The sequence below is a fragment of the Haemaphysalis longicornis genome, unplaced genomic scaffold (assembly GCF_048455015.1).
Source record: "Haemaphysalis longicornis isolate Haplotype H1 unplaced genomic scaffold, Haemaphysalis longicornis Haplotype H1 scaffold_10, whole genome shotgun sequence".
In the NCBI taxonomy this organism is placed as follows: Eukaryota; Metazoa; Arthropoda; class Arachnida; order Ixodida; family Ixodidae; genus Haemaphysalis; species Haemaphysalis longicornis.
Genome location: NW_027526204.1, coordinates 25,624,501 through 25,696,589, shown reverse-complemented (window position 1 = coordinate 25,696,589; position 72,089 = coordinate 25,624,501). Strand labels below are relative to the sequence as shown.

At 48.2% G+C, this 72,089-nt stretch overlaps 2 non-coding genes across 2 annotated transcripts; both read right to left on the bottom strand.

Moving 5' to 3' along the window:
• Positions 1-54,075: 54,075 nt before the first annotated feature.
• Trnak-uuu (transfer RNA lysine (anticodon UUU)) lies at positions 54,076-54,147 on the bottom strand. The gene has a single exon. It is a non-coding gene; the product is annotated as a tRNA-Lys (tRNA).
• Positions 54,148-54,549: 402 nt separating this feature from the next.
• On the bottom strand, positions 54,550-54,621 carry Trnar-ucu (transfer RNA arginine (anticodon UCU)). The gene has a single exon. It is a non-coding gene; the product is annotated as a tRNA-Arg (tRNA).
• Between the last annotated feature and the right edge of the window lie 17,468 nt (positions 54,622-72,089).

Below are 72,089 nucleotides of genomic sequence, written 5' to 3'. Positions count from 1 at the left end.
GATTTACTGAAAGCTCACTCAAAAGAATTCCCTCTCCCCACCGACTATCCAGCCGTCGACCAACGTCTCAACAACTTGTGGACTGCGAGAAACACTCATCAAGCGTTGAAAGCGCAACAAGACAAATCGGAAGTTGAAATTACGCATTGCGCACCTTACACGGCAAGGTGAGGAATATGCACAATCCTTGAGCCAACACAACTGGATGCAATTCTGCGATTTCTTGCAGGGCACTTTGTGCACCCGTAAAACATGGCACCTAATACGCTCCCCAATGGGAACGAAAGAGACAAAATCGGCCACTGAACAGCGCATACACCACCTTCTACACAACCACCCTGGCATCGAACAAGAATTAATTGACACCTTACAAAAGAAATTCACACGTGACCCGTCACAACCTTCTCCTCAGTATCCGGTGTACTCGGGCAGCCACAATGCCGCCCTTGACACACCCTTCACCATGCAAGAACTCGAAGCCGAACTGAGTAAACTCATCCGCAATACTACGCAGGGACACGATCACATCCCCAATAAACTCCTCCGCAATCTGGACGACTTGACTCTTGAGAATCTGCTCCAATACATCAATGACCACTGGGCCCACGGCCCGCTCCCACCACAGTGGCGCCATGCCGACAACACTTATTCCAAAACCTCAGAAATCCGTCTCCCTTTCAAACCTACGTTCTATTTCTCTTACCTCGTGCGTCGGTAAGCTCATGGAACATTTGGTTCACACTCCCTTGACTGACTATATAGAAGACAACGCCTCACTACCAAATACCATGTACTGCTTTAGACCACATCTGTCCTCTCAAGATATTCTACTTCAGCTAAAGGAAGACATCATCCTTCGTATTCCTAAAAATCACAAATACTGCATTCTTGCTTTGGATATCAAAGGAGCCTTCGATAACGTCACTCACGACGTTATCCTACACGCCCTCGCCACCCTCAGCCCCGGTTCCAACACTTACAACTACGTTAAGGCGTTTCTAACAGAGCGCACAGCGGCAGTGGGACGTTGACACGTGCGCTCACCTAAGTTTACCGCTATTCCACGTGGTACCCCGCAGGGGTCTGTCATTTCCCCACTCCTTTTCAACATCGCTATCAAAGATCTATCTGCGCAACTCTCTGCCATACCGGACCTGAAGCATGCTTTGTATGCAGATGACTTAACTTCATAGACTACCACAGAATCCATCGGAGACCAGCAAAAGGCCCTTCAAACAGCTGTTGATTACACATGCAAGTACTTACAGGAGCGGGGTCTTACATGCGCACCAGAGAAATCGGCCCTCCTTACCCTTCAACAACACACAAAGGACAGAAGAATCTCCCCAGTACCAGACCCTAAACTCCATATCTAAAACTTTCCCATTCCAACTGTTACCAACTTGCGCATACTCGGACTCACCATCCAACAGGACGGATCGGGCTCCCATACAATCCTACAACTTCAACGTACCATGACTCAGATAACTCAAATAATTCGCCGTATCACGCACAAACGAACCGGACTGAAAAAAACCAGACCTCATCCGACTCATTCAAGCCGCGCTTATCAGCCGTGTTCCGATTGGTACGCCTTACCTGTCGCTCAAGCCAGACGAACGGCGAAGGCTAAATATTCTTATCCGACAAACATACAAGACGGCCCTCGGACTTCCTACATGCACATCAAACGCCAAGCTGTTGCAACTGGGCTTACACAACACCTGGGAATAGCGCTGTGAGGCGCAATGCACTTCACAACTCCAAAGGCTCCAACTCACTAATGCTGGACATGCGACCCTAGTGCACCTTGGTTATCCACCGTCTCCGGTCTCCAGATGCAGAATACGTGTTCCACTGTCTATACGGAAACAAATCCGCGTTACCCCAGTTCCTAGAAATATGCATCCTACTCATCACATTGGAAGACGAAGGGCCCGCGCCAACTATCTTCAGGCACAATTTCAAAATCAAAAGGAGGTGCTGTACACAGATGCCTCTCCCTACTTCACCAAAAACGGTTATGCGATTTCAGTTGTAAATAATACACTTAAGACCGTAGCCACAGCCACTGTCCTCACCACGGACACCGCCATTGCAGAGGAAGCATCAATAGCCGTGGCAGCCACCACAACACAGAGCGACTACGTTACGATACTGACCGATTCTCAAGAGGCTTGCCGCAACTTTCTGCGAGGCACTCTCTCCCCAGCAACCCTCAATATTCTCAAAACCAAAACTCACCTACCTGACCTCTGCATTATCTGGGCACCAAGTCATTCAGGCGTACTCGGCAATGAAGCTGCACATACCGCGACTCGGGAAGCAGTACACCGGGCCATTGCGGACAGCCACAACCCTATACCAACCACCCCCCCTAACTATACGCCCCAACCCCTGTTAACATACACCGACATCCTCTCTCACTACCGACTATCCCGCCAACAGTTTCCTCCCCCACATAAGCAACTGACCAAAGAGGAAGGAGTTATACTTAGCCAGCTCCAAACTAACACCTTTCCCCACAACACGCTCTGGCACAAAATATTCCCCCACCCAATTCTCCCCTCAGTGCATCTTCTGCCCCACATCAGGAACACTATACCACATAGTGTGGGAATGCCCGAACATCCCAGACTTCCCTCCCAATCCCAACCCTACCCCTTAACAGTGGGCGGCGGCGCTGACCAGCTCCGACCCCTGCTCCCAGTTTCGGCGGTGAATAAGGCCCGGAAGGCCGGCTACAGCCAGGGAGTCTTGGACTGAGGACACCCCTCACTGGTCCGGTGTGACTGCACTCAACGGATGGGACAAATAAAGTTTTTCCTGCTCCTCCTTTTTTCTTTTTCACCGATGGACCGCATATAATCCCAGATCATGATCCCAGCAAGGAGTACAGCTGAACGATCCTTCACATTTTCACCGGTAAGCTGGCCAAAGAATTATTCACAACTTCACCGAACTTCATGAGACCGAATAACAAGCAAGCAGGACGGTTCAACCTTCTCCCTAAAATTCGTGAAGCCCCGGCAAAATCATTGTCTTCAGGAGATATTCCGGGCACACCGATAGCTTCAAACAACAACACTTCTGCAGAAGCATTGCCTGTGTTCCTGACAGACATTTTGTCAGACATTCAGACATCTCTTCCTTTGTTTGTTGAGCACCCCCCCCTTCCTTTGTTTAATAGTAGCAATAAACAATGGCAGGAAAATAAACATTGACCACTTCTGGTCAGCGTCGCTATCTCCGCCCTTTGTAGGAACGTCCCCATCACCGAGGGATAAAATCTACATCAAAGTCTTTAGCAGAATACCGATACCAACATGCGTTAGAAGTGTAAATTTCTTTACTAAAATTTGTTCTTCCTGTCAACTATTTGAGTTTGACTTATCTTACTACGTTCAAGTATTTTGTGCCAGAATGCGGACTCTTTTTTGCTCCGACGTACGGCAATATTTTTATGGCACGACATGAACCTTAACATTTTTACCAGACAAACCCAATGTTTATCTGTGATACATACATGAAATATTCATAATTTGGGAGCACGAACGCATAGCCCCAGAAAATTTTATTTTGCATCTTAATACTCCGCACCCTATCATTAAATTCTCATGCCCGTATTCGGGTAAAGAAGTGAAATTTTCACACACCACCATCGTTCTACACAGGGGTATACTTAAAACCACACTGTATAGGAAACCCACGGACGCTCAGCAGTACCTAGACTACACTAGCCATTACCCACGATGCGGCAATCAAGGTATACCTGCAGGACAGGCTACCAGACAAAGAAGATTATGCAGTGATGACTGCGAATAGTATATAAAACACCTTAACGAACTGAAGTCAACCCTAGCAACGAGAAATAAAATAGTAAGCTCGCTGGGTGTGTCTTACCAAGGAGCATACAAGCTAGAAATGGATGAAGTGCTGTTTCAACTGCGTAGAAACTAAGGCGCCGTGCTCCCGGCAATAATCGTATTCTCAAATGCGCTCCTTAACATAAACAACATCCGCTGGAAATTCAAGCTAGTTCTAGCTACTAATGACCTGATTAAAAATTACGCCCGTCTTTCCGCGAAGAAGCCCTGGTGTGATGCGATGCATCGGGGGGTTCGTTTGGAGTGATGCTGGTATTGGATTCTGTCACACCACTCAATGAAGGGACCATCGCTTCCATCACGTCTTCATCGGAAGAATCAAATCAAGCACCCTGTCCTCAAGCAAAGTGAAGCGAAGTCGAACGAGGGCGAGCGCTGACTGAACCGCCGCAGCGCGGTACCCGCTTTATATTCACAGCGCCTCAAGGAGAGGAGACAATGGAGGAGAGTCGCACATGCGCACACTTGCGCGACGGGACCGGAGGGAAGCGAGCGAAGTGCGCGCACACAGCTGTTGTTTATGATAATGAGACGGAGTGACAGCGTTGCGTGCACAGCTGTCGGACAGAAGACGGGAGTTGAGTCGCTCATGCGCAGTTGGCGTGCGGACGCCGGACTACGCCGGCGCAGGAGGGACATGCCTCAGAGGAAGAGATGCGTCGCATCTAAAAAACATCGCGGAAGCCCCAAGAGTCACCTAGCGAAGAAATAAAAACGTTAAACCTATTAGTGCATGCTACGATTGGAGCTTCCCATCCACCACACCATGTTTCGGTCCCAGATGCAACACTTGCAAACATCTGCACACGGACTGCATTGTTTATAAAGCACTCTTCTAACATGATGTATATGCAAGAATGCTCATTGTGTAACTAGCAGTAAATCGCAGAAACGATTCAGCCTACGAACGTACACCTCATACACTCGGGCAACACTTTAACCAGCGGAACCACAATATCGATTATGTCAATTTCTATATACAACAGTAAAAATGTGTCCCCAAGGGGCAAAAAATACGAGAATAGTACTTAAATCATAAAATTCTTTTGAGCCTGCTGCGATGAATGGCTTTAAGGGCTGCTCTTAGAAACTTTGCGCTCTTTCAATCGGATAGAATAATAAAGGTATTTCGGAAAGTGGACATCTCGCGTCTCCAAAACCCCTTGACTTTGATAATAAAGTGTGCTGCATAATTGGATGATGGACAGGGATAGTGAAAAAGACAAAACCATGGTTTTGTTTTTGTCCCTTTTTATCGTCTACATGTTTTTGTCTTTCTCACTGTCCCTGTCCCTCGTCTAAATATGCAGCGCAAGTTAATATTGAATTCAAGGCTATACAAACTATCCCTTAAACAGGTCTTTGTTAAATCCACAACCCCCCATGCCTCACTCCAAGGCTGTTACTTGATACAACTGGTTTTTCTTCTCTTTTTCCTAATCTATTCCGACATAGCGCGCCTGATCGTCTCCCTTGCCGTTCAGCATTTTTCTTTAGTACCTACTTCGCATAAAAAACCTTGTGAACCTCTCGCAAAGCTCCTTGTGGACCAGACATGCGGGCACTCCTTCTAATCTTTTACAGACACTGGCCGCCCCAAACTGAGATTCCTCTGAGCATTCCACGTGCTGTTGTTTTTTGTCTTGTTTTTCTCTCACTAGCACTTCAGTAACCTTGCAATGGCACCCTCAACACGACTTCCTTGCCCCTGATGGTTCTGAAGCCTCGTTTAAGGTAATCCGGGGCACCCACAGCACACCGTAAATACCTCCTCCCTTCATTGTCCCCCTGTCTGCCACGTTCGTAGTCTGGCCAGTTGCTTCTCGCCTGCAGGGCCGGGTCCCAGTAATCGCAGCTTCGTTTCTCTTTCCCTCTTTCGCTCTTTTTACCTGCCCATTGACCCACTCGGCTTCCCTTTGACTGGCCTCTGTCCAGTTAGCTACCCCCCCTCTTTGCAACGCAATCTCTATCTGTATAAATAGTGTGCCATAGATGAATCCGTATGCCTTGAAAAATACAAGTCCCCTTGTAACCACGTTGCCGTATGTCACAGGCCGCGTATATATAATATATATATATATATATATATATATATATATATATATATATATATATATATATATATATATATATATATATATATATATATATATATATATATATATTTAGAGAAAGATAAACTCACAAAGCGCGCAGAAATAGTAGTATAAGTAAAGAGTCGGATACACAGCAAGAACAATAACAGACAAGGTTTACTTACGTAGCGGCAACGGGACTTGCCTTCATCAGAGTAAAGTTACACGATTTTGCTGTCGCAAACATTTCGAACACATTTCTTATATAGGTTTGCAGAAAACTGTGAGAAGGAGCGGAAAATGTTTCGGAAATGGAGTGTGCGTACAGTCGGGCTACGCCTATGTTACAACAACAAACAAAAAAAGGGGGGGGGCGAGAGAGAGAAAAAGGGGTCGTGTTAACAAAGCAGCGTTGAAGGTTGCACCATGACGGGTCAACGTATAGTGCGCGGGCTGCAAGTTCAGACAACGCGGGAAGCTGGACAACCGCGGTTTCAAAAGAAAGGGAAGAGTATACAGTAAGGTATTCAGTGGCTGGGGAGACTGGTTAGGGCGGAACCGAAGATGGGTGTGCCCCCCGGAATGAAGAGAATAGATAGGGGGCACAACAGAGCATTTCACGGAAGCTAGCAACTGAACAGGAAATAGGTAGTGTCACAAAAGGTTAAACATGAATAGATCACAAAGAGTTAAACATTCTTAAGTGGTGGTGGGAACGAGGCCTCCTTCCCCAGAACAAATGGCATTGTTGAGCCGCTTTAGGCTAATAAAGCTGCTGTATTAGGAGAGTTTCTGCGAATTCTGATGGGAAACTCGAGGGTAGGAATAATGAACATAGTTATAAAAATTATGAAGGCGCCAATTTTAATCGAGGGATAAGCACGGTAGTTTTCCGTAACTTTCAATAATTCCGAGTGTGGCTGACCCAAACTTTTAAATGAGATAAGATTCCCGAACCTCACGGTCGTGGTGCGTATTGAAGTCGGATTCTAAAATCGTCGCTTTGAGATGTTCAAATGCATGCCCGACACTGTTCACAAGTCTTGACAGGGGCAAATAAGGGTAGCTTTTTGCATGAGAGCGGTGAATATTGAACCGTATTCGGAAGGGCGTTTGAGTTTGGCCGATATATTGTTGCCTACAAACAGTGCACTCTTGAAGATATACGACACTAGCGGAGTCAAAGTTAAAGTTACCTCTTATACTTACGTAGTAGTCTGAAGCCGTGCTGGTGGCGCGCTGTGTAGTGGTCATGTGTGGGCATTCTTTACATCGGGGTTTATTGCAGGGCATACAGCCAGTAGTTGCCGGTCGGTTGATACGAGAGTTAGTAAGAAAGTCACCTAAATTCTTATTACGCCGGTAGACAAGGCGTGGTGGTTCGGGGAATATGCTTTTTAAGGGGTCACCTTGCATTAGGATATTGTGATGCTTTTTAGCACGGTTGACACTCTTCCAGCGGAGGATGAGTGGGTTAAAACTAAGTTAGTTTGCGGGTTCCCGTTCGGGCCTTTTTTTTTACAGATTTCGTTACGGTCTGATTGGTTGGCTCGCACAATAGCGTCGTCGATAACTTTTTCCGGGTATTTTTATTCAGGGTGGTCTTGGGTTCTCGACAGTTTGAGTCAAAGTCGGCTTGGGTTGAGCAAATTCTCCTAAATCGGTGGGCTTGGCTGTGAGGTATTGCTGTTTTGCAGTGTCTGACGCGGCTTCTTCGGAAGTGCAAATACTGCCGCGTGTCTGTCGGTTTTCTATACAGTTTAGTTTGAAGCCGACCATGGAAGGTAGTAACGGTGATGTCCAGAAAATTTACACTGTGTTCCGAATAGGAATGAGCAAGGGAAATACTAGGATGGGCTAGGTTAAATGCCTCAATGAAGGTGAGGAGCTCCGACTTACCGTGTTGCCAGATCATGAATATGTCATCAATATACCTTTTATAGTGCATTGGCTTTAAATTTTGGGTGTCAAGCAAGTTTGATTCGAGGTGAGCCATAAAAATATTAGCGTAGTTAGGTCCGATTCGAGTTCCCATTGACGTTCCGCTTACTTGCACGTAATAAACTCCGTTGAACTCAAAATTGTTAAGTTGAAGAATAAGCCTAAGGAATGTTTGGAGAGCAGAAGAATCGATAGGTTTGAGAACGATGACTGCTCATACGCAAGGGATACAGCGGCGATGCCATCTTCATGGGGGATGTTGGTATACAGTGACACAACATCAAGGGTGACTAGAAGGCAGTTATCAGGAATTTCAATTTTTGAGATGTCTGAGAGAAAGTCATTGGTATCCTCAATGAAGGAGGGAAAGCTGGGTGGAATGTCGCAAATGAGATTGTCCACATAGCGCGAGAGGTTTTCGGTAACAGTGCCAATGCCAGAAACAACAAGGCACCCTGGGTTGTTCACCTTGTGAATCTTTGGAGAAGATAGAAATTACCGGTGACTTGGCTTAAGGGGATCAGGGAACGAGCCGTGGTTTCATTCATTGTTTTATTTTTAACAAGCTAAGCAAGTTTCTCTCGGACAATTTGCTTATAATCTTGAGTGGATAATTGGGTAGTGCTTTATAGAACGTCGATACTGACAGTTGCTTATTGGCCTCGCAAACACAGTCGGTTTTGTCAAGGATTACGATTGCGCCTCCCTTGTCGGCAGGTTTAATAATTATGTCGGCACAGCTTGCGAATTCCTCTAGGGCTTTCGTTTCGTTGGTAGTCATGTTGTGGTGGAAAGAAATTTGTGTTTGTTAGGCTTTTGCACATCGCGTTGGACAGCTTTGATGTACATGTCGAGGCAACTATCACGCTGAGGGAGAAGTCCAGTGCTTATAGCTAGGTAGGGTTCTGCGAGCTTCTTCCGTCGCGGGGTGATCGTAGAAGTATTCTCGTAGCCTCATGTTTCTGGCGAAGTTATCTAAGTCCTTAAAAAGTTGAAATTCATCAAAACCACCAGTAGCCGGGCAAAAGTTTAGGCCCTTTGACAAGACGTTCATCTGAGCTGGGGAAAGGGTTATACTTGAAAGGTTTATTACATTCCCGGTAAGGTTTTCTTTTGTGGCGGCAGGCGACGGAAAATTATTAGTAGAGGGGTTTAACTGAACTGTTTGGGGTGCAGTATTCGAAGCATTTATTACAGTCGTAGTGACATTATTGGTCGTATTGTCAGAATGGGGGCAGTTACTAGTGCCGGAGCTTGTTAGGTTCTGACGCATGTGGCCAGTGTTAGAAATCTTATTTCAGTTAAACTTTCGGTCTTTTGTTCGGGATATGGCGGAGGCCGTCTTCGATTCGTAGTTGCTTAAAAGGTGCAACTCTCTTTTGCTTAGTTCCTGACTAAGTACTTCCTCCTTCTTTTGGAGAGAATGGGCGGTAGTTTGGTAGTGATTGAGGATTATTTCAGTTAATTGTAAAGACGCTTTATCCAGTACCTGTTTCCACTTAGTAATGTTGGACGGGGAGAGTTCGGTAGTAGCAGGTTTTATTCTAATCCTAAGACGCCTGGGAGCGCCCGCGGCAGTCAAGTACTGTGCAAGAGCGGAAACTTGTAATTCGGAACGTATGCGCTTTTCGGTGATTTTTCTTAGCTTTAAAAACTGTCTTGAAACAGGGAAGGAGGCCGCGTTACCTGTTTTTTGTGTTGTAGTCAGTTGCTGCTATGCTGATTCTTTCGAAGGTTTTAAGGGCATGTGGCACGGAGGGCTGGATTTTGGACCCCGGAAGGTCTGTCGGACGCGCTGCTGTTGTTTTTCGTGGGCTCGGCGGTCGCTGAGGATTCGGAGCTTGGGCGTGGCATGCTGTTGGTGCGGCGCTGGTCAGGGAGCTTCGTAGTGTCACCGCGAGCGTTCCCTCGGGGCGTTGTGGTCGCTGCAGGTTTGCCAGTAGGGCTTGGCATGTCGCTGGCACTACGCTCGTCCGTAGACTTCAGGGTTGGGGCGCGGGCGCTCGCCCGGTGCGCCGCGCTTGCGGTGGATCTGGGAGGCGGTGGCGGTGGGCTGTTGGCACGACACTGCTCCGGGGTCCTTACACTGGATAGAATTGGAGGCAGTGGAGGAAAGTCGCTTTTCATTTGGCAAGATAGCCGGGGCTGCAACTGGGTCGGCGGTGCATGCGAAGTCGCGCCAGCCCAGAGGATTGCAGCGCTGTTGCATGAAGCAGAGTGCACGAATGTGGCCGGCCAGCAAGGCCACACCCTCGAAGCTCGGGTGTAAGCCATCCGCAGCGAATACTCGAAAGGGTGGAAGGTGCTCAAAACCATGATCGACGAAGCGGAGAAAGCGTGAGTGGCGGCAAAATTCGCGGAGAAGTGAGTTGAAACGGCGTGCCTTTTCGTTGCAGCAGCGAGCGAAGTGAGAGATGCGGTAGTCGCGGCGGCGGTTAGCGGAGCGGGGAAGAATGAGACTGGCGTAATAGTGGAAATGTTCGGTTCAGATTCCAGAATGAGGTCAGTCAGTGAGCGGTAGTCACAGAAAGCATGTTCAGCGGAAGTAGAGCTGAGATCATTAGTACCAACATGCAGAAAAACTGTAGTTGCAGAGGCAGGGATAAAGTAGATCAGTGAGCGTGCGTCTGCAATGCATGCGCCAGGCTGAGAACCTAAAGCGGGGGTTCCCGGGCAGAGGACTCCCTTTGTTGAAGAAAGCGAGTCCTTCAGAGTCCTACTCTGAAGAAAGGGAGTCCTCTCCTTGAAACGTCAGGTATGTATGTATATATATATATAGCGATTCAGAATAGGAAATGAGGGGCTCGTTGAGAAAAACCGAGAAATGAGAGTTGGCAGTCAGATTGAAAAAGATAAAGAATTTGGAAAGAAAGAAAGTGAAGAAAAAATTCCCGCCAGGTCCACCTTGCGGGCATTTTTTCTTCGATGCATTTTTCATAGATGCGCCAATTTGCCGTTTTCAAGTGGCCAAATAACGTGTTCAGCATGAGGTAGCAACTGCCGTCTCTTTTTTCGGTGATATTGTGCATATTCTTTCTAACTATCACCGAACAGTTGGCACACGTGACGTTTACAGAAACCTGGCCTACCATCTCTTCTCACTGCCTCTGACCCGAAATCTCATTTATCGCTGGTTCGTGATACTCATGATATAGGTTACCCATGCAAGTTTGTAAAAAAATGTTATACACGGGTATTTTATAAACAGCACAAGTAAATACAATCAAGGAGGTTTTCGGCGAAGTAACCTTTCATGAGGGTTTCTCAATAGCGTTTCAGATGTTTCATATATGCAATTCGTTTGTGCTTTCACATGACACCCTTACAAATGTAAAAATATACTTCCCTCATTTTTTTCTAACAGAAATTTAAAAACAAAGGGAAATTTCTACGTGTACACTCCTAATAAAGTTGAAGTCAATTCAATTCTCCCGTGTTCTCATCGCTCACGCATCGTCTGTTCCGATTTCCTGTTACCACAAGCCTCCCGTAGGAGCCAGGTAATTATTACAATAACTGACTAAAAGTTATCCATTACACCCACAGAGATAAAGTCTTCCCATGGTTAAGTATTCACCTGAGCAAACAATCGTCGCCCCATTTGTTTCCGGGTAGCTCCACTAAAGCACGAGCTCCAACCATATCCTATAACCCCGCGCCTTCGGCAGATACCCATGTGGAGACACCAGCCGAGATTTCTTGATTGTGTCATGATTGGCATCATGGCTGTGAATTGACATCATGGCGGTGTGAAACATTCTGGCAAAATGAATACATCAAGATATGTTATACAAGTGTTTAGTTATATAGGCCCAAATCACACGTAGTACGGCGTTGTGCTCTCGTGTCTCAGTTCCTCTTTAGTTGGTTCGCCCACCCTTCCCCATCTCCTTCTTTTCCGTGAAATATTGAAGGAGCCATGAATGTCGGGTGCTACTGGGAGTCTGAAATCCCAGAGAATAGGGGCTTTCAGGTTAGTAGAAGCAAGAAGAGTGTGACCGGTTGGCTCAGATGAGAGCCTGTTTAGGTGGCCGATGAGGCGTTCTTCAATGAAATTCTCCACCGTATTGTAAATGCCGATTTTATCGAGTCTGGCTGTGGTAGTGCGCTGCGAGATTTGTAGCGCCGTTTTGGAGACCTTTGGGATGAGGCAGTTGACTTTATAGAGTTCGGTGCGTGAGGGCAAGAGATACGGTAGCGAGTAAGTGACACGGCTTAGCACAAATGCCTGTGCTCAGATGTATGATGACAAAGGATACGCTCCGTTTCTTTGAGCCTCTTGTTGCGGCCAGCAATCCTGCTTATGATGGCGATCGTCTTATTCACCGGAGAAGTGAGCTGTGCTAAGTACTGAGTGTTTCCACAATTGCGCTGTATACAGAGCCCAAGTATTTTCAGGACTGCCACTTGGAGATCACTCCTACCAGCAATCCGGACCACGTCAATGGTGGGTGTCTGGGGTGGCTTGCCAGTTGATTTGGCAGGGAGCATTAAAAGCTCAGATTTTTTACATAAGGATCCCAGCTCGGTTTCGCGAGCGGCGGTGGTAACTTACTCAGCTCCATGTTAAAGAGCCTCCTCGAATTAACCGTTGCTGCCCCCGGTAGTCCACAGCGTAATAATATCGGCGTATATGCCGTGGCCTCAGCGAAATATCGCGGCGAGCTTACTGGCAAGGTGGATTATGGAAATGTTAAATAGGAGCGAGGATAATACTGGGCATTGATGCGTTACAATGGTTTGGAGATGGATATTGTCAGATTTCTGGGCGCCGAGCTGAATAACAGCCATGTGGTTCGAAAGGATGTTGCGGATATAGTTCTACTTGCGGCTACCCGCATCCAAAGTGGGAACGTTACGCAAAATAGACTAGTGTGATACCTGATCAAAATCTTTCTGAAGATCAGGTGCCAAAATGGCTCAATTATCTACCCTTGAAGGAGCAGTGATCCTTTCGTGTTTTAATTGCAGGGCTACATCTTTAGTTGACGGCCCTGCCCAGAAGCCGGACATGGTGTGTGGAAATTTCCCAGTCTGATTGATATGCCACACAAGTCTTGCATGAACGACATACTGTAGAAATTTGCCCACACAAGATATAAGGTACAATTGTTGGAGCTACTTAAGGGCCAGGGGTCTGCCTGTGTTCGGGAGGACAGAAAGTTTAGGGTGTTTCCATTCGGGTGGCAGGTCACCAGCCTCCCAGCAATGGTTGTAGTAAGCGGTCACAATTTAGACTGAGGTATCGTCAAGGTTTCGAAGCAGCTGGTTAGTGACGCCATCCATCCCGGGTGCCGACCTTGGGCGGATTTTGAGTAAGGCGGCACAAAACACTGCCATGGTAATTGTGCGATACATGATGGCATTGCCGGGTCCATGGTAGTCGGGAAGAGCCTCACAGGCCCCTTGGGCGAAGTTGGGTTCTTTATTTGTAGCCATTTGTTGGCCATTAGTACCTGGGAACTGTTGGATAATTTAACTGAGTCGGTTTTCGCTGGCCTGCTTAGACATAGTGGAGTCAAGCATAGGCCTAAGTATGGCCCATGTGTGGGATATGCTAAGGTTGTCCCCCACCGCGCAATTTTCTCTCTGGTTTCTACAAGCAGCGTAGGAAACAACCGGCAGGAGCGTTTACAAAGAAATACCCCGTCCATCCCATTACAGTTTACGTGGACGCAGCTTGCTATCCATGGCAGGACGGCATACGCTGTCGCACTAATCAACTATCCCAACACTCCTCCTCTTAACTCCCTAACAGTCCGCCCCATCTAACCCACTGAGGCGGAGAAGATTGCAATCGCCCTACCCTTACACATAAGCCACCCCCTACCAGTATTATTTGAGATTCAAATACCGCCATTCGAAATTATGCCACTGGCATGATCTCACCCCTGGCGCTTGAAATTCAACTAAAAAAATCCACCTACCTAACCCATAGAGCTGATCTGGTCTCAAGCCCACAGGGGCGTGAAGCGGAAATAAGGCAGCACATACGGCCTGTAGGGAGCTCACCGTCCGAGCATTCCCTAGCCGCGAACTGTTTAATGGAGACCCATTTGCTCGGCACGGTCTCTTAACGTTCCAAGGCTTCACGAAACGTTTCCGCCTCTCACGCCATCAGGTTCCTCCCGCACACCCTGATTTCTCCAACAGGGAAGAACGGCTATGGCGACTCTTGCAAACCCATACCTCCCCTGTCACTACTACCTGCACCGTATTTATCCTCCCGTCTACCACTCCACCAACTGCCCCGCCTGCGGAGCAGTGGAAACACTGGGCCATCTCCTTTGGAACTGTCCCCACGGCCCTCATGCCCCTTTTACCAGACGGTGGGCACTGGGCTGAGGAGCTGGGCAGCCTAAACCTGTTTACCCAACGGGTGGTCATGGCGAGGGCTGCTCCGGTTACCGGTACGCTGGTCACCACGGCCCCCTTAGGGGCCTTTAAAAACTCAATAAAATGTTTGTTCTCCTCCTCCTGGAACCATTTTCAAGGGATGGTCGTGCTGCGGCTTTGTAATACCATAAACACGTGTTTGCAATGAATACACTGTATATTCATCATCTTTTTTCCCCTCACAGCGTTTTTTAAGCTTCGCCGTTGTACAAGCGACCACCGCTGGATGTTCGTCTTCCTGAATCACGCACGGCTCGGCGCCCCAATAGTCCCTTGATCTTCCTTCGTCTCGCACGCTTATCGCTGAGGCGATGGCCTCCTCGCCTTCCTCTGCCTCTCGCCTTCCTCTGCCTCCGCCACTACCTTTGTCTCTAAGTTCAAGCTGGTTTCACCCGACATTAAGCCATCTCTCCCCGGCCACCTATCTCTCCCTGCCATTGGGCCGCTGGTCCGTTCAGGGCGCTTGCTGAAGAGGAGGTGACTTGACCTCCAGCTCTTAGGGTCAAAACTGGTCACCCCGTCTTAACTGCCCCAGGTAGTGGTACTGTAGCATTCACTACAAAAAACAGTTTTACCAAATTCTAAGTGCGCATTTCTGTCGCAAAGTATATATTACAGATTACCTGACTTTCACTAGCCATAAGAAATTTTGTTCCGCTGCGACAAAACTTTTAGAAGGTATTTTTTCTGTTATTATTTTGCTAAAACCCACCTTTTGTCATTCGCCGCCATCGGTTAAAAATTACCCATATCCTTTGAAAACTACGCCTGTGCTTCCTTAAATATTTACCCCAAATAATTGGTCGGCGAGAAGAAATATCAGTAAGGAATGCATGTTTAAGCAGTAATTGTTTATGGTGTTTATTTGTATTTACTTGCCTAATAAAATGGTTTACCATGTTACGTACGGCAGGCATTACAATATTTCTCTGCTCCTCTTACAGTGCTATGGAAACGAACGGTTGTGCTGCTACCCGTATGTTTGCAAATATTATTGGAAGATATCGAACTATCTCTGTGACTTCAAAGACTATTACATTAGTTAAAATCTGCAATAAACTCGCATGCAATAAACAATTACCACAGCATTAATCTTGGTTTTGAAATTTTGCATTCTAGCATCACTTAACGCACTCCTTTTACAGTTGGCTGAATGAATATTGCCGAACATTTATCAAACCAATGAATGTAGACAAAAGTACAGCGAAACTATGTGCTCCAAGCAACTGCAGGTTGTTCCAGAACTCATGGAAATAGTGCTTGCAATACCATTCTGAAGCGTTGTTGCGTGCACTCTAGTGATTCCGACAACGAATGATTTTTGGTAAGTGTGTTCCACATAAGCGATCGTAGGTTTTCCCTGACAACACGTATTCATTGTTCCTGTAGCCCAAATAACCCAGATCCTTTGTTCGCCTTTAAAATTTGTGACAAAACTAAAGGGGCAGAATTATCAAAGAGCGATAATTTCCGAGATTAGGTCAACATTAGTTGGAGTGGTTTGTTTACAAAGCACTCCGAAATTGAATACAACGTGTCAGAGATGCTGCATACGTCGTATAGTAGTGGTAATTGGAGCGGTCTCCTGATAATTGGTGCTAACTGAGGGTGCGGAGCTCTACTATGAACGCTTGTCAGGTTGCTTGGTTTTGGCTTCTTTTTATCTTCACCAGTTTCTGCTTTTTACCGCTCAAAAAAGAAATAGAAGCTGTAAGGAGAAGCACCAATTTTACAACGCGTGTTGGGGAGCTACTTGGTTCATTATTCTTAGCTATATTTAGTACAAAGACGAAAGACGATGCACAAGAAAGGAGACAGAAAAAGCGCTAAATGGTGTGTTATCTTAAATCTTAGCGCTTGTCCTGTCTCCTTTCATGTGTATCGTCTTTGGGTTTGCGCTAAACAAATTTCTACTAGCTTTTGGCACCCTTTAAATGCTTTCCACGTGCGATTGACTGCGCTCCAAGATATGGAGCACCTTCTAAGAACTTATCAATGAATTGTGAGGCTATTTCTCCAAATGAGGAACATACCGGGGTTTAAAATACTTTGGACAAAATGAAGATCCCTCAGAATGAGTCCTTACAATTGGAAGGTGCCTTCATAATGCTTCTGCATTGTCGGTGCAGAATGTTCATGCAACTATACTTTGTTATAACGAAGTTAAGTGCTGTTTGTGTGCTAGGCTACCTTCTTGTACAGCGATGCACAGTCCCCAACCGAATACATTGCTTCAGTACCATGTGTGACCACTTCGTTAAAAATGAGAATGTGACACTAGTGCTTAAAATGGTTGTTAGTGCTGTTGAGTGGGACTGGGATCTATTAGACTGGTGGCAGAATTGGGGGAGGTGAGATGGAAAGCAAACTTGAGGCTGATCGTTTCATGTACATATGATTTTTGAATAAAACTGTATGGTGGCTTTCACAGGAATTGTGCACCACACAGCGGGATTCCCCTTTTCCTATTGGTGATCGGGTGGAAGCCTTACGTACAGCCCCAACGTAATTTTCCGAGTCATGCCCCATCCAGCATCTTTAAGGAAGATTATCCTGGCCTCGATCTGCCGCCAGCCAAGCCGGCAGCAGACGTTTGCGTGCACTGCGCGACAGCATGGACCCTGAGCACCCACGCATAGCCATGTGGGACTAGGCGTGGGTGCTCGGGGCCCCCACGTTCCGATGGAAATGGATGGTAGACAGCGGAGAGGATGTCAATGTGCAGTGCCAATTTGATTGGTGATACGCAATCGACGGATCCAAGATATCTGTCATACGTGCCTACGATATTTTCTACAACGCAGCGCAAAACACCTGGGATAGCTGAACATCGAATAGCTGAAGACAGGGACTCTGGTTTAAAACTTCCAGTCCGTTTGAATGAATAAAGGTATTTACTCTCAGGAGAATTGAAAACAAAGTTCACCGGGAGGCATAATTTGTCACAGCTTGAGGGGGACACTGGAACGCCTTGCTGGGGAGGGGGGTTGAAGGAGTTTGCAAATTGATGAGGAGAAGATATACAGGAGAGATGAAATGTTCGCAGTTAGGCATCGTAGAAAACAACGTACCAGCCGGGAAAACGGAGCACTGAGGAACGTAGGAGGGGGGTTTTAAAGTATAGTGCCGCTAAGACGGCCCACTTACAAAAGGGAAGCTCCCAAAACAGAGATATGAAAAGGCCTGTACATGTTTATGAGCGTGTATTTTATTGAGTATTGCGATCTGTGAGCTCACCTGTTTCGTTTTCTTTTTTCGTGCGAATATAGCTGCGCTAACTGAACATCGGGGAGATCTTATAGTTCTGTCACATCTTTTATCACTGGCTACGGCTACCTAAATTTATACGATGAGAACTATTTGTTGATCAGCAATATCGACAGCCTAGTGTAACGAACTTACAGCGGAAGATATTTCACCTACAATAAGAGAATAGGTGTCGGCCATAGCGCTGGCCACCTTTCATAGCATTTTGCTTCGCTCAAGAACAAAGCGTTATTCCGAACAACAAGCACAGCTTTTGTCCACACCTCGCACAATAAAAAAACGTGTTAAAAAAGCGATGATTTGATTTTTAGTGCGACGCGCACGCAGCGGACCTAACTAAATGAATACAGCAGTCACCTCTTTTAAGGTTACCTTTCGTCTGTAGTAAACATTTTTCTTGTTGATAATGTCATTGATATCCACCGGTGAATTTCTTAAGACAATTTCTTCAAAACAGAAAACGTAATTTTTTTCCGAAGAAATCTTGTGTTCGTTCACTAGTGCCGGGCCTCAAGAATGCACTACCGTGTGTTAAAGCTTTATGTTTCGTAATGTTTTTCTCAGACGTCTCTTGCTTGAAGTAGTGCCATTCCAATTTACATGTAGACAGCTTTAGAGTTTAAAAAAAGTTGTTCAAGAACCTGAATTATATTATCCCAATATCCTTGTTTATTTGGTTTACGTGTGCTTGACGCGTGCAACGACCATTGCCGTCCTCTACGGTACTGCATTACCCATGTAAGTCGTACATGTGCTTGCTGTTCAATAATTTAACACCAACATAAAATTCAGACCTGTCAAACGGCGAAGATTAACTCGTTGGATTCCACTGTTCGCCATCGCAACCGCTTTTTTGCGGGTAGCTGCGGCGCGCCTATACAACAACGGGAAGCCTGCTCACACGGAAGATCAGCGTGCCCTCTTTAGGTGTTGCACTGGGAATTAAGTAGACTCAAAAAACGCCTCAGAATTTATGCTGAATCCACATCCGACAACCGAATCTGGCGCAACTCTCTTAATAAACAAGATAAACCGACAGTTACACAATGAAAACAAGAGCTAATGTAAACCGAATGTTACTCTTGTGTGCGAAATCTGATTTCCTCAGAAATGTTTTAGGCAGTTTTATAATGAACACATTTCATTTCACCCCAGTTTTCTTCTAGAAGACAATGCTTCTATCAAAAGTTTCTCCGTCTTTTTTTTAAAAAAGAGCAATGCTCTTAAGTAACTGATTGATTATTTGATTGATTGATTGATTGATTGATTGATTGAATGATTGATTGATTGATTGATTGATTGAATGATTGATTGATTGATTGATTGATTGATTGATTGATTGATTGATTGATTGATTGATTGATTGATTGATTGATTGATTGATTGATTGATTGATTGATTGATTGATTGATTGATTGATTGATTGATTGTAGGGTTTAACGTGCCGACGCAATGCAGGCGAGGAGGTGCGCCGTAGTAGAGGGCTCGGGATTAATTTTGACCACCTGGGGATCTTTACCGTGCGCCGAAATCTCGTACACAGGGGCGTTTTCGCTTTTAGCCTCCATCAGAAAAGCGGCCGCAGTAGCCGGGAATCCAATGCTGTTAAGCAGGCTATAAGGTATCTTAAAACAATGATTCATTATCCACAAAGCGAACACATAAACTCCTATTTCGGGCATCATGGTTTCAATTGCCTATGGAACTCAACAACAACCCAACCCACCAACCCAACCCAGGAAACGTAATCAGTGGGCCTTGCAATTTTTTAGGAACTTAATCCAAAGGCACGAACCCAGCAGGAGAAAAAAAAACTGAAAAAAATTCGCATAGGGTTCACTACTGGTGCAAGGGTGGAGAAACAGCCGAGCTCGCGGCCACACTCTCTTCTTCACAGACATGGCTGTTGCATCATCGTCAGCACCAGCAGCGCACTAGGCCCACTGGCGTATAGGCGTTTCCTAGTCCGCACAGCCAAGTGAGGCGTGGCGTCATCTAGGGGCATGTTTGAAGCTTTGTCCATGTGCATGTGGGCCTCAATTTATTCGTGCAGAACGGCTTGGTCTCGTAGTGTAGTAGTTCCCCTCCTTCGAAGCGAACATGCTAACCCCGGTTCAAATCCCGTTACCGCTTTTTTTTGCATTTTAGGTCTTTGTCCTATTTGAATATTAACACTTTTCATCAGGAATAGAATCTATTTGTGACATCTTCATGCCTTATAAAAGGGATTTCGGGCATTTTCGTTGTCTTTTGGTTAGTTTCAGCTACTGTGTCTTGTACGTTCTTTCGGTTTTCCCCTTTTTAGGTCGATTTCGGCCAGTTCTTTTGAATAATTTTCTACACCATGGTTCTCAACCGTTGAAGGCCGTTTTGGCTGTTATTTATTTAATTTGGGGTGGTTTTTGTATGCTTTAGGTACACAAGCAAGCTCAGATGACTGCTGGCTATACCGTCTAAAAAACGCATATTCGCGGCCCACTGTAGGACGAAGGTTTGTCCCATCGACGTCCATCCGCTTCTGTCTTGCGCCACTCGAGTCTATTCCTTGCTTCCAGATTTCGGCCCACATTTCGTCCTTATTTCGCACCTGCGTCACGTAATTGACCTTCCTTTTTTATAGACGAGTCTCTCGGTGGTCCACAGCTAGTCCATGCTGTGGACTAGCTAGTCCATGCTAGTCCACAGATTGTCTTTTCGCCTTATTACGGTATCCAGTAAATTTCATTTTCAATATTTGAACTATGATATTTTATACTCTAGTTGGTTGTATTATCCAGGAAGCTCGATCCCTGTCTATAAAGGCTACTAGGCAGAACTTCCGACAAGGTCGCTCCGTTCCGGCCTAAAGCAATCTGCCGGGCTGAACGCGACGCCTTCCGGCAGAAAATTGCTTGCCGTCAGAAATTTGCGAACTTCAAATTTGACAGTCCGGAAACAAGGACGCAATCCGCCAGCTATCATCCGAAACCCTGATTGGCTCCTACCGGCCTCCTCCTGGCGAATCAGAACTATCAGAAAGTATCAGGGTAAAAACATGGCAGTATAGGCGGCCGATGAGACGGTGCGGCAGGGCCTGCATTTATTTACAGTTGCGTTGTGGCGATAACATGTGCCCGAGAATCAGGGAGTGCCAGTGGAGCGTGGCCAAGCAGCGGGCAGGCCATGATGTTCTGTCTGCCTCATCATCTGCATTACTGATGATGATGGGGCGCAGGCGCTGACGATGATGATACCGCTACAGTGCTCCCCCCTAGCACACAATGCGTGATGAAAATAACGTGATCAAAATAACAGAAAATAGATGGATGGAGAAATGTATGATGTACACGTAAACAGAAAAAAATGAAGTATGAAGCAAAGAGGCGGATGCGGTGTAGCACTATGTAGAAATGTGTATCCATGGTCACAAAAAGGTCAGTGGGCAGTACAAGGTCAAACTGTAGTGATCGAAACAGGGACAGTCAAGGTCAGCGTTGAGGGAGCGTCCTGGGCAGCTAGTAGGAGTTCTTTTGTGGTCGCTGGCGGAAACAAGCTGACCGAAGTGCTGGAGAAATTAAACATGCTGTGAAGTGAGGTAGAGCACTTGCGTAGCACGACAGACTCATTGTGGCGCGTTGCTTGCGTAGGCGGCTGGGGTGCGCCCTGTCCACAGATCGTGATGGCAAAGCAAGTGGGGGCATTGCGACCCCGCACAACCCCAGCCTGTGACAGACGCCGCAAGAGGGGTTGTTGGTGCGCGCTGTCGACGCTCCAGAAGCGTTTCTTGGGCGAGCATCCTTTGCACCTTGTGCAGCGCTAAGCCCCCGCGGATACGGTCGGGATGGAAAGTTGACGTGTCGCGTCTCCTGTCTCATGGGGCGAGCCGTGATCAGCTCCCGAAGTGCACGCGCAAGCCCATCAGCTGCGGCGTTTCGCTGATAATGGCGAGCATAGGTCAGCCAAACGCGTGGCGCTTGTTTTCTAAACCGAACGGTTATCTGCGCTACCGCAGGATGGCGACTGTTGGATACCATGATGAGCGTCTGCCCGGAGACCTTCTGCAATCGCTGCGGTAAGCTGCACTTCGCCTCTAACTGAGGAGTGGTGACAGGAGACGAAGGTATCTAGCGTGACGACTTCAATAAAGTGGCTGCTTCAGGTACCTTGCAGCTAGTGGAAATGCGTGGGACACGACCGTCTTAGACTGGCACCCCAAGACATGTGTCGGAGTATTTTGTGCTAGGTGGTCAATTGGCGCACATGTGCCTGGGCGACGTTTTCACGAAAGGTAGCAAATGTGGTTGCCTCAAACGCCACTTTGGGGGTTCAGTAGGGCATGGAGGCAGTGCAGCTGCGGTGGTAGACAGAATGCTGCAGGGGTGTGGGGCACACTCTCGTCTACATGCTATCGCATCGCTGTGGTCCGTGAGGCAGGATGGGGACATCGTTGTTATGGCTTCGTGGCTGCACGGCAACCCTGTTCCTGTGCGCAGGCTGGTGCGAGAAAGCAGAGCCGGGACACCCATGAAGCAAGGCTGAGTGACTCACGTGGATGACTTGGGAACCGACCGGACCGCGCCAGGAGATAGGCCCTAAGCTCGTCGTAAGGGCGGGCTCCAGGTTCCGGAAAGGAGGAGGCCAGGCTGGAGGAAAGCAGATTGTGGATCAAACAGTAACGGTTCTGCGTCTTCGTGACACCACAGAGGTCAAAATACACTTCTTGTGTTAAAGCCACACCTTGGAGTTCTCAGGGTCGAACGTGGAGCGAGGTGGCAAGGCCACCGTACTTAGCGATAGCGCGAACTTGCCGGGAGTCGAGTCGTTGAATCCAAATCCAAAAACAATTGAGGTGGAGGTCGGATGTTCAGCGAAGCCGTGTGGCGAAGTTACATAGCACCGTGCTCCGGCCACATACTCTTCACAAAGACACAGGCGACACTGAAAGCCGTTGGACGCACTTCCTATTCCAACGCTTCGCGTGTCGTGCGAGGAGGTAGCGACGTGGAGCGATGCCGAGTCGTTACAGCATGCACCGGTCGTGCCGACGCGTAAAATCTCAAGGACCTAGAGAGCGTCATATTGTTGCTCTCTGTATTGAATGATGCCGATGCGTGGGTCATGCGGAAGAAAGGCTGTGGCAATGTGGTACCGCTCAACCTGCGAGTCGATGCGCCGTAGTTAGAATTGCGCCGCCATTTCAAGGAACCAGGCTCCGGATAGCGGTGCTCGAAGTCAGGGTAGGGAGGAAGATTGAAGGGGAAGCGGGGCTTCATGCTGCAGACGTCCGTGTCACCAAATATGCATGCGGTTGATGAGATGGTGCGGCAGGGCCTACATTTATTTTCAGTTGCGCTGTGGTGACAACATGGGCCTAAGAATAATTAGGCGCCCGTGGAGTGCCGCCGAGCCGCGCAGAGGCCATGATGTTCTGTCTGTTTCATGTTCTGCATTACTGATCATGATGGGGCGCAGGCGCTCACCATGATGATGGCGCTGCAGCGGCATTGCCGTAGGGAAGCAAAGCGGAGGAAAATTTCAAAGCCGAGTTACGGCTGTTGTATTAAGTCTCCGCTATTTTGTGACTGTTTGAATCCATGAAGCATGTGGTTAGGCCCGCGGCCGCATACCGCATGGCGCTAAGGTTGACATCCACACTGCCGCGATATCGTGGCAGCAAGCATAAACCGATGTTTGGTTTGATGACGGCTGATATGTTGTTTCTGTGCGTCTGTGAGTGTCTTCGAAGAAATCGATGCCGTCATGTGTGCGCGCTGGCTTCCAAAATGAACGAAGTAGTGACGTACCAGCAGCGAAAAATTTGTGTGAGCCGTCTAGGTTCTCAATGCCGCAATGACTACAGCCAGGATATTCCGCCAGTGTGTTGTAAGGGGGATTTCTTGTGTGGCACACCCAAAAGCGTTTCGACCATGACTTATCATGACGGGATCAACAAGATCGTGTTGTTCCGTTCTTTGTGCAGTGCGAAGTGCCGCTGTGACTATTCCTCACGGCATCTACGGCGGATATTATATGTAATTATTGTGTAACCTAGAACTCCACAAAATTCTTTCGGATGGCAGAAAGTAGCATTTGTTTGCACCGACCCCATCTGTACTCTACGCAAAGGCCATCCATCTGTTTCTATTATTTCCGCACTGCGGTGTTTTCTGTGTGGCCTGAGAAGTGCTGCAACTGTAATTGGTATCGCCTTTAACTGCCTTGCCCTTTTATATTGTTTTACTCGTTACGCAGTGGTGGTAACAATGGCAATAATTTTGTTGCGTATAAAAGTTGATTAGATATTTATTACGGGTAGACTGCGGTTCTTTTACACTACAGACACCGTCTTTGCGAGGCTGTTGCAAAGCAATGGTTTTGCACCATTGACAAGTGGCATTGTGCATGTTCTTCAGATCCAGATGCAATAATTATTGTAACAAAAAGCGACAAAACTTTATATGTTATAACGGAACATGAGGGATCTTGCTGGATTGCTTCAAGTCACGAGATGTACCTGGTTTGCTGTGCAACTTTCTGGCTTGGGTGCACAATAGGTTGGTGCACATTCTTCTTCAACAGAGTACATGCTTGTGGGGTGTTTCTTCTGAAGCAGGCCCATTGTGGCTCGCAACCTGTTGAGTAGATTGCTGTCTCGTAGAGTAGAGAAAACCCGGCAACTTCAATATAATGGCTTTACAATTTGTATTTCATAATGCTTCCTAACGACGTTAGTTGGTATTTTTGTACAACGTTATACTTGAAAGCATGCTCGTTGTGAAGTTGTCAGCAATCGTTATTATGTCAGGCGTGGGCATCCTGTTTGTACTAGATTCAAGGTTGCTTTACCTTGATCCTAAGGGCAGTTGCATTCAATGAGATTAGTCCAGTTAGTGCGATTGCATTTATCTCAGTCTAAGATTGCGGTGTTGAGGGTGCCAGTTATATAAAAGGCTTTTAAGCTGGTTGCACAGCTTGCTCTGTGTTGTGCCCATATAAAATCATTTTGCTGAGCCATACAGCTCTTGGTTTATTTAATCAAGTCCTTCAGGGGAGTCTTTCAGCCTGTATTAAAAACATAAAAAACCTGGTCCTAAAGCTGGCTTGTTTAGGTAAATTGGGAGATTCCCGGAAGATAGCGTGGTGAAAGTGTAAGATTGTCTTGCAAACTGGCTTTTGTTATTTCTTTGGACAGCTCTGCTATTGTTGATTTTGAAGCATGGAGATTGTCTTAAATCAGGAGTGTCAAACTCACAGCGATAAGTGGGTTGCAGTCACAAAATTACCCCTGCAAGGGCCGGAACACTCAAGAAAGTTCAAACGAGGGAGACAGAAATAAGAGAACGACAGCTAACCGTTCCTTTTTGAAATAAAGAAGTATCCCTTTTTGAGATCTTGTAAAAATGCCGGGTCATTTCTAAACATATTATCGTGTCAGCATTTGAGCAACATATTGCTACGGGTCTCTAGGATGACTAGACTCTAAACGCCAATTCTGAAACAAACTGTTTTTCCAACGCTGATTCTTCAACATTTGCTGACCATATTGGGTGCCTCACAAAAAACAGCCATGAGCGAAGTGAGTTCTGGGTAGCGTGTTATAACAAAGCGTTAATATTCACAACAGATGAGAAATTAGTGCGCATATAATTAAGAAAGTCACCAAAATTTAATCCTTGATAAGCACAATATAGTCTGGAAACACTTGGCTGCGACAAGAGCAAAAATTTCCCCGCATTTCCACGAGAGGAAGAATGTGAAAGTGCGAATGCAGGAGTTGAATTTGCGTGGTTCGGTAATGTTCGCGAAAGAGAGATCACACACACACACACAACTACAAAGAAAGAAAGATGCATTTATTCACAGACACCTATTTGTGTTGCCGTTGTACTTGATTGCTAGAGCGGATCTCAGCTTTGAAATTTCGTGTGAGTACTCCTTTAAGCGGGTGCATTAGCCCTTCTCACGCCCGATTCCTGGCCAATCCCCCACGTGGGTATGTGCCATGCACAGACACCTATTTGTGTTGTCGTTGTACTTGATTGCTAGAGCGGATCTCAGCTTTGAAATTTCGTGTCAGTACTCCTTTAAGCGGTTGCATTAGCCCTTCTCACGCCCGATTCTTGGCCAATCGCCCTAAGTGGGTATGTGGTGCGGACGGACGGACGGCGGTGGACGTGTGATTCAGATTACTTGGTCAATCGCCCTAAGTGGGTATGTGCTAAAGAAATTAGGAACTCTTCTTGGCCAATCGCCATAAGTGGGTATGTGGTGCGGACGGACGGACGGCGGTGGACGCGTGATTCAGGGTCGCTTAAGAAGTGCATTCGCACTTAAAAATGTCCGTATGACCTTCTTGCGTGGAGACGATCTTCATTGCCGATCGCATTGCCGATCTTCATTACCGATCAGTGCGCATGCGGCTACTCTCGCCGAGTTTGCCGTATGACTCCATCACGCGGCGCTGATCGACCGAAAGGTCAGTGCTCCCGTGATATTGGTAAAAAATTGGGTGGGTGTACACCCATGTCCTGAATTGTCTGCTTCAACGGGGTTGTTAGTTAGTAGCTGATGAAGTTCTATCAGGTGAGGTGTCATCCGCGGCACCGACAGCGACCATAAAAAAATTTCGATGTCATCAGTGATGCTCTTGATGTCTAGGAACCGTCCCTGAAAAACTATTTGAAGATTGTGGGGGAGGTCAGCCAAATTATTGCAGGATTCTTTAGGCACGTTCTATGGCGGCTTCAGGGTTAGAAATTGATCAGATTTATGACGTCTCACCTGATGCTCCCGAAGCTGCAATTTAGATTGGAACTCGAGATTGTCGTCAAAATTTTAGGGACCAATTTTGTTTCTCCCGAATATAATGGTGAGGCAGCACAAATGATCAGGGAAGAATGCGATAAAGTTAAGCCACTTCCTGTTTGACAGCTCAACAATCGCCCTGTTCTTGTTCTCCGTTACGGCATCAATTCCCTCTCAGCGATCAAAAAATCATTTCGGCACTATACGACAACTCAGCCGTCGCCCCTCTGCACGGTGCAAAATGTCATCATATTCACTGGCAACCGCACCTAACATAAATACAGATGCGGTCATTAGGAGCTCTAGAACAGATGAAGTTTACTGCGCCGAACACGACATTCATGAACCACTTCATTTCCAGAGACTGGCTGCACATCGCTTCTTCGTGCAAAATGCAGTGAACCTTGGCAAATTGATTGGCGACGCTCAGTGCCACACTTGAAATCGACCAACAAGTTTGTTCATACATCCCACCAGAGATGGAACACCATCTGCTACCAAGCAAACCAAGTTTTCACTTGGTAGTCCGTTGTGTTCGACCTATCTTTTAAGAACAGAAAGAATACATGGCGCTGTAGTTGTACCTGTCATTGTTCGGGAGTTCTTCAGAGAAGTTCAGTATTTTGTCATACCCCTTACCGTATAAACACCGTATTGCATCGTACTGTATATTGTAAATATCGTAGTGTGCGTGCTCTCTTAATTTCAGTGCTTTCGTCAGCCCCAGTTGAGAATGCTCCAGTTTTCGGGCATCGGTTGACTCAACATTTTTCCATGTTTTCTCTAATCACGGTAATTCTCTGGGCAACTTTTTGGGGAGAGCAATATTTTCTCAACAGTCTTTTTTTATGCTGGAACACGTAGCATAAGCGGTTCTGAGTAGGCACTCTTTGACCAACAGGTCTTCAGTGAAGGCCTTGGATGATCTGGCGATATGCTCAGAAATTACGAAGCTTCCCCTTAGTGCTTCGTCGCTTGCTTTGGCCGCCTTTGTGAAGAGGTTTTGCTTCTTTGGCAACATGTCTTTCTGTTGAGGCATGGTGTGCTTTTAAGCTTCCGAACTTGCCAGTAGGAGTACTTCTCACGATGACAAGACATGAAGTTGTTCGAACATTGTATTCATTTGGCGTAGCCACAGTCTGTAGGCAGACTAGCACAACACCTTGTTTCTCAATTGTGTAAAAAAATAGGATGGTTACCGTGGCTCCTGAAGGAACATCTTCTCGTCTACATTTTGCGTTTTGGATATTTCTTAGACAACGCCAATGCTACGCGCTAGAGTTCCGAAAAATAAACCTTCGTTGTTTGGAGGTAGTCCAAAAAATATACAAAAGACACCAAGTGCCACCGGTCCTAATTACGGAGGCAACATGCACGTGGCAGCGCAATTATATACGAGCACTCTATCATGATGGGTTCATAGTGTCCCTACATTCCACAGTGCTGTTAAAATCTTGCAAGTTTTAGGATATATAGGGGCCTAGTTTTGTGTGTCAATTTAGCGCCCCACACGGAGATATGGGGAATTTGGTGGCTGGAAGTGCACTTTCGAACAGTAATGTGCAATCGTCTCCTCAGCAGCGTGATGTCCCTCCCTCAGAGGAGATAAGTAACGCTGTTACACGCCTCTAAACGCACATGGACGCATGTTGGTGCCAAACCCCCGACTTTGACGCACGGCTGCACCATTTTCGCCACATGGGCAGCAAAATAAAGGTATTTGACTCAAAAGCAAACAGAAAACCAAATTGTCTCACGCACCGCACAAGACAATAAAATCTTTGCACTTTCTCAGGAGCCTTGAAAACTCCTGTCCAAGCGTCGTCTTCCCATAAGCTTATGTGCAGTCCTGTTCGCAAGGTCACAAAATGCCGCGGGGGCCTTTCCGCTGCCCCATGATCGCACAGACCTGTGTGCATAGTAGTCTCTAATTCACAAGTTGCAGTTGCTTACAACCACTGTGCACCCGACTGAATAACACCTCAGCTGAGTGTCATAAAAAAAGAGAACAACCACGCGTTTTTAGCTTTCCCTCATCTGCGTCCTTGCCTACGCGAGCAGGGGCGTCCTCACGCATTCACTTTAAAAAAATGAAGAAACCTCACACTAACGAGTAAGACTTGAAGGTCGCGAATCAGTACGCAACCTTCACGACCATCACGAAGCTTTAAGTCTTCTATTTCCGCCGATTTGCTTTTTCTTCGCTACCGCAACGACCTTCACTATATCATTTTTGCTAGAAGTGTGAGCATCCATTTTTTTTATTGCAGTGATAATTATTGGACATCACCTTGGACGGGCGTACGCTATGACGTGTCTTTCTCTTTCCAAATTAGTGTTTCCACGATTACGGGGAACACTAAAATTTTTTTGGCCAATCTTGGTCATCGCCCTACGTGGGTATACTTGTGTTGACAAACCGGCGCCGGGGACGCTGGACGGTCGCCGCTACGTACGCATGCACCAGAGCTTGGTATTTCTTGCTTTTTAACAGCCCAATGATCACCGCAACCTTGGCCAATCTCCCTAAATGAGCATGCTTGGCTTCATGAACGTGCGCAGAGAACGCTACGCGGTTGTCGCGAGGCATGCACACAAAAGCGTTGGGCATGTTCTTGGTTTTGTTTCCTCCCGTGCGGTCTCCACGAGGCCCGAGATCACGTGCGTGCGCTTGGCAATTTTTCGGTATTGTTAACTGCGGACACTAAAATTACGATTTCCTTAACAGCTTTGATGATATTAAAAACAGAAATGAAAGGAGACACTCATGAGTGGGCCGTGGCGCAATCGAAAGGCCCACGGGTCATGTGTTCTCAATTGAGACCTCTGATTTAAATTACGATTGTCACACGTCACGTGAAGAATTACCTGGTTCGAGAAAAGCCCACTAATTGTTGTGCCTAGAATTCTTGCCTTCAGTAGATCAATTCGTGGCCCTCTTCAGGACCCGTGGAGGCAGCGGTGTTGCTCCCGTGACGCCCCACTTTTTATCACATTGTAAAATGCACATGTGTAGTCGAAGAAGTGTAGTTAAAACATATACGAATTGATGATACAATGCGCCATTCTGGATCGGTAAACTTATCGTTGAGAAGGTGCAGTCTTATACCAGTGCAGACTCCCATATTCCGCTTTTTGGGTGCTAACAGTAAGCATGGGTAAACATATTTTGCTGTGTTTACGCAACACACCTTTTCCCAAAGTAACTCCGGTAAGATGGAGCAAATTCTCAAATTACCTAACGTTTCTTTTGTCGGGAACATGGCAACAAAAGATTGCTCAAAGTACGTTTCAAAATAGGGCCAGGGAGAGGAAGCAGGGGCTTAACCACTGAATATTTGCATCATTGACTGCTTTCGCCATTCTGTCGCTTTTATGTCAATTACAGGCGCGTAGTTTTTGTTCCAAGAGCCTAATCTGCTAATATTTAGGGCTGTTCGAGTTCGCACACTTAGTGAAATTTTAACGAATTGTTCCCTCATCAAGTAAGAATACCACGAGAAAATTTTCGCCCTGATCAAGCCACTTGCATTGGTGTTTCACCATATGCATAGTATTTTGTCCTACCGGCATCGATTGTGGGTAAGAGGAATTGGAAGAGGTCTACCGAGATGTTGGAAGCACGAAGAGGAGCCAAAGGAAGAAGAGAGTGTGAAAGTACAATGACCGGACTGTTGTTTGTTTTATTCCAGAACAGGACCCAATTAAAGGAAACGTAACATTTGGCGCAGCCGACCATTCCGGACAATGTGGGTGTCACTCAAGCTGACCCAGCGTGAACATTCCAGGCAGCACAAATTGCCAAGCCCCAGCATGGCTAATCATTAGTGGCCAATGTGTCCGAGCTTGGCACTACCTCGGCCACCATCGTTGGCTGGTGTTTGAGAAAGGTGACAACCCAACAAAGGTCAATCTCTAGAAGGACAATTTTGAATGACGCTTGGCAAACTATGTGGACGTGATAAAGGCTGTGGGCGGACCCCACTCTGTTTTCAAACGGATTTCTGGAATAGTCGCCAGTCCTTATGGCCAATGCCTTTTCTATGAGTTGCCCCGAAGCCCGATTTCTGCTTTATACATGCCATTATACTGGAAACCATTTAGTGCGCACTCGTTAAGTAATTTCCTGTACAATGGCAAGTATAAAAGAGAAATCGAACCGCGACGCACAATAAACAAACTGCATCAACTTTGCGAAGCAATTAAGTGAGTTGCCAAAACAATTACACAACCTCTTCACGTAATTGTTTTATTTTCACATCAAACTTACAACGATAAACCTCAATTAACACAGGCAAGAATACAAAATACGCTTGACAAAAACATAGACATGAAAGCAAACAAAAACACAAATGCACACTGCTTACTTAATTCAGCGCCTAGCAGTATCCTTAACACATGCACGTGGGAAAATATTTCGCCTAAACTTTGGGCTTGTTAACACTCGCGCTGCAACTTGAAACGTACTGCACTATTTATTTCTCAACACTGCGTTTTATGGCAGCAGTAATTGGCTCGCTGTTGAGAAACAAGTCAGGAATTTCACCGAAAATGGGCTTCACACTAATTGCAGTCGCAAAAGGTAATGTGAAAAATGTTCAATAAAAGAGCAACACGCCAGAAGTTTCCTTATTTTGCTGTGGCTACTCTTGCCACATAAACAATTAATCGAGAGAGTAATGTCGTGTCGTCATCGTTTTATTCGTGCAAGCTTTGTTTTGTTACAACGGAGGATCGGATACTACGAGAGAGAGAGAGAGAGAGAGTAAGCGTTTAATAATACGAGTCATGTGCGCGACCGTGCTCTAGGCGATTGAGATCAAACGACCTCCCCCTCATGGTGAGCAGGTGCTGAAGGAGAGTTGACCATGAAGAGGTCGTCTTGCCTGGCAACTCTCTGCACAATGGGTTCGAAACGCGCAGACGTTCACATTTGTTTGCAAGACATCTATGCCAACTTCGAAGTAGATGAGAAGCATGGTGACCTTTTAATGCGTTATATTTTAAGAGGTAACCAAATACAGCGACCATTCGTAGCTGCTACAAACAGAACTAATTTGTTATTAAACCGGTTACGGTGCTTCTATTCCGTCGCTCACTTCGAACTCGTCAGACGCGCCAGATGCGAACTGAGAATCCCATCCGAAGTGTAATTACTTTGTCGCTCGAAAACATCTTTACATTGTTCAAGAAAATATTGAAACGAAAGCTTCATTTATAGCTAGAGTTTAATGAAGCCAGCTTGATTTATCCGTAACCCTTATACTGCGCACGACTCCAGCTTGATTTATCCGTAACCCTTATACTGCGCACGACTCTTGTCGTGACCCGTGAATAGGAGCACGGCCGCTTGTTCGGCAAACACAAACCCGGACAGAGGATATCTAAACTGTCATCACACAAATGGACGAACTTGTGTGCGACCGCCTAATTGGTACCAAGCCCTAACACTACGCAGCCCTCACGCACGCCAATTGTTATCAACGACCACTGAAGTTTTGGCGGGAACATGCGCGACCTCTCCCGTACCGCGCAAGGAAACATGAAATGGGGACTGACGTCTTCAGCGGCCTACTGCAGCAGGCAAACGATTAACTTCAATAAAGCTTGGTGTTGCGCAACTTGGTATCTAGACATAATGGCATTTATAGTGCTGAATTTAACACGACGACTACAGCATAAAAGGAAGAATGGGCGTCTACCAGAGGCTTCTGGCAGTAGCCTTTATGTCAAGGGCTTCTAACAGAGCGGAAGATCTCCTCCATGCCTTGAGGAACGTCGGCGTCGACATGTTGCCAGCAGTAGGCCATACACGACAGTACAACACCACTCGGAATGCCGTAGTATCGGTCGGCACTTTTAGTTATGCTCATCAGCCAAAAAAGAAATAAAAAAGGTGATCGTTGCCACCAAAGACACCAAGCGAGACGGTGTACTAAAGTAAATCTGAATTCAATTTACTATCTTCACCAGTGTTTGTCCGTGGGCAGTTAGAAAACGTTTTATTGGATTCCGGTGCATCAGTGAGAATTATGAGTACAGGACTTGCCCTGCCAGATGACATATGTTCTGGTGGGGTTGTCCAGGTACATAGCTACAATGAGATTGCTAGGGTGCTTGATAAGTGGATGCGCGTCGAAGTTGAGTACAAGGGAAATAAAGTGCTCGTAGCAGCGTTAATATTAGACAAAGTCAAGTTTAATTAAATCCTAGTCAATCCTGAAAGTAAGAGTAGAGGCTCAACCTATCTTGGAGGAATGAGGTGTTCGATGACCATCCCACTGATACGATCAGCGCGCCAACAAAGCCGCTCATCAGGCTGGTCCTAGATTGAGAACGTCTGTTCAAAATATCCTGAACTTTTGTGTGTAGCACTTATCTACCAGCCGCAGCAGTCCTGGAAGTGCCGTTTCAATAGCGCGATGTTACAGCTGTACGAAGAAGCGTAACTGCGAAGTCTGCTGCAATTTCGTATTATCAGACCATCTGTATCGACATTCATTTGAGTCACATATCACGACTGTTCTCAAGAACGATGGTACATATAGGCTGTTCACTGACTACAGGCTCGTGAATCACCAGACTAAGCTGTTCTCGTACCCAATTCGAAGAATAGACTACTTTATATATAAAACAGGCGGTTGCTCTTGGTTCTCTCGAGTCGATGTGAGCAAGTACACTTCAGGATAAATACAAGCACTTCACAGCATTCGTGACTCCTTGTGGTACATATGAGTGCCACAGACTTCCTTTGGGATGGAAGAATTACTGAGCATGGTTCCAGAAAATGATGGATGCCATCCTACAAGACATGAATGGCGTTTGAGTGGAGTGTAGTTCGACGATATAATAATCTATTCAAGAAGCAGAGGTGAGCACATATCCCAACTCTGAGAGGTGCTAGGCCATTGCAGGAATACTGAACTGGTTGTGAGATAAAAACAAGTAAGCAACATCAGCCGGTATAATCCTACAAAGAATCCCGAGTGGGACGGCCAGCATCTGTGATATAATAGGAGTGTCCGCATGTCCGGTTCACAATGAGCTTTGCGAGATGTTCAGAGTGTTTTTTATCTAAAGTACACAACACTAAGAGAAAATGCTAAACGGCGAAGAGGCGACTGTGCGAGCTATGTCAGGATAGATTAGGAAAGAGAGAAGAAAGACCAGTTATAGCAAGTAACAGCTTTAGGGGTGGACAGGTGGGGTTGTTGAGCCGCAAGATGTCCACTTTTCGTAACAGCTTTAACACTCTATTATATTGAAATACCGTAAAGTTTCTAAGCTGTCCTTAGAGCCATTCATTCCAGTAGACTCAAGGGATTTTAGTTTATGGATTACGTACTATACTCTGTATTTTCTGTCCCTTGGAGACAAAGTTTGACTGCAGAATATAAAGCCGTGGTGATAGGGCAACTAGATAGAAACGGCGCCACATATCAATGCCCATCAAGGTATGTCATCTCTTTGGGATGAAGATGCACTTGGCTGACGCAATTGTTTCGTCTTTCTGCTATGTGTAAGGCATGAACGCATCAAGAACGTTTGCAAGCGATACATGCACGTCGGCATGGTACATGCGATTTTTTAATGCCCCCGTCAACGATTTCACGTGCGCAGCAGCATCTGCCTCGGTGAGAAAATGACGTGCGACGTGCGTGGTACTGCGAGGAGCCTGACGACGTGCGCAAATGGGGAGGCGCACGCGCCATGGCGGTAGCTTCGAAGCGCTTGAGGCACACGGCTGGCTCCGATGGCGATGTTCAGGCTTACATCCCGGCAGATATTGCAAAGGCGCTTTCCCTTACAGTGCGGATGATGTTTTATATGCCGTTTTCGCCCACACTATCACCTTTTTACCGCAAAGGAAACTTCGTGTGTGCCTTGAGCGGCGTATTAAATAGCATGTGGCAACACGAGGAAATAAAAACGTCGGGCCATAGAACAACACATATATTAGGACACACGGCAGCAGCTGACGGGCCAGTGGCAGGTATGCCTGTCCGAACGCTCAGAGTTCCCGGAAGCACTGTCTGCTCGCGCCACGAGGCTCGCGCAGTGAGCCCCAGAGTGGTGCTTTGTCGTCTTCGTCTTTGATGCTGCTACAAGCACTTAGGAGAGGTCGCTAGACCTCACCACAGCACTTCGTGGGCGAAGCTGCCTCTATACTTGCGTCGCCGGCCGTGCCGCGGGCACCATGCGAGTGGTTCTGCGTCGCCAGCGAGCCTATTGCGTGGCGGCGCGTTTTCGTGAACAAAAAACGCCTCATGCGGTTCACGCTCAAGAGTCCCATAAGTTCGCGCGCCGTTTGTTAACGTTACCTAAATAAGGTGTCAGCGGCACGAAAAGTAGGTTTACATCTGCTGCACTCAGCACTTAGTGCAATGTGAAGAAAAATGAGATGATTGAGGTAATTAAATGACAATTTCTGTTCTCTCAGACGCACGTTGATACAACTTGTGTTCCACTTCCTTTCCATTGATTAAGTTCACGATCGTCTCATTCAAGAATAAGGCTTTCCAACTACACCAAACTGCAACCCTTCTCCCGAGAGATAGCCGAGGATGGAACGGAGCCGCGCGAGATACCCTTGTGGCCGCCTGGTAGAGCACCAGGCACGAAACAGCACCTGACGACCGGGAGAGATAGGCGACAGGGGATAGATAGGCGAAGAGGGAACAGAGACGTGCAGGGGACCCGTGTCGCCACCTAGCGGAGCAAAGCGAGGAGGCCGCTGCCACAGCGATAAGCGGGTGCCACAAAGGAAGGCCAACAGGCCATTGCGACGCAGAGCCGTGTGCGATGTAGGAAGACGAACATCCAGCTGTCGCCGCGTCTACAGCGTCGAGGCTTAAACAATACCGTGAGACAAATGACGATAATGAATAAACCGTGTATTCATTGCAAACAGGTGTTAATATTAATACAAAACCACACCTCGACCACCCCTTGAAAATGGGCCTAGCCAGGGCAGTGAAGCTTTCACTCTCAACTAAGCTTAAAAAATCTCATCATCATCACCAGCATATCTGCGCCCACTGCAGGGCAAAGGCCTCTCTCAGGATTCTCCAATTATCTCGGTCCTGTGCCAACTGTGACCAATTTATCCCCGAAACTTCTTGACCTCATCTGCCCATCTAACTTTATGCCGCCCCCGGCAACGCTTGCCTTCTCTAGGCATCCACTCTGTTACCCTTAATGACCAGCGGTTATCTTGCATTCGAATTACATGCCCTGCCCACGTCCATTTCTTCTTCTTAATTTCTACTAATATGTCTTTAACACCAGTTTGCTCCCTGACCCACTCCGCTCTCTTCTTGTCCCTTAATGTTACACCTATCATTTTCCGCTCCATTGCCCGCTGAGTCGTTCTCAATTTAAGTTGAACCCTCTTAGTGAGCCTCCAAGATTATGCCCCGTAGGTGAGTACCGGTAGGATGCAGCTGTCATACACTTTCTTCTTCAGCGACAACGGTAGGCTGCTATTCATTATCTGAGAGTGTCTGTCATATGAACCCCACCCCATTCTGATCCTTCTAATTATCTCTGCCTCATGGTTGGGATCTGGGGTCACAACTTGGCCTAAGAAGATATATTCGCTTACCACTTCCACTGCCTTACCACCTATCTCAAACTGCTGTGCTGCCCCGAGAATACTGATTATTTCTTTAGTTTTCTGCATATTAATTTTCAGGCCCACGGTTCTACTCTGTTCCCCCAGTGCGGAAAGCATGCTTTGCAATTCGCCCCCCGAGTTACTTAGCAAGGCAACGTCATCAGCAAATCTGAGGTTACTAAGGTATTCTCCATTAACCCTTACTCCCACCTGTTCCCAATCCAACGTTCTGAATACTTCTTGTAAGCATGCTGTGAATAACATTGGAGAGATTGTGTCTCCTTGTCTGACACCCTTCCTTATGGGTATTTTACTGCTCTCCCTATGGAGGATGATGGTAGCTGTAGACCCATTATAGATGTCCTCTAGTATTCTTACATAATGCTCATCTACCCCCTGGTTCCGTAATGCCTGAATGACTGCTAGGATTTCGACTGAGTCAAATGCTTTCTCATAATCTATGAAGGCTATATATAGGGGTACAGTATACTCAGCGCACTTCTCTATCACCTGATTGATCGTGTGAATATGGTCCATTGTTGAATAACCTTTAAGGAACCCTGCTTGTTCTGTAGGTTGACTGAAATCTAAGGTTGCAGAGATTCGGTTAGCGATTACCTTGGTAAATACCTTGTAGACGACTGACAGTAAGCTGATCGGCCTGTAATTTTTCAAGTCCTTCATGTCGCCTTTCTTATGGATTAGGATGATGTTCGCGTTCTTCCAAGATTCCGGTACCATTGCGGTCATTAGGCATTGCGTATACAGGTTCGCAGTTTTTCGAGTACAATTTCTCCGCCATCCTTTAAGAGGTCTGCTGTTATCTGATCCTCACCAGGTGCTTTGCCCCCTTTCATTTCTTTCAAAGCCTTCCTTACTTCTTCGGTCGTTACTGGTGGGATGTCTATCTCCTCTGAACTACTGTCTCGTTCGGCATTATCCTGTATGTCCCGGCTACTGTACAGATCCCTATAGAACTCCTCGGCCACTGTCACTATTTTATCCCTATTTGTGATGACATTGCCTTGCTTGTCCTTAAGTGCATACATCTGATTCTTCCCCACGCCAAGACGTCTCTTCACTGCTTTCAGGCTACCTCCATTCTTTTACAGCGTATTCGATCCTCTCCATATTATGCTTCCGTATGTCAGCTGTATTACGCTTATTGATTAACTTCGAGAGCTCGGCTAGTTCTATTCTGTCTGCTGCAGTGGAGATTCTCATAGTTTGCCGTTTCCTGATTAGATCTTTCGTCTCCTGTGAAAGCTTACCAGTATCCTGCCTAGCAATGGTGCCCCCGACTTCTACTGCACACTCCGTGATAATGCGAGTAAGGTTGTCGCTGGCTTCCTGTGTCGTAAGCTCGGCTAACTCGTTAAGGGCGGAATGTCAGTTCTGCAGTGCGATCCTGAATTCTTCTACTTTACGTCTTACTGTTAGCTCATTTATTGGCTTGTTTCGGACTAGCTTGTTGCGGTCCCTCCTCAAATCTAGCCTAATTCGAGATCTTACCTTACGGTGGTCACTACACCTTACCCTTCCGAGCACATCCACATCCTGCACGACGGCACGGTTATCGCATATTATGAAGTCGATTTCATTTTTGTGCTCCCCATTCGGGCTCCTCGAGGTCCACTTCCGACTGTCCCGTTTACAGAAGAAGGTATTCATTATGCGTAGGTTAGTCCGTTCTGCAAACTCAACTAGTAGGTCCCCCCTGCTATTTCTACATCCCACACCATAGTTCCCAACTGCCTTGTCTCCAGCTTGATTCTTGCCTACTTTAGCATTGAAGTCCCCCATAACTGCGGTATACTGTGTTTTTACTTTAGCCATTGCCGATTCCACATCTTCATAGAAGCGTTCCACTACTTGGTCGTCGTGGTTGGATGTGGGCGCGTAGCCCTGCACCAGCTTGAGCTTGTACCACTTCTTGAGCCTAATTATCTAAACCACAGCAATCTAAATTTAAAGAATCTAAACCACAGCAATTTATTTTCAATAGAATTGGCCCCTACTACATGTAGGATTTTGTGTCTGCTCACTATATCACGGAAAAGCTTGAGATGGGGAATTGTGGGCGCCCCAACTGCACAGGAATTGCGAGAAGAGAGCCTAAGGCCGTACTCCGTGTGATTTACTCGTGGTATTCTTTGGCGTTCTGAGGTTGGGCCTAAACACTGGTATAACACTTCTTGAGGTGAATGAATGAATTTATTGTCAAGAAAAAGGAAAGGGAAGACCACCAGCAGGCGTAAATTGTCACACCTAGGGGTGGGCACTGGAACGGCTGCTGGTGTGGGAGTTGGGGCAGAGGATGGCAGATTCATAGAGAGGAGAGACAGATAATAGAAGTGACATATTTATAGAACACAGGGGAGAGAGGGGCATATTTACAAGGTAAATCACACTCACACACCGAAACAAAGTCTGGACCAGAAAAAAAAGGAACCAGTAAAAGTTCACACAGTCACTGTGCCAGAGAGTCAAGTGCCAGGCGGAGCCCTGAGGCATCCAGGTAGCCGCCCAGTGCCTCGTGGACGCTGTCCCTCTCCCAGGTGTTGCCCGGCGGCCATAGTAGCTCGTCTAGAGGCCGAGCCCTTCCCTTCAGGGTCGCCAGCAGTTCCGGCCTCCCTGCCGCATACTCGGGGCACTCGAAGAGCAGGTGCGGCAGGGACTGGACAGGTGCGCGGCAGTGCCGGCAGGCAGGGCTGTCGGCCAGCCCCAGGCGGTTCTTTCGTTCCGGTGTCCACACCGCCCCCACGCGGAGGTCCAGGATTGCCGAACACTGCTGTCGGGGCAGCCGTGCGGCCCGCACAGGTGGTGGGGCCTCTCCAGCAGCCAGCCGTGGGTCCGGGTGCTGTGCCTGCACGTGCCGCTGTATAAGCAGGCGGGAGTCGTCCGCCTCTGCCTGGGCATCCGTGGCCGCGGGCGTCCGCTCATGGGCTTCGGCGGCCAGCTCGTCCGCCCGCTCGTTGCCCTCGAGCTAGATGTGGCCGGGCACCCACTGCAGCCTCAGCCGGGCACCCCTGCCTGCCAGCCACTCCACCTTCTCGCGAACTCCTCGAACCAGAGGGGAGTCCGGGTCGCCCTCCCGGATGCGCAGCAGAGCCACCCGGGAGTCGCACAGCAGGGCGGAGCGCTCGGGTGCGGGCTCCAGCTCCAGCAGCAGGTCCAGGCATAGTTGGACCCCCACCAGCTCTGCCGTGGCCGAGGATGCGGCGTAGGGCAGCCGGGCCTGCCGGGTGGCCTCCCCCAGCACGGCGGCCGCTTTACCGAGCCCTGCCGCTGCCGCACAGAGCCATCCGAGTACGCCAGGGTGTGGCCCTCCAGGCCTTTCCAGACGACGGCCCGGGCCAGCTGCAGCAACCCGCCGTGGGGCGTTCGCCGATTCATTTTGCCATACTTTTTTACACCGCCATGACGCCAATTCACAACAACGACGCCAATCATGGCACAATTAGAAATTTTCAGCTGGTGTCTGTTAATGGGCTTCTGCAGAAGGCGTGTGGTCATGGGAAATGGTTACACCTCCTGTTTTAGTTGAGCAACCCGGAAACAAATAGGGCGACGATTGTGTTCTCAGGCGAATACTTAACCAAGGGAAGGCTTTATCTCTGCAGGTGTGATGAATAACTTTTACTAACTGTTATTGTAATATTTACCTTGTACCTACGGGAGGCCTGTGGTAACAAAAAATTGAAACAGATGACGCGCGAGCGATCAGAACACGGGAAAATTGAATTGACCTCGACTTCGTTAGGAGTGTACACGTTGGAAAAAAATAGAGAAATTACTTTTTCTACAGTTGTAAGGGCATGATGTGAAAGCACGAATGAAGTGGATATAATTAAGGTCTGAAACGCTATTCAGGAATATGCATGAGGAGTTATTTCTCTGAAAACCTTAATTCTATTTTTTGTGGCTTTTATAAAGTACCTGTGTAAAACCTTTTTCATAAATTTGCATGGGCTACCTATAACAGGAATATCATGAACCCGCGAGTAAAGAGATTGCTGCTCAGAGACAGTGAAAATAGATGGGACACCAGTTCCCTGTAAACGTTACCTGTGGCAACTGTTCGGTAATAGTGAAAAAGAAACTGCACAATATAACCTAAAAAGGAGACGGCAGTTGCTAACTCGTGCTGAACACGTTCTTTGGCCACTAGAAAACGGCAAAACGGCGCATACGCTTTGTTCTAGTGGGAACCCAGGCTTGCTCAGAAACTGAGTTCCTCGTTGTCGAAGACGACGTTCCCGTGACTCTCAACGGTTTGTGAGCAGAACAGCTTGCTTCATTGCACTATGTCCCGCCTGTGAACCAAGCAGAACTTTACGAAGTTGCCAAGCCTCCCGAGCATGTAACTAACGGCCTCGACGTGCTCACAGGTGTTATACAGGGTGTTTCAGTGAACACTTTCAAAAATTCCTGAAGGTAGACAAAAAAAGAATTCTCTTAAAGAACAAGCTATCACGTTCGCGGACGTCAGCAGTTATGAGAAACATGCCTATTACGTGGTTATTTAACTGAAATTTTCTAATAAACTTTTTAGTTAGCGAAGTTTGATGGTTATTGCCAATGTCGAGTTTATAGCCATGGAGACGACGATAACCCATCAGTTTTTAAATCAATAAAGAAGACACTCTCTAGAGCTCTGCAGCAGCAAAAAATCAAGTATTTTTCCCGCATGAAACCTGAAACGCAGGGCAGATGGGGCGCCATAAGTGAAGTGCGAACGCAGCACCACCTGATGACGTAGTGGAGTGACTGTGTCGCCAATTCAAGAAGGCTCTGGTGATTCCCCAAGCTAGGGAAACAGCTTATATCAACGCCATCGCCTCCTGTATTTTTTTCAATGATCAACGCTCACCTTATACCACGGCGTGCGTTAATTTTTCTTTCGCTGGTAGGCGCAAGAAAGAGGCAACCATCGCCCACTGCACGGTCGCCCTTTTTGGGAGCCCTAGTTGGCGTTGGCGACAGTTCTGGTTTTCTTTTTTTTGTTTCCACCACATCTGACGTGACTGGCAGACACGCAAGATGTGAAACGTCACGATCTGTTAATTTTTTTTGTTGGGTTTATCTGCTGTTTGTGTATAATCTCAGCGAGTTAAAAAGCGCCTCAGCCAAAGGAAATGTTTGTTTGCGGGGCGAGGAGCGGTTTCGCTGCTGTGTCTGCATGCTGTTATACGTATTTCGTTCGGCATTTCCCTTTAAAATGCTTCTTTACGCGGTGAGCGTACGACATAGCCAAGGTCGTTTTACAGGCGTCACTACGTCCATTTGAGGATCTGGGTTTCAACGCCGCAGCGTTACTATTGTGAAAATGGCCGCGCCTGCTCTAATCCAGTACTCTGTTGGCGAGAAAGTGGACATTGTACCGGCTTATGTGAGCGCGGAAATAGACGCGTAGCTCGAAACAATGCTGTATGCTGCCCAACTTCCTGGCTGTCGTGTGCCAGCTCGCCCTACATTCGTATCGATATTTAATCAGTTTAGGACCACTGGATCTGTCTGTGTTCAGAAAAGGAAGGGGCCAGCCAGTGCAACCGATGTTTTTGACATCGATGTGCTGGCATACGTCTCTGTCAATCGGGAAGCAAGCGTCATGGAAATTGCCAGCGCCTATAGAGCGAGCCCAGCTTCAGTTTGGAGGTCACATCAAGACACAGCTACCACCCAAATTATGTGTGTCTTCACCAAGAGCTGAGACCAAGCGACTTTCAAAAACAGCTTGATTTTTACAACTGGTGCCGTATTCAATGCGACGAGTACCCAAAATTTCTCAACAGGGTGCTTTCGACTGACGAGGCCCAATTTTGTAGAAGTCGTATGTCAATGTCCACAACTCACATTATTGGTGGGATCAGAACTCTCACTGGCTCCGTAGGCATAAGCACCAGGTAAGGTGGCCAGCAAACGTATGGTGTGGCTTTAATAACGGCCGTATTGTTGGTTCTTACTTCATCGACAAGAACCTTACCGGAAAGATTTACAGAGAGTGCGTCTTAAAGGGCGTCGTCTACGAGTTTGCCTCATAGTAGCTACTGGCTGTGCCCAAACGCATTTTTCTTCACTGGCTCGTAAATTCGTCGACGAGTCCTTTACCATCCAGTGGGTTGGGCGTGGTGGCCCTACACCATGGCCGCCTAGGTCACCCGATTTTTCTCCCTTGGACTTCTTTCTCTGGGGATATGTTAACAATAAGGTTTTCAAGGCTCAGCCGGCCAACCTAGAGGTTATGAATCAACGTGTGAGGATCTACCTCGACAACATTCCCGGACAGATGCTTTTATGCGCTATCAACTCCATGAAAGAGCGCCTTCGTCTGTGCATTGCAATGCGTGGAAAACAATTTTAGCACTTCATGTAAAACATTCTGTGTTGTCATCCAAAATATTACTTTTCTGGAGTGCCAACATAGGCGTACAACCAAGTAAAACATTGAAATAGACCATTTTTTTTCTATATTTTTGTTACATGACTCAAAACAGCTAAACATAGAATGAACTCAAGGTTTCCTAATTTTATGCCAGCACTTCTTACAATAAATGTAACGCAAGCTGGTAAACAAAACAACGTCGCGCTGTATTTCCAAAAAGCTGTCACATACGATTTTAGCTGCCGAGCCAATACCAATAAAAAAAAAAACTCCAGGGCTGCGTTAAACAATACCGGCACCGAACAACAAGCTTTGCACTATCACAAAAGTGATTTTTATTTTTTGAACAAAGCTAGTTTACTGTAAATGCAAATTAAAGGCTGCTTAAGGAGCTAAGTGCACTTGCGGAGCGCCAGGTTGGCTCCTAACAGCATTTCAAAATGGGCACCTACGTAGTTGGCGATTGCTATTTTCTCCCTTCCGCCAAGTGCGTAAGCAAAAGATACCGCTGGATGCTCTGCTGCCTATGCCTCGCGGCGAGGCTCCCTAGCTAGGAAAATTGCACTTACATTTCGAATTGGCCGCTACATTCATTGAAACACGTCACCAGCGAACGTTGCGCTCGCCCAAGACTTTTAGCGATCCTCGAGCGCTAGTTTCGTTTTTGAGAGAATTAACAATGGCAGGTTTGCTCGCACTACGCTACAGAGTTTTAAACACCGAATATATTGTTGTTTTAAAATCTGATATGAAATTGTTTTCCCCGGGGCTACAAAATACCCTTTGACAATAACCAACAAACTCCACTAATTAAGAAGTTGATTAGTAGAGTTTAATTACCCACCTAACTTATGTGCACGCCCTTGACACTGCCTGGAGTCCGCCGCAGCGATCAGTCTCCTTCTGAAGAGGGTTTCTTTTTTTCTCGAAGAGCCGATTTTTAAAAATTTTTTAAAGTGTTCGCTGAAACACCCTGTATAACTAAATAGCTAACGCCACAAGCGCGAGGGGTGATTTGACCAGCAAGGAAGATCCACATAGCGCATAGGAAAATCCCCTTGTGGAGATTCCATAGAATGGAAGCTGCACAACTGATCTGAAATGTAAGAGAGGCATCGGAGTTGTCTAAACAGTGCAAAAAATTCGAAAAATACGGAAAGATTGGCGTTTTCCCGTAATCTATTGAACTGAAGAAAGCTCTGCTGCGGGAACCGCAAGCTCCATGGTGACATTAGAAAGTATCGCTTCCTCTCCCGCCGGTTTGTGTCATTTTTCAGGCATAGACACCGCGTCAGGGTTCTAACAAATAAAGCTAGATGTACGGGAGCTTTAGACCTTCCGCCACAAGTATTACTTACATCGTTATAGGTTGATACGCACGCCGTTATGACTCTCCTCTGCCCACGAATGTTTCGAGCTTGCAATGCCCTAGGCCGTAGGATACCTTAAACGCGCCGGCATCGTAATAAACAAGACTCTTTGGACCGGCGCGACCATATAGAAGCATGGTAATTACCTAGAAAACACTCTCGATCGATGCCGAAAGAATAACTTGAAGCCGAAGCGCAAGAAGGACCGTTTTTAATGATATTTCCAGATATTATCGGCTTTTTTGACACGTGATAAGCTTAGCTTGGATACGAACACGCACATCAAGTTGAAGCGCCAAGCAACGGAAAAGGAGCAGCAAACCTTTTTGCGTATGGTTAGTGTATTCTTGCGGTGAATTCAAAACATGTCGATGGTTGCAGCTTCACTACAAAAACAGAAAAAGAATGTCGTGTATGTATGGTGGGACCGTAATAACAGAGCTTCAGGCCTGCACAAGAGGTGCTTAAAAAAGCTCCAGTTTGAGCGTACTTTAGAAATATTCACTGCTTATTCACTCTGTGAACAAGGCAGTGAAGCTGGCTGCCGTCCAGGGAGTGCACAAAGCAACACAGTCTATTTTTTACACTTCAAACTTTCTTCAATGTTGTCCTGGAACTTAACAATTTCCAGTTCGACGGGGTTGATTGCGTGCAAATCAGCGCAACGTCAACAGAATCGAGAATTGGACATAACATCGCCAATACTTTTATGGCGTGCCTCGAATCAAACTTTCATATCACTTGATATTTAAAGGGACTCTAATACAAAAGATATATTGACGACATGTTTATGACATGGCAGCACAATACAAAGAGAGCTCCAAACCTTCATTGCAGCATTTTACATAGAACATCCGTGTATTTTCCTTCCTCATTCCTACTTCTAACACAGTGTAAACTTTCTGGACGTTACCGTGACTGCTTCCCAGTGCAGGCTTCGAAGTACAATACACAGAAAACCGACAGATACACGGCAGTATTTCATTTCCGAAAAACCTAAGTCAGGCCCTCCAAGACAACAATACATGGTGGTCAGAATAATCTTTATAGGAGAACTTGCACAAAGGAGACCGATTTCGGCTAAAACTGTCGAGAACTTACGACCACCCTTTTCAAATAAGAATCCCCGAAACAGAACAATAACGACGCCATCATGCAAGCCAATCAGTTACATCGCACAGACATCCTCAAAAAAAAGCGCAGATCTTTGAACTAACTGACATCCGAAAGTAGCCTACCTCAGGTTGTCCGAAGTCAATGCAATTCGATCCTGTGACCCCTGCAAAGCGCTGCCGTAGCTCTAAGCGTGCCTACAGGCCATTTGATGTCAGAACAATCGGAAGTCTCCTGAGACATTGTGCCATTGTGGTGATTAGCCCTGTCGATTGCTCTAACAATACTTCTCGCTACAATCCCACTGCTGTCAAGGAGGGATTAGTGACTCTGGTTCCAGATGGCGTGCTACAAGTACGTCCAAATTACTGCATCAACCTGCTCGCCCTTGACATTCGCAATGCTGATGCCACAGAGCGTCGCCGCAAAATCTTCTCTATTGCTGGCGTGAACAACCAGGCCTATGAACCATGCCCGAGCGATTGTGGAGCGGGCGTGATATTGTAGAACAGCTAAGGAGCTCTCTGACCCTGAAATCCTTAGTGCGTTACGAGTAAGAGCGCTGGTCAAATCCCCCGCAGACTGGGAAAATCATCAGGGAGTGCGCAGATTGCCTTTGCCACAGGAACAGTGCCAGAGCATGTAGTCATTGTTTACACGGGCTATCGCGTGTATAATTACGTAGAGACACTGATACAATATAAAAACTGCCAGCGATTCGGGCACGTCGCGAACATGCAAAAAGTCCCATTGCGACGTTTCTGGTGCGGGGGTACTCATTACGGAGAAACCTGTTGGGTTTAAGATTCTAAATGTCCAAATTGCAACAAAAAGCATGACTCGACCTTTGTTCATTCTCTGTCCCCCGTGATGAGCAGGCTTCTTTCAAAATAAAGTATAGAAACAACATTGAGTACAACTCACCGAAATACGCTCTAGTGAAACGCTGTAAGGCTGGGCCTAAGGAACACTGCGGAAAGCATAACAACACATCTGCGGGACTCGGGCTCAATACCAGTGAGGAGTATTTCCCAGCTCTTCTCGCCCTTTATCGTGAATGGCGGCAGCAGCATACGCCTATAGCATATCTGACAGTACGAGCTACCCGCCGCGGTGGCTCAGTGGCTAAGGCGTTGCGCTGCTGAGCACGAGGTCGCGGGTTCGATTCCCGGCCGCGGCGGCCGTTTTTCTGATGGAGGCGAAAAACAAAAACGCCCCTGTGTACGAGATTTCGGCGCACGATAAAGATCCCCAGGTGGTCAAAATAATCCGGAGCCCTCCACTACGGCGCGCCTCATCGCCTGCGTTGCGTCGGCGCGTTAAACCCTACAATCAAAATAAAACAGTACGAGCTGCAGCAGCAACGATGGGCTCCTGCTCAAAAGATGCCGCAACTCCTGCATCGACAGCCGCGCGTGCGCAGCCATCAGACGAGACTCCGACTCCCGCTGTACGAACTTCGAAGCCTTCTCGTCGAGCATCTCTGCGAGAGCAGCGAGAGCCAAAGGATCACTAGAGTTCCAGGTGATTGCGCTGTGTTATATCAGCTCTAGTAGAGCTGTGCGTATGTTCGTCGCCCCCGCTTCATCCGATGTACCCATGGCCCTCCTGACTCTCCTGGACTATATTTCACCTCTCCTTATGCAATTGCGTTAGCTGCTTAAAGCTGGTGCAATCACAGTTCAAAGATTACGCGAAATTTGAGATAAAGCTACAATCTTACCGTGGAACGCCTGCAGTTAAGCAGCGCATTTCGGACCTACACCATTTCACACTAGACCGAAATCTCATCTGGTCTACAATGTTCTGGATGTAAATCGACGCTTCCAGAAACACTCATGCCGAAAGATAAAAGCCTGCAGAGCAGACGCCGCGGCCATTTCGATTTGTCGACGCTCGCCTTCGCACGTCACTTTGTTGACTACTGCTTCGCGGCCTATATTCTTTGAGTTGTTAGGGGAGCACACGTTCGCTCCAATAAATTTGTTTTCCTTGAAGACAACTGCGTCGTTTTTGGCCACGTGACATCTGGTGCAGATGTGGGGTGAATGCACCCTACACCCTCGTCACGCTGACGAGCCAGTTCCACTCGTGCCAGCCGCCGACAGCAAGGTGTTCAGCCGGAGTTTGGACTGCTTCTGGATAAAGGGAAGTAGGAATAATTTGTGACCACCACCATGATCAACGCAGGCCCCATGAGCAGCACTAGGAATCCTGCCCTCGTCTTCAACAGCCCCGGGAACCACCATCATTCCGCGTATCCCCCGGAGAAGACCCTGAAGACTGGTTGGAGAAAGTGCAGCGCGTCCGCATTTTTAGCAGGTGGGATGACAAAAATACGTTCCGCCATGTTTTTGTTTAAAGAGCAGATACGGCAAGAACGTGATTGTAAAACAATTAAAGCTTGCTGACCGACTGTACTCTCTTTAACAGGGAGTTCCTCAAAACTTTCGCCACCGTAGTGCGGAAAGAACGAGCCACCCTTTTGCTGGAAACGTGCAGGCAACACTCCGACGAAAGTGTCGTGATCTTTGTTGAGGAGGTGAAGCAACCATATCGCCCCGCGGACCCCGAAATGATGGAAGAAAAGACGTTAAGATTCTTGATGCGCGGTGTGAAGGAGGAACTGTTTGCTGGACTTGTCGGCAACCCGTCCAAAACCATTGCTGCATTCGTGACCGAGGCCAGCACGATTGAGAATGCTCTCGAAATGCGCGCTAATCCGAAATTCCGCAACTCTCTTTGCGCTGTCAATGCAAACTACGTCGACAATATGCGGATTCCGGCTGATAGCCTACGCGAGACCATCCGCGCAGTAGTGAAAGAGGAGCTGCGGAAACTTCTCCCCACACCGCCGCAGCCCCACGCCGCTTCCCTTACACCGACGGGATTAGGGAAGAATTTCAACAAGCGTTGGGAATTTCTACGCCATCCGAAGTACCCCGTGAGCCACAAGCTATGTCCTACTCCACTAGAGTTCATCGACTCCGCCCTGCTTCAACACGCCTTAAACAGGACCCGCCGTACCACCGCCCACTGTCCCAGGCTCGTCACCCGGTAGCCCTAAACCAGACGCCGAGGAAGACGGACGTATGGCGAACTCGCGATAATCGTCCGCTTTGCTACCACAGCGGAGAGGCCGGCAACATCTACCGTCGCTCTGAGGGTCGGTTTGCGAGGGTTCTCTGTCGACGCCCCACGCCCCCGACCCGGCCAGTACCCTACTGAGATCGATGAATACCTCTCCAACACCAACGGAGGACCAGCCCGTTTCAATTGTTCGCCGTCGCCTTACCCGTACCAGTCGCCAAACAACCGTAGCACAGCTGACTTCTCACGTGGAAGGTCCCCCAGCCCACTCGGGGGAACTAAAAGAAGCAACTTCGGGAGGGAAAGTTGCACGACCACGGAAAAGCGAAAACCCTCCTACGACGCAGCGTCTCGCTCACGACCATGATTCACGACATGCCCTCAGCCCGACGACCCTACCGAACTCATACGAGACTACCCAACATGACGACAGCTACAAGGTGCGACGCATACCCGACACAAAAGAACCTGCCACTGAGAATACGACGAAGACGAAAACGTATAGTGCCCGACCGTAAACTCGTACAAGTAGAGATACAACGCCACGACGTACCTGGAACGCGAGGAAGGCGGCTTCCGACGTTCAGCTGTCCATCAACGGCTTTGATATAGTCACCCAAATAGACACGGGAGCCGACTACTCAGTAATGAGCCGACCATTTGCTTATAAACCGAAGAAAGTTGTGTGCCCCATGGGAAAGTCCACACATACGCATAGCAGGAGGCCACCTCGTAACGCCAAGTGGAACGTGCACATCGCTCGTCACCACAGACGGCACAATGTACCCTGCGGCGTTCGTCCTTTTGCCTAACTTCCCCGTGACGTAATTCTCGGAATGAATTTTTTGATGGACAACGGTGCAATAATTGATCTATAGGCCAAGATTCCTCCATCAGGCCAACATTTTCCTTCTATCACTGCGTGACGCCTGAACCGAACCCCGAAGACCATGCTGCTGTGAGGATCGCCGATGATCATGTAACTCTGCCACCCCAGCAAGCTTGATGATCAGCGTCTACTGTGAAGATACGTTTCGTGATGTCGAGGCTATCGTAGAGATTGACCAAACGTTGTTTCTTGGACGTGGTGTCTCAGTCGCAACAGGCATTGCTCGCTTTAGGCAACGACAATTCCAAGCATTGGTCACTAATTTCACCGATGAGTACCAGCATTTAAACAAGTGCGCTGCAATTGCGTTCCTCGAAGAAATGCAAGAAGAAAGAGACGTGATCACGGTTGCCGAATTTGAACGCGCCCCCCAAGATACTTTCAAGCTTCCGAATCCCTTCGAAGTGAATCCCGCGTTACCGCAAGCAGAACGAAACAACTTGTTGGCTTTACTGCGTCGCTGCAGGGAGTGTTTTTCGTAAAACTCAAAACCACGTCTCACCTCCTTAGCGAAACACGGATTATCAACCGACGAGGGAGCCCGAGCAACCATACAGTTACCCTACCACGTCTTTTCACGCAATCGGGAAGCTATTGGGACTCAAGTCACCGATATGCTCAGCGACGACATTATACAGCCGTCGAAAAATCCCTGTGCTACGCTGGTCGTACTCGTAAAGAAAAAGGATGGTACAATAATGTTCTGCGTTGACTACCGGCGACTGAACAAGTTCACCAAAAAGGACGTATACTCACAGCCACGTTCGACGACGACCTCGACCACCTCTGCCATGCGAAGTACTTCGCATTGATAGATCTGAAGGCCGGTTATGGGCAAATTTAGGTGGACGACAGACCAGGAGAAGACCGCATATATAACCCCGGACGGTCTATACGAGTTCAAGGTGATACCGTTTGGGCTGCGCACGGCGCCAGCAACGTTTTAAAGAGTCATGGACACTGTGCAAGCTGGCCTGAAGTGGCACAACTGCCTGGTATACCTCGACGACAGTTTAGTGTTCACCCGGACATTCCACGAACAACTTCCAAGGTTATAGTCTGTACTTAAGCCCATACGTACTTCGGGGTTAACGCTGAAGCCTGAGAAGTACCGTTTCGCGTACGAGGAGCTAAAGTTTCTGGACGACGTCGTCGACGCCGTGGGACTCCTACCTGACCCGACAAAAACGTTAGCCACTGCCAACTTCCCAAGGCCGAAACACAAGGGCGTGCGAAGATATCTCGGACTGTGCGCATAGCAGCGGCTCTTTCTCGCAAACTTTGCAAACATTGCAGAGCCACTCACACGCTTGACGCAAGATAACACCAATTTTACCCGAGAAAACGATCAAGAAAAATCATTCTGCGAGCTGAAAAGATGCCTGCACAGCCCACCCGTGCTCGCTCATATCGACGAAGACGCGCTAACGGAGTTGTACACGGACGAAAATGATATAGGCTTGCGCGCTGTCTTTGTCCTAAAACAAAGCGGTTCCGAAAACGTAATCGCTTTTGCCAGCCTTGGTCTGCCGAAGGAGGAAAATACTACTCAGCGTCTGAAAAAGGGGGCCTGGCTATTATTTGGTAATTTTAAAATTTCGCCAGTACGTATATGGTAGACCATTCAATTTGTGACAGTCCAACATGCGCTGTGTTGGATCGCCAATTTGAAGGGCCTCTCAGACCGTCTTGGGCGGTGGAGCTTGAGCCTGCAAGAGTTCGACGTTACAATAATCTATAAATCCGGCAGGAAACACTCCGACGCCGATTGCCAGTCCAGCGCTCCCGTCTACCCACCAGCACAAGATTCTGATGAAGACAGCGCGTTCTTCGGAGTCGTGAGGGGGAGCGCCCTAGCCGCTCAACAGCATGACAACCCCGATTGCGCATCGTAATCGACTACCTCGAAGGATGCAACGTCGCCGTGCCTAAAGCGTTCAAACGAAACGTACCAGCATTCAACCTGAAAAACTCCGTCCTCGTGAGGAATTTCCACCCCGGAACGAGAAAAATTACCTCGTCATGCCCGCCGACCTTCGTTACGACATTTTAAAGCGTGCAACGACGACCCGTCTTCCGGACATCTCGACAAAGCTCGAACTGTGGGAAAAATCAAGGCGACCTACTACTGGCCCCGCCTTACCTCTGAAGTCACCCACTACGTCCGGAGCTGCCGTGACTGCCAGCGACGAAAAATGCTCCGACGAGAACCACCGGACATCTGCAGACAATCGCCGTCCCATTGAGGCAAAAAATATTACGCTACAGCAACACGGATCTCCGAAGAACGACGGCCTACCACCACTAAACAACGGACTAACGGAACGTCTGAACAAGACAATCGCAGATATGCTGCCAACTTGGGACGAAGTGCTCCCGTATGTCACGTTTGCGTACAACACAGCTATCCAGGAAACTACGGAGATGACGCCGTTCGACCTTGTCAACGGAAGACGGCTGACTACGATGCTCGACGCCATGCTTCCTCACGTAGAAGACGATGACCTCAACGCCGACGTCCAAGAATACTTTCAGCGTGTGGAGGAGGCCCGCAACCTTACTCGAGTTTGTACAACGGAGCGGCATCTGGTGGATACCTCCGACGCTGAGACGCCGAGTACGCAGATGACGCCGTTCGAGCTTGTCAACGGAAGACGGCTGACCACGATGCTCGACGCCATGCTTCCTCACGTAGAAGACGATGACCTCAACGCCGACGCCCAAGAATACTTTCGGCGTGTGGAGGAGGCCCGCCACATGGTTCGAGTTTGTACAACGGAGCAGCAGCTGGTGGATACCTCCGACGCTGAGACGCCGAGTACCACCCTGGGGATGGGCGTGGGTTTGGGCTCCCATTCGTAGACGCTAAGTGAGAAGCTTCTAGGACGGTATTTCAGACCCTACCAGATTCTACGACGTGTCGGCCGACTTACCCACGAGGTGATTCCCGAAGGTGATTCTGGAACATCACGACGACGGACGCGGCCCGCCGTCGTCGGCGTGATTCGTTAGAAACCCTAATATGCAAGATGATGGACTTATTGTTGTTGTTTTATTCGCATTGTTTTTCGTTTTCCATCGGGTCGATGCACTCTTTGAGGGTGGGAATGCTGCGTACGATGTATGGATTTGTTTATTTATTGTTTGTTTTTACTGCCCGGCCACGCCCAGCTCTGTTATCTGTGTCCCAAGCGAAGCGCGTCTTTTATTCTGTATTTTTATTACGCACGGGCTATCTCATTCAGATAAGCAGACTGTTTAGTCTTAATGTCACTAGTCCAAAACCATATTCTTTGATCTAAAATGTTCTGGGTGTAAATTGACGGTTCTAGAAACACTCCCGGAGAAAGATGAAGGCCTGCAGAGCAGACGCCGCGGCGTTTTCAAATCTTCGACGCCCGGATTCGCACGTCACTTTGTTGACCGATGCTGCGCCGCCTGTATTCTTTGAGTTGTTAGGGTAGCGCAATTTTCCTCCAATATTCTTGTTTTCTTTGAAAACAACTGCGTCGTCTTTGGCCACGTTACAATATATCGGCCAAACTGTTCCGAATACTACGCATGTAATCAATATTCACCGCTCCTATGCCAACCGTTGCCCTAATTTTCCCCTGTCAAGACATGTGAACAGTCCCGGGCACGCATTTGAACAATTTAAAGCAACAATTTTAGAATCTGCCTGCAAAACCCACAACGATGGCAAGGTTCGGGAATCGTATCTCCTTTATAAGTTTTGGTAAGCGAAGCTTGGTATTAATAAAATTTACACAAAACTAACGTGATTATCCCTGAAACAAAATTGGCGACCTCACAATTTTTATAACATTGTTCACGAACCCTACCCTTGAGTTTCCCATCAGAACTCGCAGAAACTTTTTATATACCGCAGCTTTCTTAGGCTGAAGGGGCTCCACAATGCGATTTGTACCTTGGAAGGAGGGCGCGATCCCACCACCTCTAAGAAACTTCAACTCTTTGTGATTTATGAACCCTACCTATTTCCAGTTGGGTTGCTAGCTGACTGTCCAATGCTTTTTTGTGCATTGTATCTATTTCTTCCATCCGCAGGGGTCAAACCAAAAATACGATCATCGTTCAGGCCTGTATGGATCCAACCGAACCCGTCTCCACACCCACTTAATACCTTATTGTACTCTTTAACTTGCTTTTTGAAACCGCGATTGTCCAGTCTTCCGCACAGTCTGAACTTGTAACCCACGCCACGCACGTTGACAAGTCGTGGTCCAACCTTGAGAGCTGCCTTGTTAATACAACCCCCCTTCTGTCCCTCTAACTCTCATTTCTCTTTCGTTGTTGTTGTTATACCATAGGCATAGACCGACTGCATGCGTACTGTCCTTTCCGACATGTCTTCACTCCTTCTCACAGTTTTCTGCAAGGCTATATAGGAAATGTGTTTAAATGCTTGTGACAGCGAAATCATGTAACTGCACTCTCATGAAGGCAAGTCCCGTTGCAGCTACGTGAGTAAACCTTCTGCGTTATTGCTCTTGCTGAGTATACGACCCTTTATTCATATCATTTCTGGGCGCTATGTGAGGTTGATCTTTCTCTAAATTTCTATATATATATATATATATATATATATATATATATATATATATATATATATATATATATATATATATATACAGAAAGAACTGCCGGCAGTCTACAATGCCAAGGAAGGCATAGGGGAATGGTTAGGCTATTTTTTACCGTTAGTGACATTACATTATTATTATTTTTTATTAATTACGTGAGAAAGAAAGAAAGAAAAACACGCGCCCAGAGTGGGGAGCGAGCCTAAGCCTTTCGATTAGATCTCGAATGCCTTACCAATTCGGCTATATGGGCGACTGTGTTCTCCTTCACTTTCTGGGGTATTTATAATTACTACAACTGTATCTGAAGCTTGAGGGTGGTAGCCAGCGCCACTCAGACTACACGGGGAGAAGGGGACCTTCTTATCAACCCCCGGGGCGTGACACGAACGTCTACAGCCTGTCATAAAAGGGTAACTGGCGGGAAACCCTCTTATGCTACCTTGCCATCAAGGCTGCCAGAACCGAGGCCCTCGCTAAGCTTTCGCAGGATAATATGGTTTGGAAATGAGGGGCTCGTTAGGAAGTACAGAAAGAAATGCCGGCAGTCTACAACGCCAAAGAAGGCATAGGGGAATGGTTAGACTATTTTTTACCATTAGTGATATTACATTATGATTATTTTTTATTAATTAAGTGAGAAAGAAAGAAAAACACGCGCCCAGAGTGGGGACCGAACCCACGCCTTTCGATTAAATCTCGAATGCCTTACCAATTCGGCTATCTGGGCGACTGTGTTCTCGTTCACTTTCTGGGGTATTTATAATTACTACAACTGTATCTGACGCTTGAGGGTGGTAGCCAGCGCCACTCAGACTACACGGGGAGAAGGGGACCTTCTTTTCAACCCCCGGGGCGTGACACGAATGTCTACAGCCTGTCATAAACGGGTAACTGGTGGGAAACCCTCTTATGCTACCTTGGCATCAATGCTGCCAGAACCGAGGCCCTCGCTAAGCTTTCGCACGATAATATGCTTTGGAAATGAGAGGCTCGTTAGGAAGTACAGAAAGAAATGCGGGCAGTCTACAACGCCAAAGAAGGCATAGGGGAATAGTTAGACTATTTTTTACCGTTAGTTTCATTACATTAATATTATTTTTTTATTATTTACGTGAGAAAGAAAAACACGTGCCCAGAGTGGGGACCGAACCCACGCCTTTCGATTAGATCTCGAATGCCTTACCAATTCGGCTATCTGGGCGACTGTGTTCTCGTTCACTTTCTGGGGTATTTATAAATACTACAACTGTATCTGACGCTTGAGGGTGGTAGCCAGCGCCACTCAGACTACACGGGGAGAAGGGGACCTTCTTTTCAACCTCTGTTGCGTGACACGAAATTCTACAGCCTGTCATAAACGGGGAACTGGTGGGAAACCCTCTTATGATATCTTGGCATCAAGGCTGCCAGAACCAAGGCCCTCGCTAAGCTTTCGCACGATAATATGCTTTGGAAATGAGAGGCTCGTTAGGAAGTACAGAAAGAAATGCGGGCAGTCTACAACGCCAAAGAAGGCATAGGGGAATAGTTAGACTATTTTTTACCGTTAATTCATTACATTAATATTATTTTTTTATTATTTACGTGAGAAAGAACTTTTGCTTTTGCCAGGAGCTGCGCCAGATATTCGGCACGACAGCCGCTCGGTTGGACGAGGCGAAACGGAAGCTGGCCACTCGGCTTAGCGCTCTGACGAGACGTATACCCCATACATAGAGGACGTCGTTGCTCTCTGCCGCCGTGTGGATGCAAGCATGCCAGAGGCCGACAAGGTTCGCCACATCCTGAAGGGCATCGCTTCTTTCGCGTTCAACGCCCTCGTGGTGCAAAATCCGACGAGCGTCAGCGATGTGCGCACAACCTGCCAGCGCCTGGGCGAATTGCAGGCAGTTCGTTTGCAACCGGCTGCTCTGGCTACGCCGTCACAAGGGGACACAGACTTACGGATTCTCATACGCCAAATCATCCGTGAAGAGCTGCAGCTCAGCGACCCGCTTTCTGCTCCACGATATCACTTTCGCACGGAAGCTCCTCAGCTGCGCGACCTGGTAAAAGAGGAGCTGGCATCTATTGCGGGTGTGACGCCCTCGACGTCTCCTGGTCCTACGACTCCCACGCCGTCCTACTCGGCCATCGCATCCAAACCGCCCTTACCAATGCAAGCCCCGTTGGCCCACGGACACTTAACAGCGATATCCGCAGCAAGCATGCCACGGGGATACTACACGAACATGCACCCTGGCCGCCAGCACTTCCCGGGTGACCGCCCCGTCTGCTATTATTGCGGCTTTCGCGGGCACATATCTCGTTTCTGTAGACGACGTCAGCAAGATGAACGACGCGGATACGCACCGTTCGAACGCGACGTTGGCTTTTCTTACGGGTCCCGACGTGGCACATATGGTTCTCCCCCGCGTCGCCCATCGCCGCCGCCAACCTCATTCGGCCCGCCTCCGCCCGAGCGTCCATCACGGCGACGCTCACCCTCACCATATCGTCGCTCTCTGTCACCTCTTCGACCCGTGACCCGCTCTAATGACAACCAATCGGAAAACTAGCGCCTGCAGTTTCTGGAGGGGAACTGCACTCGTCAAAAAGCCAAAAACTCCTCCATTAAGACCATCAAATACATTGTCTGTGGAAGTTAAAGGTTTTCGTGTTGATGCCCTTGTTGATACAGGAGCAAGTATATCAGTGATTGATCAGAAGTTGTGTTCGCGCCTTCGAAAAGTGACTACCCCGTATACTGGACCTTCGTTGTGCGGTGCTAATCGAGAGGTGCTCGAGCCATCCGGCTACTGTACAATACGTGTTTTGATAGAGGGAATTCGGCACCATATTCAGTGCGCGGTGTTACCTAGCTGCTCCCATGAACTTATTCTGGGATGGGACTTTCTATCATCGGCATCCGCGGTCATCTCTTGCCGGTACCCCGACATCGAGATCACCGCTACGGACTATAGGGATGTTCCTGACGTCAAGCAGCAGTGCTTCGTGGCAAGTGCCGATTTCGTCCTCAAACCTGGTAGTGAGACAACAATTTCCGTTCGCGGTGGCAACTGTCATGATGGGGACGTACTCATCCTTCCATGTACTCGCTTTCTCCCAAGAGGCATCGTGATCGCCGTCTGTCTTGTGCGCTTCTTCCGCGGGTCGGCTACACTCGTTGCCGCGAACGTTACTCCTGAACCGATTCTCCTTCGTCAAGGCACCACTGTGGCTACTGCTGCTGACTCCGAAGCTGTCTGTGTTGTTCCCCTCTCCCCTATTTCCTCCTGCCCGAGTTCGCCCTCTAAACCGTTGCACCCGGCTATATCTGCCGCAATCAGCTCTGATCTCTCCCCCACGCAAACTGGCTCTTTACTAGACCTCCTGAACAAGCACAAATCCTTATTTGATTCGAATTGTACTACGCTTGGCCAAACTTCCGTCGCTACGCACCAAATTGAAACAGATGGATCCCGTATCGTTTGCCGCCGCCCATACCGTGTGTCTTCGTCCGAACGAAAAGTCATCAGCGAGAATGTCGCCGATATGCTTCAACGCAAAATTATCCGCCCATCAAACAGCCCTTGGTCGTCCCCCGTGGTCCTCGTTAAGAAAAAAGACGGATCCGTTCGCTTTTGTATCGATTACCGCGTACTCAACAGAATTACCCGAAAGGATGTATATACGATGCCTCGCATTGATGATGCCCTGGACTGCCTACAAGGAGCGGAATATTTTTCCAGCCTTGACCTCCGCTCAGGTTATTGGCAAATTCCAATGAACGAGGCCGATAAAGAAAAGACAGCATTTGCCACCCCTGATGGACTGTATGAATTTAATGTAATGCCTTTCGGACTATGCAATGCTCCTGCAAGTTTCGAGCGAATGATCGACCATGTTCTTCGGGGCCTGAAATGGAGAACATGCCTCTGTTATTTGGACGACATCGTTATTTTTTCTTCAATTTTCACTGAGCACTTGAAACGGCTAGATGAGGTTCTTACATGCCTCGCGAATGCGGGTCTTCAGTTGAACACGAAGAAGTGCCGTTTCGCCACAAGAAGCATAAAGGTTTTAGGCCACGTCGTCAGCAATGAGGGGATACGGCCCGACCCGGAGAAGATTGCTGCTGTCATCGATTTCCCACGGCCACAACAGCAAAAAGCCCTACGCAGCTTTCTAGGCTTAGCGTCTTACTTCCGCCGTTTCGTCCGCAACTTTGCTGCAGTTGCTTCGCCTCTCAACAAGCTGCTACACTCCGGAACACCCTTTGTATGGTCAGACGACTGTGAGGAGGCTTTCCGACAACTCAAGCACGCACTCACCTCAAGGCCGGTACTATGCCATTTTGATGAGTCTCGCCCTGTTATTCTGCACACGGATGCCAGTGGCCACGGAATCGGCGCTGTGCTGCTGCAGTCTGATGATCAACGCCGAGAAAGGGTTGTGTCTTACGCAAGTCGTACCCTAAGTACTGCCGAGAAAAATTACACAATCACCGAGCAAGAGTGTCTCGCTGTGGTTTGGGCCGTTCGAAAATTTCGACCTTATCTCTACGGCCGCCACTTCACAGTAGTGACTGACCACCACGCTCTGTGCTGGTTGCAGACGCTGAAAAATTTATCAGGACGGCTCGAACGATGGGTTATTCGACTTCAAGAATATGACTTTACTGTCACATACAGGTCCGGGAAAAAGCACCAGGATGCGGATGCACTTTCTCGTTGCCCTTTTGGGTCGAACAAGACTTCCGCGTCATTACCCCTCGACACGGTCCTTCCCATCGCACCTGTCAATCGTGTAGCCATTGAGGACCTCTCGGGCCTGCCTTCTCTTCAAAGGGCTGACACATACTGCCGTGGAATGATCGACCAGCTTACCGGCCCATCACCTCCTCCAAACAATAGGTCGCGTCGGCAGCTTCAACAATTCAAGTTTTTGGACGGCATCTTGTACCGATCCACTCATCTCTCTTCTGGCCACCGATGGGTTCCCGTTGCGCCACGTTCCATCCGCGCGCAGATACTGGAAGCGCTGCACGACGATACCACAGCGGGCCACCTAGGCTTCAGTAAAACCTACGAGCGCGTCCGCAGTCGTTTTTTTTGGCCCGGCCTGTCCACCTGCGTTGCCCGTTACGTCGCTTCCTGCCCATCCTGTCAGCAGCGCAAGAGATCCACATCCCCGCCTGCCGGACTGTTTCAGCCGCTTCCATGTCCGTCTATGCCTTTCCAAACGGTTGGTATAGATCTCTACGGGCCTCTCCCTTGTACAGCTGCAGGATATCGGTGGATTGTGACCGCAGTTGACCATCTAACACGTTATGCAGAAACGGCGCCAATTCGCTCTGGCTGCGCAGCAGAGGTGGCAGACTTCTTCCTGCACGCAATACTCTTGCGCCATGGGGCCCCTCGTGTTCTTTTGAGTGATCGCGGTAGGGTTTTTCTGTCCAGTATAGTTGAAGATGTTCTTCGTGCTTCAAACACAGTCCACAAAACCACTTCCTCCTACCACCCGCAAACGAACGGCCTAACGGAAAGATTTCACCGGACACTCTCAGATATGCTTTCTATGTACATTCGACCTGATCACACCAACTGGGACACAATTCTACCATTTGTTACGTTTGCTTATAATACTGCAGTTGAACGGACCACCGGCTACTCTCCATATTTCCTCATATACGGCCGCGACCCATCGTTCATTCTGGACACCACATTTTTATCGGCTCCCGTGTCGACCTCAAGCCCCTCCTCCGAGCAGTTCCTCTCCCGTGTAAACCATTGCCGTCGAGTGGCTCGTCTGCAGACTGAAGCCAGCCAGCACGACCGCAAGGACCCCTACGACGCCAGCCACCGTACTGTCCGGTTCTGCCCTGGTGACGAGGTCTTACTTTGGACAGCCAGCCGAAGACCAGGACTAGGTGAAAAATTTCTCCACCGTTTCACAGGCCCGTACACGGTCCTTGAGGAAACATCCCCTGTCAACTATCGTGTCACGCCTAGTCAAGCTCGCTTGGACCGTCGATACCGTGGCCCAGAAATTGTGCACGTGTCACGGCTGAAGCCTTTTGTCCGCCGTACTCCATGAACATTGGCGGTCAGGCGCCCGCCTTCACTGGCAGGGGAAATTATTTTGAGCGCGTATGTCGCGTCGGCACAGCCTCAACACTCCCAGGGACTGTTCGCACAATCTGGGCAATCTCCTGCATTGCCTCCTCGCAGTAACATTATCATTCTCATTAACATTACCCAATCCTCTTCGCTCGTGCATCATCATCGCTCTCGGTACGGTGTTCGGAACCGACAGGATCGCTGAATAAACGTCTCGGTTCACCCGTTGCTCAAGGGCCTTACAATATATATATATATATATATATATATTTATATTGATAGAGATAAAGGCGCTCGCAAGTTACAGTAGAAGAGTGGTGTAAAGTATCTTACCTGTTCTAATGCTTTCTTACAAGCACCATTCACGACCTCTGCATCAATTTTTACCATCCGAAGCACAGTCGGTGCCACATGACATCTGAAAGCCTATTTTAAATTCACGTTAGTAATGCCGCTGTCACCGGCGTTTTCACTGTGCTTAAGCCATACCACTGACGTCAACGTCACCAAATTCCCCAAAAAAGAGATTTTATCGATGTACTGACATGCATGAAAAAATGTCAAAATATTTACCCCTATGGCAAGCCATCCGGTAGTCGTTGCACTATTGCCTTCTTGTCGATTTGTAGTGGTACAGACCGAATCAAGGTGAGGTCTGGGTATTATAGTTTCCTGTGTTATTCTTACGACGACATCAATACTTCGCCTCTTTGAAGCGGCTTTTGCTAAACGGTTTCTAATGCAAGCAGCTTAAAATAGACTCTATCATTATGATGTCATATCGATATCCTTAGAGCATGGAGTAGTCTTTACAATACCACGGTAATTGACCGGAGGCCAAAGGCTGCCACAGGAATTTCAACCTTGCGAACAAAAGCCATTGCTGTGAGCGACGCCTGCGAAATCAGTACCGCTAGGCCGCTACTTACAGCTGAAATTTTATTTTCAAAACGGCACTTTTAGGCAACAGGGCCAACAAAAAAGTTGCAATGACATGTACGTTCAGGTTTTAAAAATTACGAAGCGAGAGCGGTACTTCGGCACCCAGGGGTCATTTCGGAACCGACTTGCTCATTTGCCGTAAACATTCCCAAACAGCAAAGCTCAGTCAAGAGGGCAAGACTAGCTTCAATGGTTTAAAACGGCTCAGGTACAGGAACGACGGATGCCATCTACGCTTGTGTGGCTTAAGCTGTGGGCGTAAATTGTTGCGGGTGCATGGTGTCGATCAGCTTCAGCAACCCCGGATTCAGCACATTGTTCCCTGGCCTCCCCATCGGCTCACGCCGACGCACAACTGCCTCCATCTTCTCCACAAAAGTCGTACATGTAATGTGTGAGTTGTTTGCCACTGAGCATACCTTTGGTTTGGCTGATTTATAAATCTTTATTTGCGAGCTTGAGGCGCAGATGTTAGGGCCCTCGTCTCCTGGTCTTGCTGGATCCTCAGGTCCGGGCGAGTCAGGCAACCCATCCACTGCTCATATGATGGGGAGGAGTTGGGAGCGAGGTGCGGGGTTTTTCGACACTCCCATACCTGATGATATATGGTGCCAGGAGAAGGAGAGAAAAAAAAGGTGGCTGGGTATTGAGTTGGGTAAATGGCGTGAAGAAGGGTGCTGTGGGGATATGTATTTGTTTGCAGTCTTCTCGGGGTGGTGGCTTCATCGCTGGATAGTCTTGGGTACGGTTCCGGGTAATTTCTTCGGTCGAGACGGTAGTTGGCTTGTATTTCGGCGTAATTCGTGAGCGAGTCCCATTTGGGGCAACAAGTGTTGTTCCCTCTTCGATAATGGCCCGGTGTGTATGCCCATGGCCAGCGTCATGTGCCGCCTCATTACCTTGGAGGAATTCATGTCCAGGTCTCCAGACGAGGTGTACTTCGGGGAGTCGGGGGATACTCTTGAGGATGTAAAGCGCTGTTTTGGAAATGCGTCTCCGTATGTAATTATAGCAAGCTGCCTGGGAGTGTGTCAGCATGCGATGGCGTCGTCACCCGTCGTGGCAGCTAGGGCAATTGCAACTTCCCCGGCAGCCTCTACAGATGTTGTGCGGCCTGTGAGAGCGGTCATTTCATGCCCTGCTGCATTTGTTACACACAGCATGGGCTGGCCGATGCAGATATGGGGACGCGTTGATGTATCGTGCAATTGGGCTATTACCGTTTTTAGCGCACATAGCTCGCACTCTAGCGATGTGTCGAGCCTCATTGTGAACCGGATCCACGTTTCTCGGAATCCGGGCTACATGAATGGCTTCTCGTAGGTGCAATGGTATTCGTTCTTTGTGCTCTTGTGAGGGGGCTTCGAATAGCCTAACCTTCTCAGCGTGGCCCGTCCGGTCAGCATTAATTTTAGGCGTTCTAACTGGGAGATGTGTAGCGCTTTCTGTAGCTCTTCCCAAGTGTAATGGATTCCTAGACGCAACAAATATTTGGTTGATGTCTTTGGAGGCCGGCCTAAGGCAGTTATGTACGCCTGGAGGAGCAAAATGTTAAGCCTTGCTCTTTCACTCGTTTTGAGGGACAAGTATGGTGTGCCGTAGGCGACCCGGCTAATGATTACGGCTTGTACAATTGGACGTGACATTGTATATTGAATAAGTTGCGCGGAAGAGGGTCCGTGTTCTTCGCATATACACAGTATACGGTTAACGTTGGATGTTTTCTTCGAGGCATGTCCGCTCATATAGACTTGTGAATATATAGCTTGGTTCGTTTTCGGCAGAACGGTTGCGACTCTGTACCTCGCGAAAGATCATGATCCTAGGTTTAGAAAGAAGACAGGTTCTCCATGTTTTCGGGGTAGGGGATGTGGTAATCCTGGTCGCAGGGAGGACGGTGACTTCGCGTCCTTCATGCTCAGCATCATCAATTCCTCAAATGCTGTGATGACAGCCTAAAGGATGTTTGTGCTTTTATTTCACAGTTTCGCCAGTTTTATAGTCGAAATGGTGAGTCTGAGTTCCGCTTGTTCTTTTTCTGCGTGTAAAGGAGGGTCATGCCGACCCGATGCTTGCCGGGGTATTCCATTGCGACTATTTAAGCCTCACAACTTTCGCCCCTTCAAGCATCGGTGTAAACTGCGTTAGCATGGTTTTGATAATTTAAGTGAATAAATTGGTTCCTGGCTTCTCGACTGTACTTGCGTATGTTTGCATGAATGGTTTTGGTTAGGAAGGGTTTTTTGGGTAGTTGCTGGACCATTGACATGTCTCTCATGAAGTGTAGTATCATCTCTGTCAAGTGGAGGGGGGGGGTCTCGGCTCTCTTAGATACATTGACTCATTTCTATTTTATTTAACTGCCGCTTCTGTTCCCCCAGGAGCCCCGCATGGGGCACCTTGAGTAGTCTTGGTGACGGTGAGTGGCGACACCGCGTACCCCGAGCCCCCCATACTTAAGCTGTCACCTACCGTGCCTAGAAGTTGAAAGGTGAAGGGTTAGAAGCCGTGAACGGTGGCCGTCGGAGCCTTGGTCAAGCTCCGGCCGATGGGACCCCTGCCTGTCTACCAGGCAGGGAGATCCGGGCTTTGACTACCAGGGTAATGTCAAAGGAGAAAGTACCCCCGTCTCCCTGCTTTCCAATGTATCATATGGCATTTTCCAAACCTCCCCCCAAACGTGATCGGCCCCCGAAAAGGGGCCGCACCAAAGTTTCTTTTCCTCCGTTGCAATCGATCTCTCTCCCAAAGCCTGATAATTTCTCGTGGTTTTTGATCATGGAATCTCTTGACAAGACAAAGCCCATCACATCCCAGTCTGTGTTTCTAATCTCCAAGTTTCCTGAAAGCCTTATCGGAAAGTCGTACAAGGCTAAGAAACTCACAACGGGAGAAGTTTTGATAGAAGTAGAAAACAAACAACAATCCTCTAACCTGCTCAAGCAAACGCACATGGTAGCTGTTGACATCAAGATCACACCCCATGGCAGCCTCAATAGCTGCCAGGGCGTGATCTCTGATCGGGATCTAATTAATGAGACTGAAGCAGATCTGCTCGAGGGCCTTCGAGATCAGGGCGTGACAGCAGTGAGGCGAATCACCATACTCTGAAATGATGAAATAATTCCTACCAAGCACATAATCTTGATACTTGACCGTTCAAACCTTCCTGAGTCGGTCAACGCAGGTTTCTTGAGATGTCCAATCCGACCCTACGTGCCGAACCCATCCCGCTGTTTCAAGTGGAAGCGGTTTGGGCATGGCACAACCTCTGGTCGTGGTAAATTGACGTGCGCAAAATGTGCAGCACATGATCATCAAACTGACAATTGTAAATCCGAGAACTTCACCTGTGCGAACTGCCAGGGACCACACGCTGCCTATTCTAGGAGCTGTGAAAAGTTCAAACAAGAAAAACAGATCATTGCCTTGAAAGTCAACGAAAACATCCCCTTCCCAGAGGCGCGGAAGAGGTTCTCCTCCTTCCCTCTGGGCAGGTACGCCGACGCAGCTCGGCGGGGGGCGGAGCGGCGTCTGGTTTCGGCGGGGACCCAGTACGGGGAGTCGAACTTGGTCCCGCCCCTAACCGCCCCCCCCCCCCCTGGGTTGCCTATGGCAGCCCAACCCGCCTCCGCACCGCTCGCTCACCCAGCAGTGGCTGTAGTGGCAACAACGTATGTTGGGGATGCCGCTGCACCCACTGCTTCCTCTCCACCGGCCCAAAGCACACGCAAGGGCACGGAGATGGAGACGGAGGCAGTCGCAGCGACCCCCTCCCGCGCCTCACGGCCTGTACCACCTGTGGTGCTCCCCACGTCTTCGGCACTGACAGCGCAGGCAAAGAACACCCGAAAGGGTACCACGTCAAGAGGGCCCGGTCCGCTGGGCACCCCTTTGCCTTCAGATGACGACATGGAAGTAGAGCCCTTCCGTCTTTCATCGCAGCGGAAGGAACGGGCTGCGACGTCCAGGTCAGTAGAGAAGGCCAGAAAGCCCCTTCCAAGAGTCCAAGCCCCGAAAGACCCTGCATAAATAGTCACACTCCAGTAGCTCCAAACACATCGTAATGGGAAGAGAAAACATAATACAATGAAACTGCAGAGCACTTCTGAATAATCTTGACGATGTATGCGAAATACTGCATGCTTATCAGCCAAGTGTAATGTGTGTTCAGGAAACACATTTGAATTCTAAACACACAAATTTCTTGAACAGTTACTTGATATACAGAAAGGACAGGGAAGGCTGCACGCGCTCTTCTGGCGGTGTAGCCATAATTGCCTGGAAATCTTTAGTCTGCCACCCTGTCACTCTGAACACTGTCCTTGGAGCTGTAGCAATTCAAACAATAATATTTATTAGGTTGATAACGGTATGCTCCATATACATTCCTCCTGATGTTTCACTTTCGAGCTCTGACTTTGAGGCGCTGGTTGACCATCTGCCCGAACCGTATATCCTTACAGGCGACCTTAATGCTCACAACTCTCTTTGGGGCTCTTCTCGCACGGATGCCCGAGGTCGCCTGATAAAGAAATTCCTTACATCTTCACGAGCATGCCTTTTCAACAATAAACAGCCTACATACCATAACATAGGACACAACACGTACTCATATCTTGACTTGGCGATTGGCTCCGCAGTTCTCTTTCCTCTTCTCGAGTGGGGTGTGGGCACTGGCCCATACGGTAGTGACCACTTCCCCACCTAACTAACGTATATAGGTAAAGGTCCATGGAGTCCATCTTCCCAAAACAGGTTCAATGGAACAAGAGCTAACTGGAATACACTTACAGAGACATCCAACCTACACTACACATCCATAGGGCACCTACAGGTTGAAGAAGCTACCCAACTGCTCACGGCGCACATTCTCGACGCCGCCGAAAGGTCCATTCCCCACGCCTCTGGTGCCCCGCGCAACCAGCGGAGGCCGTGGTGGGATGAGGACAGTAGGCGGGCGCGAGAAGCCCAGAACAAGGCGTGGGGTATCCTTCGTCGGTACCCCACGTCGGGAAACCTCCTCTTGTTCAAACAGGCCAAGGCATTTGCAAGACGCGTGCGCCTTGAGCAAAACAACAGAGTTGGCGTACATTCATAAAATCAATAAACTCCTACACAAACACACGGAAAGTATGGACACGAATACGCAAACTCAAGGGACAAGAAACACACGGCCTGCCTTTGGTCAGCACTACTGGGGACACTCTCGAAGACCAGGCTGACACACTCGTACAACACTTCCAACACGTTTCTAGTACAGCACACTACACAAACACTTTCATGAAACACAAACAAATGGCCGAAAAGAAGCCTATACAAGATAACATTAAGTCAACATCTTCTTATACCTCAGAGTTTTCTCTGCATGAGCTGAGGGTTGCTTTGAGCACGTGTAAATCCTCAGCTCCAGGCCCAGACAACCTGACATACACAATAATACAACACCTGCACGCAGACACTCTTCTAACACTCTTACACCTATATAACAAGATTTATCTTTCGGGGCACATTCTAAACTCTTGAAAGGAGGCTATAGTTGTAGCTTTCCTGAAGGAGAGCAAGGACCCGTCATCCCCCTCAAGTTACCATCCTATTGCCCTGACGAGCTGCCTATGCAAGCTCTTCGAGAAGATGATAAATCGCAGGCTCGTGTACTTCGTTGAGTACAACGGTCTTCTCGAGAGCTGCTAGGCAGGCTTCAGGACAGGGCGATCCACCAATGATCAACTCGAAGCTCTTGAATCGTATATTAAGGATGCCTTCGTGCATAAACAGTATTGCGTAACTGTGTTTTTCGACCTCGAGAAGGCATACGACACCGCTTGGAAATATGGGATCCTTAGTGACCTCATGTCATTCGGTGTTTCGGGTAACACGTTGAACGTTCTTGTCAGTTAATTTTCAGACAGAACGTTCCAAGTAAGAGTCGGTGGTGTACTCTCAAAGGTTCACGTGCAAGAAAATGGCGTGCCACAAGGTGGCGTGTTGAGCTTCACTCTCTTCATAGTAAAAATGAACTCTCTTGGTAAGGCACTGCCACCTACAATCTCTTATTCCATGTATGTAGATAACGTCCAGATATCCTATAAATCGTGCAATATGTCAATCTGCGAACGTGAAGTCCAGCTTGGTGTAAAGAAACTTGCCGGCTGGGCAGACAAGAATGGTTTTAAATTGAATCCTGTAAAAAGCTCCTGCGTTGTGTTCTCCAGGAAGTCCGGGGTCCATCCGGACCCAGACATTCATCTTAATGACGTGTCGCTTCCCGTGAGGAAGGAGCACAAGTTTTTAGGTGTGGTGTTTAACCACAAACTCACATTCATTCTCCACATCAAGGAACTTAAAAATAAATATCTCAAAATAATGAATATTTTTAAGGTTCTCTCCCACCAATCCTATGTTTCCGACAAAGAACTCCTGCTTCGCTTGTATACTGCTTTGGTTGGGTCTCGTTTGGACTATGGCAGTGTGGTATATGGGTCGGCGACTAAGACAGCCTTGCGAATTCTGGACCCAGTGCTACACTTGGGCCTTCGTCTTGCTTGGGGTGCTTTTCGCACTAGCCCTGCCGAGAGCCTTTATGTCGAGAGTGATAAGTGGAGCCTTGACAAACAAAGAACGTACATGGACTTGCTTTATGCTTTTAAAATTTCGTCGCTGAATAATCATCCTTTTTATCCTGTCTTTAACGATACATCAACATCTCTGCTCTTTGTAAATTGCCCATCCGTTCCTCTGCGCTTTTCACTTAGACTGAGAGAGGCAGCCTCGGATCTCAGTGCTTCGTTTTTAGATGTGTACAGGTCATCATTTTCTAACAGTTTACCGCCTTGGCAAGTTCGACCTGTGTCGTGCGACCTTTCTTTTACGAGACTTGACAAAAATCGTGTACCACGAGCTGCAATACTGCAGCACGTTCTGTCTTTGCAGTTTAAATACACATGTGCAGAATTTTATAGTGACGCTTCTAAAACCTCCACTATGGTGTCGTGCGCTGCTGATGGTCCAAATTTCAATGCAGCCAGAACCATGACCGTGCACACAACAATTTTTTCAGCAGAAGCGTATCTAATGTTACTGATTGTACGACGCATTCTTGAAAATCAAATTCCCAATTCCATCATCTATACAGATTCTTTGAGTGTTGTTCGCGAACTGTCATCGCACAAGCCCCCCAAAAACCACATAGTTAATCTTGAATTCAACACTATCATGTACGTGTATGCACAAAAGCGTGAGCTGGTCCTTTGCTGGGTCCCAGGACACGCAGAGATCGCTGGGAACGAGTTGGCAGACGAGAGGGCCGCTGCTGCTGCACTCAGGAACACTGTAGACATTACAACGATGCCCTACACAACTCCTGGAGCACCAGCTGCTGGTACGCGTCTCTCAGGTGGAGTTTCATGAACTTCTGACCCCCAGACAACGCCGACCATAGATCTTCAATACGTGGGAGCTGGTACTTCTCCACGGTAGCGACGTGATTGATGGTGACCTTGACGTCCCCGCAGATCCTTACACTGCCGTCTTGCTTGAGGACTGGCACAATGGAAGCGGCCCAGTCTGACGATTTATCGGGAACCAAGATGTCGTCTCGCTGCAGCCGTTGGAGCTCCTCCGTTACCCCATCCTTCAGGGCGAATGGCTGTGGGCGCGGCTTGAAAAATCGGGGCCGGGCTCCCTCTGGCACATGAATGCTTGCTGCCATGGCGGTGAATGTGCCCACCCCGGCTGGAGCAGGGCCTTCAACTTGGTCTGGAGGCTCGGGACATCTTCCACCACCTGCACTGCTTCCTGGTACTGTGGCAGCCACACACCCAAAGCGTGCTTCCAGTTCCGGCCCAGAAGCGTCGGTGACGACCCCTTTGTCAAGTAGAGGGGCAGGGTGGCCTCCCTTTTGCCAAGGTGAACGCTGACCTGGGGTTGATCCTCGACTTGGGCTGTCCAGAGTAGCTGCGCAGCATGACGCCCGACGTCTCGACGGACACTCCAGGGAAGGTGCGTCTGAAGGCCTTCCCAGCCATGACCGACACGCTGGCCCCTGTGTCCAGCGTAATGGAGATGGGGCGCCCGCACACTTCAACGGTCAGCTTATAGGGTGGCACCGATGGCTGCACTGTGCCCGCGTGCCACATGTCAAAAATCTTCGGGTCTTCGGCCACGACGTGAAGCCTAGAAGTTGCATCCAAAGCTGCTGCCGCACGCCCCGCCGCCTACCCTTGCGCCGAATCCCTTGGCCGTGGGCTGGCACGAAACATGTGCTCGACGCTGGCTGCTGCTTCTGTCCGCTAGCCGTCGTACCCCCTGGCACGCCCGAGCAACGTGCCCCGTCCTCCCACACGCAAAGCTCTCCGCTTGCGTGAACTGGCACTGTGATGGGGGGGAGGAGTCACGACCTCACCGAACGCGCCTGCCATGACGTGTCGCCATCTTGTTTACCGCCGCCTCCGTCGATGGTGAGGCGGCCCCACGTGCTATCTCGCTTGCGTCCTTGGCCACAGCATTCATCGCAAGCGCTGCCTTGACGGCGTCGTCCAGCGTGGGTCGGGAAGCTCCAGGAGTGACGTCTGCATGGCGGGGTCGTTGATGCCGCAGATGAAACGGTCCCGTAGCAGCAAGGCGAGCTGGTCTCCGAAGGCGCAGCCGCTCGCAAACCCTCCCAGCACTGCGACGAACTGCCCGAGAGTTTCTCCGTCTCGGCGGATCCGGTGGTTGAAACGGAAGCGCTCCATTAACGTCGACGGATCCGGGCTGTAGTGCGAGCGTAGCGTCGCGAGCAGCTCACCCAGCGACTGTGCATGCGTCGTGGCCGGCTTGAGCAAGTCAAGCAGGAGGGCGAAGACGCGGGTCCCGAAGCTGGCCAGCAAAATGTCGCGCTGTTCTGCCTCGGGAGTGTCCTTCGCCTGGAAAAACATGCCGACTTGTTCCTCGTAGACCAGCCAGGCGGACCCGTCACCTCGAACGGCTCGACCCTCCCGTACAGCGGCATGGCCTAATGGCGGCTGGCTTGAGGGGGCGGTGTCTCGGCGTTCTCGGTGTTGGCGTTCACGGTGGCCTCGGCAGCTCGGCTTCTTCCGACGTCGCCAGTGTCACGATTCAGAGGGGCACAGGCAGCACCCCATGCTGCCACACCGACATCGATACCTGTGCTTAGGCGGAGTGAAAGACAGCGGAGACCGCCGAATCTTTACTGTGGGGGGTGACAGGTGTTTTGTGGTTGTGTTGTACAAACTTGGGGGTGACGGGTGTGACAAGTGTGTGGCACCCTCCGACCCTGATATTCGTTGGCCGCTAGGTCCAGTGGCCCCACCAGGCTCGGTGGGCAACATTGTGTGGGGCTGGCGAATAAACACCACCGAGCACAGCAGCTCGCGGTCAGTTCATCAGTCACCGTCACCACGAGCACTCTGCATGTCGTCACTCGGTTGGAGAGTACCCCTACCCTCCAGGTTCACCAATGCGGGGCTGAATCATGACACCTATCTTGCCCGAAAATGCTGGATTCCACCATTCAGAAATTAACGTGACTCGAGTGTGGTAGACACAAGAAAGAATAAGAACACGCCCAATCAGGGGATCATGGGGTCTGCATGTCGGCCGCTTAAAAAAACTGCAATGCTTGCTCAATGCTTGCTCGCATCTTGCAGCAACACCGGCCTTGGCCAGTGTGTTTGAGTGGTTTCCCTTTTAGCCGGTCAGCTGAACATCCACAGTACTTTCAGAAAAAGCCCCAAGCCTTGTAATCAGCACGTTTCAGTTAAGGATAATGCAGCTGATACTTCACACTTCCAAATCTATTTCTTTGTAGAAGGATGTTCCCGTATTGGTGTTCTTGCACTAGCGTTTGTAAATGGCAGCCTTCAGAACCCTAATCCGGCCTTGTTAGATGGCACAGCGAGTTACATAACTAACTGGGAAAGTGGACTGCAAAGACTGTCAATTCACATCACAAACATCCGAAAAAAGGCTGAACAAAGCAAAACAACTGCTCGGGCTACATCCAAGACGAAAGTTCAAAGGTACCGACATTTTTGTGTCAAAACCTAAGAAATGTGGCTTCAACGTAAACATGACCAACACCAGGAAATTCGGATACATGGTGATTACCTGCTAAACCCAAATTATGATTTTGGACAGAATTTTGAGTTTTCCGAAATCAACAATCAAGGTTGCCACTTAGTGGCTACATGTTAGGTTATGCATGAAACACCAATAATTAGTGTAGCGGAGAGCACTTGTACATTTAGATAATACAACATTATTCAACTATAATAGCACACTGTGCTAATAAAAGTGTGTCTGAAAACCTACGTTTTGTCAGACAAAGACAGAAGGGAATGCTTGTGGCTCTTTTCCGGTTGAATGGAGGGACGTGATGTTTTCAGGCCATCTAGAGGTCTAAAACAGTATGGAACATGATTACCACACATGAAAGAACGGAAGTGATTGGGTGCACGAGTGTTACAACTCGGGCAACACAGCATTCAGCTAAAATCAATGCCCGCATACAGCGGCACCGTACACAAGGTGGCTCGCCGCTATCCCAAGGAAGCTTGCGAGGCGCCCACATTCTCTAGCAAAGGATTCTCTCTCGCCATTGTCAACACGGCACCATTTACAGCGGTCATTAACGAAGCCGTAAACGCTGCGCAGCGCAGTGTAGAGGAGTAGCCACCCGAGTTCTGACAAACCACGCATGAAACGTGGTTCTCAGAGATGAACTTTGAAGCAGTTTAATATACTGCTGCCGAACAGGAAGCATTGCTAAGTCTAGGACCAGGCGTTTAGCGCTCAATGCAAGCTCCACAATCTACTTGCGCCCATCTCCTTTCTGAAGACGAGCCCTCTAGGTTCACCCTAACCAGTTCAGTTAAACAATTCACACACACACACACACACAGGGGCTCCTGTTAACGAAACCACAAAGCGGCGATAACAGCAACAAACGACATCCAGTGATAAGACAGGCGGAATTTGTGACGAGACAGCTTACCTGACAGGACACGACGCAGAAGAGCGAGCGATGTTGAGGCGGTTCAGGGGCAAGCGCCCAACAAAATTTGCCGTCTTTAGGTGGCAAAGTTCTTCTCAGATACTTCAATGCGAAGTGGAACACGACAGACATAACCGAACATGCCGAGTCGCCAAAATATTCCTAATAACTGCGCTTGTTAACGGCATACCACAGATCACGGTCGACGGCAGACAGTGCGATTCAAAATGAAAGATTCGGCCGCTCCGCCGGACGCCGTACTCACGGTTGCGGCCATTGGCAGAAGGTGGTGTAAATAGATTACAACGCAACTGGTAGATAATTGCCTCTGTTACTGAATATAGCAGTAACTCTAGGTTTTATTATTTATTGTGTTTGTTATAATACAGAAGCTTAGATTGTTAAAGTTTACATGCATAAAACGCGAACTGCCTAAGTTTTTTGGCGCTCGATTTCAACGACAAAAAAGCAGCCTATGGCAGGCAAGTACGTTGCTATGGCATTTGGTTGTTTTATGTGTAAGTAATCGAAGTACTATTGGGCGCCTGTTTATTTAGCGCCCCATTTCATGCTTCCCCCCAACTTTTGTTTTCTTTTGATATCCGACTTGTTCTCCAGCGTTGTTTGTGC